Below are 72089 nucleotides of genomic sequence, written 5' to 3'. Positions count from 1 at the left end.
TAACTAAGGGCCTAAATTGAATTAAAGGTTAAATTCGAGTATGCATGTGGGATTGTGTTATGTTTAATTCGAATTCTTGCTTAATATAGAAGAAGATAGCAACTTGGTGTGTTATTCTTGCTTGAATCAACTAGGATTTAGGATTAAACCATGAAAATACTCTTGCATGTCATTTGTAAGATTAAATTAAAGTTGTATGTTGTATTTCTTGAGAAATTCGAATGGTACAGTTGTTTTATAAGAATATTAAGTTGGATTATATGTCTAAATGATTGTTTATGTGTTTATGTGGATTTGGTATGAAAAATTGATTGATTTTGATTGGTATTTATAGTAGGGCCGAATGGATCATGATTTTTAAGAAGTCAAATTCAAATTTAAGTGATGGATTTTATTATAGAAGATAACTAGGTGATTGCATGTGAAAATTTTAGGAAATTTTTGCTTATTTGCTATTTTTGGTTCGAATTATAGAATTTTAAAAAGAAGAATTAGTTGCCTTGATTCTAAACGGTTATAAGTAGTGTTATGATTATGGAATTGAGTTTTGAATGAAATGTGTACTCATGTGAGTTGTGGTTGCTTGATTTGGTTTAAAGTCGAATTAAAAGTGTGTTTTAAGATATAAGTTGTTCGTTGAATACTGGAAAGTATAAAGGGTAATAGTGAAGTATATTATATGATATGTGTATTTGTGTAACTATACTCGTATAGTTAAGGTCAATCGTTTGATAGGATTAGCATAAATAGTAAATGTTTCGGGAACGAGAGTTGAGAATCTGATTAAGGTTTTGGTTTTATTGTAGATTCGGAGCGTGAGGGCATTCAGGCTAGGAGAGGAAAGGATTTACTAGGTGGCAGTAGTTCAACCTTCAGGAAAGCAAATCCAGGCAAGTAACTCTGATTACTTGTGTAAATGGTTATAAAGAGAATGTTGTTCATACCATGTAGAGTATTGAATTGTTTAATTATGAAACCCTAATATTGATTTGAGGTACCCTGCCTTTGTTCTTGATAAACTGTTATTGATAAACTTAATGATTCAACCCTTTGATAATCTGTCCAATCTGTTCAAATTATGTATTGAGCCATGAAATATATTGAACCCTCTGATTATCCTTGTTAACCCTGTTTAATGATACCTTGTTCCTCCTGATCACCCTATTGATCCCTAAACAGATGTTGATCCTTCTAACTTAAGTGCTTTGTTATCCCTGATACAGAATTCTTATGAATTGTTCCTTGCGTATCTTTGAATCACCCCCTGAACTTTGTTTCCTTAAAATCTGAATTAAGAATGAGTTTCGACTTGAAAAAGTCCGAATGATTTCAAATTCTTGGTAATGATAAAATGAATTTTAGAAAACCTATTTGTTTTTCCAACTCAAGGTTTTCCAAATGAATTCCTAATGGATTGGATTGGGACGTAAGAGGCTAGTGGGACTAGTCCAGTCATGGTAAGAGGCTAGCGGGGCTAGTCCAACTTAAGGCTGAAATTATGCCGATTTGTACCTTAAAGACCGGATGGAGGTCGGTACGGGCTGATCACCCGTATTAATATGAAATGGAAAGATAAAGTGATCCAATCAAGGGTTCTAAATGATTATTTAAAAAGGAAACTAAAACTTTCTGTTCAGTAAATTGATTTTTGAAAATGAAAATGGTTTATATTGCTTTGAAAAGAGTTGATTATGTTAATGTTAAGCTTAAAGCTCGAGAACCCTGATTCTTAAATCTGTTAATCATATGATTGATTCCATATATTGAAATAATGTTGCTTTCCTCTATTGAAAGATCTATTCTGATCCTTTATTGATTTGTGATGAATGTCGGCTTTCGACCTACGTTGAGCCTTGTTCCTTAAAAGCTCCATATTGTTCCTTCAAAAACCTTTCCTTAACCCAAAAGCTGGAAATCTGCCACCTAGATCAAATAAAGTAGAATGCCCTGAGTTTGGTAAAGCATATTGAGAATTGATATTGTAGAACTGCTATATAGTTGCTTGCTGAGTTTTATACTCATTTGTTTTGTTTTAATCTAACCATGGCAGTTAAGCAAAAAGATGGGCAGGCTTAGGCGCACTGCTCGTAAGAACGTACCTGGTGGTCTCTACCGTGTTGAGGGCTTCCGGTTGCCAGAGCAGGTAGTGGTAATTATGAGTGAGCTCGCGCCTAGAAAGAAGTGTTTAAAGATACAATGGGTTATCTGTCGATTCCCAACCGGAATCGATATTGTTTATTTAATAATAATTTGGGTTTGTAAGTTATATTGTGTTGATTGGTAGTTGTAATCTTGTCTCATACTTTATCATGTTGATCCTGTTAGTAGATAATCGGGGTTTATGCATATTTAATTATTAGATTAAAGGTGTATGAGTCCTCATTTCCTAACCCCAAGATTGAGGGCGTCACACTAATGACAAGGGTACGGGTGTGTTGGTTGATGATCAGCCTCTAGTTATTTCAGTTAGTGGTTGATCTTCTTGCACTTCTGCACATTCCATCATTCCTAATCGTTCTAAATATTTTAGTCACTTTGAGGTTGGAGAATCATCGCGAATAAGAGCAGTTCTCGATGCGGTGGGTGTAGAAATGATAGTTTTATGTGTGTGTCTATTTCTAGAAATTGAGAGGGATACAAGGTTTCACATTTGAAAAAGGAAGGAATGTGGGGAGATTTTGTGCTTTTTTAGACTGAGATTTTGTGTTTTTGAAAAACCAGGGTGTCTGGTTTTTTTAGGTAGGATTTATGTTGGAGACTCAAATTCACAACTGGGTATTAAAATTAAACCACTTTTTTATTCATAATAATTTGGTTAATTTGTAGTTTTCTAATTTTCTTTTATTTTTTCAAAAGTGAAAGAAAATTTTATTATATTATGATAATGACATTAACGAGAAAAGATGATATTTAAAGTCTTTTCGAATGATTACACATAAAATAATTTTCATGTAAACGCACGAGTCATTAAATTCATTCATCATTTAACGAAATATTCATTATGTTATTTTCAAAAAATTAAACAAAGTTAAGAAAATCTAACTTGATGGAAAATTTTGAGATTTACTTCTTGTTTGATCAAAGTCAAAAAAAATCTAAATGGTATATCCGCACTTAGGTTTAAGGAATATTTTGACATTTTTCCGTGCATGAGATTAAGATTTAATATTATGTAGTAATAAATTTTTACTAAAAAAAATCTTTAAACCGTTAAATATTAGGTCGGAAATAGCATAAGTGAGAGGAGGAAATCATAATTATTTTAGTAAAAATAGCCACCAAAGTAAATTATTATAACAAATTGTAGCTGAAAGATAAGTTTATCTATACAAAGAGAACACGCATAAGTCGTGACATAAATTTGAGCAGGTATGATATAAGACATCATACAAGTTTAAGCATATAAAGCATCAAGTTTCTCAAGTTTAAGCGTCCGGGACACCGTGATGCGTTAACGCGTGAAACTTTTTCTTGTTCGTTTAAGGTGAAGTGTCTTAAGGAAATGTGTATCGTTATATTCACCGACCTTATACTTGGTATTAGCTTACATAACTAAAATATTTTATCTCTAAGATAGAACTCATGTGATATATACATGTTTTATGTAACATATATTATCAATTGTGTCTTTAAAAATAAGTTAAGACTTGAGTTTTTGAGTTTTAGCTTGTACAAATTATTAGACCATTGTAATAACAATATATTGTGGGGTGTAGTAAAGGGTTGTAGTTCAAAATTTCAAGATATTTATGAGCATTTTAAATACATATATACGAGCACTTTCGTTTGGAAGAATGTTATTTATTAAAGGCCCCTTTAATTTTCAAACTAAAAACTAATGGCGTAGGTTGTATATAATTCAGTTACAAAAGTAGCAATACTAATCAAGGGACTGCTAAATTTGAGTTTCATGGGACTCCATATGTACGAAGGAAAGAATTTCTTGAAATTGTGGGAATCTTGCACACTTGCACTTAATCCCATCGATTGATGAACTAATTTAATGGGAAGGCAATGAAATCATTGAAAAATGATGCAAATTTCGATGACTGGGACCATGAGCAATAATCAAGTCATGGTTGTTTAATTTTATGGAGCTACATATTAACAAAAGTTATCCATTTTTTGAAACTGCAGACACGATTTAGAATTTCATCAACTGAATTTAGCAGTCCCTTGATTAGTATTGCTACTTTTGTAACTGCATAAACGGTTTAGAATTTCATCAACTGAATTTACTCAAATTTGGGTGATATGGTTAAATATTTTGGGAAAAAGCAAAAAAAAATTGATTTCTAACTCAAATGTGCAGAACATTGACCAAATATTATTCGAAACTCACATTTCTATCGCGGGACCACCGCACTGTGTTCGAATATAAATAGGTTGAAGACAAAGATAAAAACCAAAAAATTGGTACAAGGAGACAGCATAATAAAGTTTCTTATTGGATCAATAATTGAATTTGATTCGATTAAAAATTAACTCATTGGTCAAATTTCCTTTCCTATCGTTGAGAAAACACATGGACATATGCAGCTAGAGGAAGTCTGAGATAAATCATGGCTTACATTGATATTGTGCCTGATCGATGTATAATTTTTATGGGAAGTGTTCAATACCAAGGTAAATTTTGACAGATGACCGCAATTTCGAAGGATGAAAAAATGTTCTCCGATGTGACTATTTAAATTAGTTTAACCATTCTCGTAAAGAGCATTTTATCGTACACCCTCATATATTAAGTCGTAGACAAGGAGAATGAAGTCGAGGAAGTTCTTATAATAGAAATTCGGGAAGAAGCACTCACTGAGTGTTCAGCACACTGCACCATAGGAGAATATTGACTCTGTTACTTCAATAACGGAAAGAATGAGTGTGACTGAACTCGTTGCTTCTAGTCAGCTATTGCCTTCAATAGAGACTGATTCTCCAGGACCTTCATCCCACTATAAGAAACAGAGCTATCAACAACCACAGTTTTCAGCGACCACAAAGTCAGTAGCTAATAATATCTATCAGCTACAGTTGAGCATTCGGTCGGTTTGGTCCAAAATCGGACTGAACCGAATAGACCGAAAAACCAAATTACCATTTTTTCTTGGACCAGACCAAAATTGTAATATGGACCGACCAAACCGAACTGAAATAATTCGGTTTGGTCTGGTTTTAGACCGAATGGGCCGAATTTTTTTAAAATAAAATAGTATTGAAATTTTAAATAAAAAAATATAAAATCTAGAATATGATTAGAGTAAGATGATATATAAAGTAGTGTATAAATATAATTACAAATTCAAAATTATGATTATAATTTTTAAGATATATGTAAAATGTATGTAATATGAAATTTTAGTATATATAATTTGGTCTATTCGGTCCAGATCGAAATATTTTTTAAAAGAACCGGACCGAACTGAATTTTATTTCGGTCTATTCGGTAAATCAGAACTAAACCGAACGAAATTAGCACGGTTCAGTTTTTCGATTTCGGTTCAGTTTTGCTCAGCCCTACTTTCAGCGACCAAATTTTCAGTGACCGCAAAGCCAGTAGCTAATAATATCTTTCAGTGATCGCTTTCGGCACCTGATACCAATACATTTTTGTTAGCGATTGATCCCTGTAGTTGATCCGTCATTGCCCAATTTACCCCAAAAAAATTAGCCAATAAAAATTGGCGCTAATTTTTAGTGACAAAATTTTATCTGCGACCAAAATTGGTAGTAGAAAGTGCCACATCATCCATAGACATGTGGATAGATGGCAGGCGTTGTTGACTCAAATTTGCGACAAGAGGTCGCTGTTGGCGGTCACTAACAAGCAGTCGACAATAGTGCAATCAATTAAGGGCGTCGTTAATGTGGATAGCAGTGACCAGATTTTGTGCGACAGATTTTGCGATGACATTTAGTCGCTGATATCTATTAACTATCAACATGGGTCGCTAATGGTCATGTTTCTTGTAGTGATACGCCAATTCTGCTCATGAAAAAACAGGTAAAAAAATAAAATGTGTGGCAAAGGTAAAAAAGATCGTTAACCTAAAACTAAAGTGACAATCTACTATAATCCTAAAAATTGCTCCTTTAATACTTGGACATGGCCTAAAATATAATGTATAGTCGAAGATCTTAGTCGTGGTATTCAAAAATTTCTTCTAATAATACGGAGATAATTGAATTCTAAAATGGGTAACCCCCAAGTTGAGATGGGTAGACCCTAAGTTCATTCCCTAGATAGGTCTAGTTGTTATAGGCTTAGTGTAATATCCGGGATATATCGTGTAATTATTTTTGATATTATTATGTGTGCCCAGTATCTATTCTATGAGTTAATTGTTAAGTGTTATCTGTACTTGAATATTCAAAAATAATATTAATTGAGTATTTTAATTTTTATATGTCCAAAATAAAATATAGATAATTGTCATATCTTCCTAATTATTTTTATGTTGATTTATGGATTTATAAGAATCATATGAAATTTCTAAAACCTTTTTCCGGGTAATTAAAATCTATTTTATAAAAACGGGAACCAACCGACGTCAACCGTTGTTACGTTTTTGGAACCCGAAACTCTTCCGAGAACTCCTTCCTAACCTAATTATAATATTCCGAGCATTTTTCATGTTTCGACTTTTTCGATCCGGCGTACGGTTTGCCCTGCGCGGGTCCCGGCGCAACATTTTCGATACAATATTCGTTTCGGTAAATCAATAATACCCGTATTTTCGATAAACGGGAGCTTTTTATTAAACTATCCCAATTATCACCTCGTAGTACGTGTAACCAGGCGCTGAGACCAAGACCGCAGTACAAATTGTACTGATTTGGATAATTATCCCGAAAACCGATACCGTTTGGATCAGTTTTTATAAATAAACGTACCGTTTTATATCCGGAATGATCCAACGGGATACTAATTCTCCGTAATTATAAATAGCCTTTTACCGTATTTTATTTCGTATCAAAATCATTTGCAGACAGATAATTATATAATTTTTACAGAGAAAAATCATATATTCATAAACCTTTCTGAGAATCAAACCACAAATTCAAGGTGTTGGTGAAATCCGTTTGGAGAGTTGGAGTAACCAATTTGAAGGTCTCAAGGAGTACTATCAGATTCCAGGACCTGTTTTACTGCAGAATCAAAGGTTGATTTTTTATAAATTTAATTATTTTCGAATTATTTTCATGAAAAATATGAATTTTTGTTCGGATGATTGTTTGTATGATTTGATGATTGCATGTTGTAGAGCTTGTTTTCCTGATGATTTTGGTATATTATACATCTGATTTGGAGTCCAATAACATGTTCAAATTTGAGTTTGATTTTCGAATTTCAAAATTAGGGTTTATAACCCGTATGAATGTTCTTAATTGAAATTTGGGGGTTTCTTATTCTGGAATAGATTGATGTTGTGATATAGTGGATTGTGTTCTCTGTAAAATTTGCAATCCAGTCGTATAAGTTTCATAAATCAACGAGGTCTGTAGAGAAGGGAGTTGTGTTTTGAATATTTCCGAAGTTCGCCGGAAACTGACAAACTTCACGGCCAAATTCCGGCCAACTCAGGGATTGTTAGATCGATTTGATTGCATGGTTATGTTCCTGGTAATCCGTAGATGTGATCTGGAGCTTGTGGTAAGGTGAGGAGGCCGGAATCGTGTTCTCCGGCCACCCCTGTGTTTTCCGGCGACTGGACTGCAAAATTGCAGTTTAGTCCCTGTAGTTTTGTAGATGATGAAGTTTAGTCCCTGAAGTTTCCAGACTTTGCAAAAATTGGATTCCTGTTTTAAAAATGTTTAAAAATCATATTTCCTATTTATTTTTATTATAAAAATCCGTTTTTAATTTCTGAAAATTCTAAAAATTATTATTTTAATTCCGAAAATTATTTTTAATTCATAAATAAATCTGAATTAATTAGTTAATTAATTTCAGTTAATTTTTAATTGATTAATTAGTCAATTAATTCGAAAATTAATTGATTAATTGATTTAATTAATTATTAATTGATTTAATTAATTATTAATTGATTTTTAATTAATTATTTAATTAGATTTAATTATTTAAAAATGATTTAAAAATTTCAAAAAATAGTTTCGAGCTTTAAAATATTATTCTAAATTATTTTCAAGGCTCGATAATTATTCTAAAATTGTTTCGGAGCCAGAATTGGCCAACCGAACCCTGTTTATTATTCCGAAATTGATCCAACGACCCGTTTTAATTCTGAAAAATGTTTTAAAAATCATTTTAAATACCAGAAAGCCTATTTATGACCCGAAATGTCTTTATAAATGATATGTCATTGATTACGTGATGTATTATGTGTGACTTGTTGATTGACTGTCGGTTTATATATTCGATGATTACTGTTTATGGTATAACTTTCAATCCGTTAATCGGATTTGGGTGAAACGAAGGGTAGATAGAAGTATGTGTTGAACAGAATCGTATGAGTGGAATATTGATAGATACTTATGATGCCTAGCAGAGTAAGCAAGGCGTAAGAAAGAGAAGCAGGTGATCAGAAAATAGAATTGATATGTAGAAAATACAGCAAATGAGCAGAGATTAGAAGCGAGGGAGAAACAGATGAATGGTGGTTGAATAGAGTCATAGACAAGTACAAGTGAGGTTGGAATCAATTATGATAAGGCAAGTACTTCTAAACCTTTCTCGAGATTTATTGCAAATATTTCTAAATTCTATTGTGACCTATTGTTAATATTCAAAATAGCTCTCTTTTATATTGGAAATACTTTGAATCCTCCAGCCTTGAACCTGAGCCACATCATTTGATCTTTGAGCCGTAAGCCTTATTCTTTGTGAACCATTTCTTGTGGATTTACCAAATATTAAACCACACAAATACGATACTACTCCACAAATATATATCCATCATATACCAAACACTGGAACAAAATTGTTTATATATATACAAAAACTTTTATACTTAACCATACCTTGTGATATCAAAGCACTAAAACTTTGGAAAACACTATTCATCTAATACCCAATTATCCTACCGGCTAGAGGCCACTTCTTTTATATATTTTGACATACCCTTTTTGGTAACTATGAACTTTTACCATGCTCTTTTACAAATGTTTTATGGTTATTGATTATGATATGGTTTTATTGAACTCTATTGTTTATCATATTGAAATGCTTTAGAATTGGATAGTTTTCTTTGTATGGACCAGATTCGTGGTCAGACCATATCGATGGTCAAGTTAGGCCAATGTGTGCCTTGGATCCAGTAGTTAGAGCAGTGTTGTGTGCTTTGCTCGGGGTTAGTGCGTGACTGATCAGCAGCCTAACCTTGGTTTAAAAACTTAAAATGAATAATCCAATTCTATTGGTTGTTTAACAAGAAACTTGATTCCTTTGAATCATCTCATTTATTATTGTCTAACCTCAGTTATTGATAATATGACTTGCTGAGCTAGTTAGCTCACTCTTATGAATCTTTTTATATATTCTACAGTTAAGAAGGATACGGTTGATAGCAAGGTTTCCCAGTTCAATGTTCGAGCTAGGATTCCAGATTATGATTGATCGAGCTAGCAGGAGCTTATGGCAGTAGTGAGATAGCAAGGTTGTAAGAATAATTTTATTATCAATTATAAGTTAAATTAGTTGGGATTTGGTACGATGTAATAATTAAGGATGTGGCTTGTTTTCATACTTTAACCTGTTGCGATCCGTGGTTTTGTGAAGCAGGGTCATTATAAATAATATTTCTTATACAGGTTGATATATTGTGTTTGTGTTGTGGACCCCAAACTTCTGACCCGGGTTTGGAGGGCGCCACAGGTTAGTATCAGGGTTACAGGTTATAAGTCACTGACACAAGCCTAGATTGTCGGGATTGGGTAGAGGGTTAGGATTAGGAATAGGAAATAGAAAGATAGGTCATTGTGAGGTTGAGTGCGACTGTATAGTAGGTCTCTGGCACGGTTCGTGTTGCGATTCGGGATTCTTGACTAGCGACGTGATATCCAGGCAACGGCAATGGCAGATCCTGATTTCCCTGCATCAACTGATCTTTTGGAACCTTCCATTTAAGGATCGTCATCTTCTCCCAGATTCGATTTGCGCCTTGTTCTCCATCAGTATTAATGGTATTACTTTCTGTTATGACAGTTGCGCCTCTCCAAGTTATTCAACGCTATTCTATCATCTCTCGATATGAGACTACCTATTCAAGAACCTTCATTTGCTTATTCTTGTTCTTTTGAACATTCAACTATGAATGTATCTTTTATGTCTATTATACACCATATTCTACATCCTTAGTTTAAAAACCTTTCTACCGAAACAACAGCGTTTGCGAGAAGGGACGCGATAGCGGCAGTAAACGGTGAGTATTGAGATATAAATTAAGGTGAGAAGGAGTTTAGAAAGAAGATTCAAGTGTTCTGAAGGATGGCTGTATCCGGTTAAAAGAAGCTATTAGTAATTAGGCCACTCATGACTAGCTTGTGGAATGGAGTAGATAAGTGTTGAGGAAAGAGGGTTAGAGGAGATGAGGGATCTGAAGATTTCTTGAAATTAATGATGTTGTAATGATGTGATATTAGCTGACTTGTTGACTATGGGATAGTCTGTTCCACTCAATGATTGCAAAGTGGTTAACGGGAGTACTACCAGTATGGGAGCCTTAATGTGAAGGTGCTAATAAGATAACATGCAACGACAGTTAAAGTTTACATCGATTAAGGAAGATAATAGACCCAATGAAGGAGAGGAGATAAATGGAAGTGAATGGACCTTTGAGTGATCATTTCTTTAACTTGGTATTTGGTCATAAGAAGGACAACAACCAACTCATATAGTGAGGACAACCAGAGGTGTGATTTTCAAAATTTTCAAAAAATTTTTTTAACAAGTTTTCGAAAAAGATTTTTCCTCACAATATTTCTAAAAGCCTTTTCGAATAAAATAAGTTTTAAACATCGGTTGTCAAGTTACTACTTGAGTTTATTGTTTGTCAAAAGGCTCGGATTAGCTGGAAGGATATTATTTTAGATTTAGTATTGTTAATTCAGAGGATGAAGTAATCTGCGATTATGAGGAAGTTGGTTATTCCTAACAAGAAGGTACAAATATTGTTTGATAAGATTAACAACAAAACCAGCGTATGGAATAACTATTCATCCAATTACTGGGATTATCAGAGTTCGAAGAATTCATTGATTAAACGGAAGCCTGAGCATGACCGAAGAAGATTGGGAAAATTTCCAGACTCTTCTAAAGGAAGAATATTATTAATAAAATGATCGTTATGTTGAATGATTTACGGTTATTCCAAATTAGAAAGAGGAAACTCAAGGTTATCTGATAAGAGCGCCATTATGATCAAATTGTTAAAGTATTATACGTGTAGGTACGACGTTACAGATGCGAGACTTAACAAGTAAGAATCTACCATAATACTTAGTTACGAAGGCATTTTAGCATACTTCTAAAGTTACTATATGATTCAATTGGGATATGATCAATCAAACTCGAAAGATGAATACAAGTGAAATGTGGATGGTGATCAATGGTATCATTCTTGTCCTCAACATTACAGCGTATATTTCTTTTTAATTCCTAAAAATGTATGAACTCCTTTTCTTAATAAATTCTTTCTGATAATATCAAAACGGAGAATTTTGCATTCCTTTCAAATTTAATTGTTCCCCTCGGGTTTTGCTTTCTGATTGGGACAAACAGTGTTATGATGAAACACTTTGTCGGAATGACAAAGAGTCGGGTGGGACGCCACCTAATCATGTGTTGTATGCCACACGGTATGAAAGACTGACCATCTTCAGTACTAATGTGGTTGTCTCATTCATATTCAAATCATTACTTCTTCTTTCTCTTCAACTCTAAGTTTATTAAAATTGTGAATTCTTCTATTTGTTTCGTTGTACCGTTGTTCCTTGCGAGAGTTTTTCAAACAAAAGTTAACGTATTATACACTCAGCGGGCAAAGTCTCATCTACCTCGCATGCATGGGAAGGAAACAAGGGCATATGGTGAAAATTACAAATCACTGTCCCTAGCCCGGGATGCATTAACAGTTAAGCGAATCTACTTTAATAAGGGGTACGTCTCCGAGAACGAGAATTTGTGATATGTTATTTAGAATATGGATGTGATGACGTGGAAGATTATTGCGGATACCTTATGCGTTAAAGTATTAAAAGATATGGGAGCAACTTGATCATATAATTCTCAAGGTTTTATTGATAAGATGAATTATCCTGTCGAATCAATAAGTCTAGGACTAAAGGACTAGCAAATTAAGAACGTGCAGTCATTAAATATGTAAGTACCAATGACGGAATCGATATTTCTGGCATTAAGATGTGAAGAATTGATATCATTTGAGATAAGAAGATTTAATATTATTATAAGGAGTGGATTAACTATTCAAGTGTGATGCCCAGGTAAACCGTCGTGACGGAAGATAGTTCTGGAGACGCCAAAGGAGAACATGAAGAAGTTTAAAGGACAAAGGAAAGTAAAGAATTTGTTAAAAATAATTTAAGATTATAGTGACCAAAATATAAGTGCTATGGCGATTATAAATAAGAGTTAGGAGCAGACCGAACTTGAAGATTTTACAGTATCAAGACATATTTCCAGATGAGTTACCAATATTTCCTTTAGATAAAGAAAATGAGTTTATTATTGATTTAGTACGTGAAATGAAGCCAGTGTTCAAAGCCCCGCGCAGAATGGCACCAGATAAAATGAAGAAGTTACCAGAGCAAACGCATGAGATAATTAAAAGAAAAAGTAACTGGACCTAGCGTACCCCTTTAAAGTGCACCGGCACGATGTGTTAATAAGAAAGATGGAAGGGTGAGATTATGTGTTAGCGAAAGCTCAACAAGTTTACTCTCAAAAGCAGATATCTGTTACCTCAAAACCAATGATTTGTTTAACTAAATGAACGAAGCAAGGTATTTTTATAAGATTGATTTAAGACTGGGTATATTACCAAGTGAATATTGAACTTATGGACATATCAAAGATGATTTTCAGAACTCAGTACTGTTGTTATAAAATTCTAGAAATGTTAGTGGGATGAACTGATATACCAGTGATATTTAAGTTTGATGAGTAGAATTTTGAAGGAAGAATTTGGATAAGATATACTTGCGTTAATTAAGAAGAACCATGCAACCTATACAATGATAGCTGAGGAGTCAAAGAAGAAAGAAGCAGTATAAAAAGAGTTTACCGGGTGAAAACTTTAATGGCAGGAGGTATAATTCTTAGTATAGATAGTCAGTAAGGAGGAGACAAAAGGGGAGTCAGCAGAAAAATTTTAAGATAGTATGAATGAAGAAAGACCAGAAGCACCAACAAAAGTAAGAAGTTTTATCATGGGCCAGTTATTATTGGAAATTTGTGCAAGATTTCTTGAAAGTTGTAATATTAGAGATGAAGTTAACCAGGAAAAGCAAGAAGGTTATATGAAATGGAGAAGGGTGAAGAAAGCTTTGCGGAGTTAAATGAAAGAATGGTTACAACACCTATTTTATCACTTTGAAATCATCAGGGAGATTTAGTAGTTTATAATGATACTTCTCGTAAGGGAATAGGATATGTGTTGACGCAAAACAATAAAGTTATTGCATATGCATCCAGATAACCGAAACCTTATGAGCAGAAGTACCCTACTCATAACTGGGAATTAAAAGCAACAATAATATTCATTTTGAAAGATTGGGAAATATTATAAGTATAGAGAAAGATGTGAGATATATATGGATCACAAGAGTTGAAGTATGAACTCTCTAGGAAAAGCAAATGTAGTGGCAAGAGATGAGCAAGAAGGAGAGAGAATGAACATAGAGACTGTACCAGAAGAATTATCTATGGAATTCTAGAAGTTGGAATTGGAAGTCAGAGTGCATGATCCAAAAAGGAGTGAGAATATATAAGTATAACTTTTCAGTCGGGATTGTTAGAAAAGATAAAGAAGTGTCAGGAAGAGGTAGTAGATCAGGATATAAATCATTTAGTATGGGAAGAATAGTGCACGCAAAAAGGACGATCAAGGTATTCTTAGGATTTCTTCTAGAATTTGGATTCCACCAGTGATGGAACTGAAGAATAAAATTTTACAGGCAGTTCATAATTTGAGGTATTCAATCCATTCAGGGAGTACCAAGATGTATAGAGATTTAAAGGAAATTATAGGTGGTTAGATATGAAGTGAGGAATTGTGGAATGAATTAGCAGATGTTATATATGTCAACAGAGTTAAAGTAGAGTATCAGAGATCAAGTGAATTGCTACAGTCACTGGAAGTTTGGAAGTGGAAGCATATCACCATGGATTTCATAGTTGGGGTTACCAAGCACAAAAAAACTAATCATGATGCCATTTGGCTTATAGTGGATAGATTTGCCAAGTCAGCTCATTTTCTGCCTATAAACGAAAGATTTTCGCTCGATAAGTTGATCCATAGGTGCCTGAAGGAAATTGTAGTTCGTCATGAAATTCTTGTGTCTATCGTATCTGATCGAGATCCAAGATGTAATTCGAGATTTTGGAAGGGTTTTCAAGAATGTTTAGGAACAAGATTGAATATGAGTACGACTTACCACCCGCAGACGGACAGCTAGAGTGAAGGAATGATCCAAACAATCGAGGACATGCTACGTGTTTGTATATTGATATTAAAGGAAGTTGGGACAAGCATTTACCTCTGGTAAAATTTGCTTACATTAACAATTATCATGCCAGTATTGGGATGCCACCCTATGAAGCCCTTTAGGAACGCAAAGGCAGATCTCCAATGTATTGGGACGAAGTAGGAAAATGCAAAATACTCGGACCTGAATTGGTGCAGCAGACAAAGGAAGTTGTTGAAATTATCCAGAAGAGATTAATAGCCGCACAAGATCGTCAGAGGAAATATGCAGACCAGTCAAGAAAAGACATGGAATTTGAAGAAGGAAGCTTGGTATTATTGAAAGTATCACCGTGGAAAGGACTAACGAGGTTTGGAAAAAAAAAGGGAAGCTAAGCCCAAGATATGTCAGACCTTTTGAAATCCTAAAGCGCATTGGTAAAGTAGCTGACGAGTTGGCGTTACCCCCGCACATGGAGCACATTCACAATGTTTTTCACGTATCGATGCTCAAGAAATATAATCCAGACTCCAGGCATGTAATAGAATATGAACCAATAGAGCTTCAGGCAGATTTATCATATGTAGAGAGTCCGATAGAGATTCTAGAGGAAAGAGAGAAAGTATTGAGAAATAAAGTGGTAAAGTTAGTAAGAGTATTGTAGAGAAACCTAAAGGTTGAAGAGTCAACCTGGGAATTAGAAAGTGATATGAGAGAAAAGTGTCCTCATTTATTTTCTTAGAAGATTCTGAGGACAGAATCCTTTTAAGGGGGGAAGGATGTAATATCCAGGATATATCGTGTAATTATTTTTGATATTATTATGTGTGCCCAGTATCTATTCTATGAGTTAATTGTTAAGTGTTATCTGTACTTGAATATTCAAAAATAATATTAATTGAGTATTTTAATTTTTATATGTCCAAAATAAAATATAGATAATTGTCATATCTTCCTAATTATTTTTATGTTGATTTATGGATTTATAAGAATCATATGAAATTTCTAAAATCTTTTTCCGGGTAATTAAAATCTATTTTATAAAAACGGGAACCAACCGACGTCAACCGTTGTTACGTTTTTGGAACCCGAAACTCTTCCGAGAACTCCTTCCTAACCTAATTGTAATATTACGAGCATTTTTCATGTTTCGACTTTTTCGATCCGGCGTACGGTTTGCCCTGCGCGGGTCCCGGCGCAACATTTTCGATACAATATTCGTTTCGGTAAATCAATAAAACCCGTATTTTCGATAAACGTGAGCTTTTTATTAAACTATCCCAATTATCACCTCGTAGTACGTGTAACCAGGTGCTGAGACCAAGACCGCAGTACAAATTGTACTGATTTGGATAATTATCCCGAAAACCGATACCGTTTGGATCAGTTTTTATAAATAAACGTACCGTTTTATATCCGGAATGATCCAACGGGATACTAATTCTCCGTAATTATAAATAGCCTCTTACCGTATTTTATTTCGTATCAAAATCATTTGCAGACAGATAATTATATAATTTTTACAGAGAAAAATCATATATTCATAAACCTTTCTGAGAATCAAACCACAAATTCAAGGTGTTAGTGAAATCCGTTTAAAGAGTTGGAGTAACCAATTTGAAGGTCTCAAGGAGTACTATCAGATTCCAGGACCTGTTTTACTGCAGAATCAAAGGTTGATTTTTTATAAATTTAATTATTTTTGAATTATTTTCATGAAAAATATGAATTTTTGTTCGGATGATTGTTTGTATGATTTGATGATTGCATGTTGTAGAGCTTGTTTTCCTGATGATTTTGGTATATTATACGTCTGATTTGGAGTCCAATAACATGTTCAAATTTGAGTTTGATTTTCGAATTTCAAAATTAGGGTTTATAACCCGTATGAATGTTCTTAATTGAAATTTGGGGGTTTCTTATTCTGGAATAGATTGATGTTGTTATATAGTGGATTGTGTTCTCTGTAAAATTTGCAATCCAGTCGTATAAGTTTCATGAATCAACGAGGTCTGTAGAGAAGGGAGTTGTGTTTTGAATATTTCCGAAGTTCGCCGGAAACTGGTAAACTTCACGGCCAAATTCCGGCCAACTCAGGGATTGTTAGATCGATTTGATTGCATGGTTATGTTCCTGGTAATCCGTAGATGTGATCTGGAGCTTGTGGCAAGGTGAGGAGGCCGGAATCGTGTTCTCCGGCCACCCCTGTGTTTTCCGGCGACTGGACTGCAAAATTGCAGTTTAGTCCCTGTAGTTTTGTAGATGATGAAGTTTAGTTCCTGAAGTTTCCAGACTTTGCAAAAATTGGATTCCTGTTTTAAAAATGTTTAAAAATCATATTTCCTATTTATTTTTATTATAAAAATCCATTTTTAATTTCTGAAAATTCTAAAAATTATTATTTTAATTCCGAAAATTATTTTTAATTCATAAATAAATCTGAATTAATTAGTTAATTAATTTCAGTTAATTTTTAATTGATTAATTAGTCAATTAATTCAAAAATTAATTGATTAATTAATTTAATTAATTATTAATTGATTTTATATTAATTATTTAATTAGATTTAATTATTTAAAAATGATTTAAAAATTTCGAAAAATAGTTTCGAGCTTTAAAATATTATTCTAAATTATTTCCAAGGCTCGATAATTATTCTAAAATTGTTTCGGAGCCAGAATTGGCCAACCGAACCCTGTTTATTATTCCGAAATTGATCCAACGACCCGTTTTAATTCCGAAAAATGTTTTAAAAATCATTTTAAATACCAGAAAGCCTATTTATGATCCGAAATATCTTTATAAATGATATGTCATTGATTACGTGATGTATTATGTGTGACTTGTTGATTGACTTTCGGTTTATATATTCGATGATTACTGTTTATGGCATAACTTTCAATCCGTTAATCGGATTTGGGTGAAACGAAGGGTAGATAGAAGTATGTGTTGAACAGAATCGTATGAGTGGAATATTGATAGATACTTATGATGCCTAGCAGAGTAAGCAAGGCGTAAGAAAGAGAAGCAGGTGATCAGAAAATAGAATTGACATGTAGAAAATACAACAAATGAGCAGAGATTAGAAGCGAGGCATAGGAGAAACAGATGAATGGTGGTTGAATAGAGTCGTAGACAAGTACAAGTGAGGTTGGAATCAATTATGATAAGGCAAGTACTTCTAAACCTTTCTCGAGATTTATTGCAAATATTTCTAAATTCTATTGTGACCTATTGTTAATATTCAAAATAGCTCTCTTTTATATTGGAAATACTTTGAATCCTCCAGCCTTGAACCTGAGCCACATCATTTGATCTTTGAGTCGTAAGCCTTATTCTTTGTGAACCATTTCTTGTGGATTTACCAAATATTAAACCACACAAATACGATACTACTCCACAAATATATATCCATCATATACCAAACACTGGAACAAAATTGTTTATATATATACAAAAACTTTTATACTTAACCATACCTTGTGATATCAAAGCACTAAAACTTTGGAAAACACTATTCATCTAATACCCAATTATCCTACCGGCTGAAGGCCACTTCTTTTATGTATTTTGACATACCCTTTTTGGTAACTATGAACTTTTACCATGCTCTTTTATAAATGTTTTATGGTTATTGATTATGATCTGGTTTTATTGAACTCTATTGTTTATCATATTGAAATGCTTTAGAATTAGATAGTTTTCTTTGTATGGACCAGATTCGTGGTCAGACCATATCGATGGTCAAGTTAGGCCAATGTGTGCCTTGGATCCAGTAGTTAGAGCAGTGTTGTGTGCTTTGCTCGGGGTTAGTGCGTGACTGATCAGCAGCCTAACCTTGGTTTAAAAACTTAAAATGAATAATCCAATTCTATTGGTTGTTTAACAAGAAACTTGATTCCTTTGAATCATCTCATTTATTATTGTCTAACCTCAGTTATTGATAATATGACTTGCTGAGCTAGTTAGCTCACTCTTGTGAATCTTTTTATATATTCTACAGTAAAGAAGGATACGGTTGATAGCAAGGTTTCCCAGTTCAATGTTCGAGCTAGGATTCCAGATTATGATTGATCGAGCTAGCAGGAGCTTATGGCAGTAGTGAGATAGCAAGGTTGTAAGAATGATTTTATTATCAATTATAAGTTAAATTAGTTGGGATTTGGTACGATGTAATAATTAAGGTTGTGGCTTGTTTTCATACTTTAACCTGTTGCGATCCGTTGTTTTGTGAAGCAGGGTCATTATAAATAATATTTCTTATACAGGTTGATATATTGTGTTTGTGTTGTGGACCCCAAACTTCTGACCCGGGTTTGGAGGGCGCCACACTTAGTTTATGTTCACGAGTTTCTAGCGTTCCACTTTTCAATCTCAAGAATCAAGATGAAATTTTGAGTGAGGGTCGTTTTAAATAATGGGGTTCGGTCCCTGGAAAACGTTTTCCAGAGACGTTTAAACAACAAACGGTTTTTAATTCGTTGGATGGTTGATCCAACGGCTAAGATAAGAAAATATATGGATGCGGATGTTAGGAATATGTGTATTAGTTTGATGATAAGTTAAGCAAAACACTTAAGTAGAAATCTAGTGATTGTAGCCTCAACGGATAAGACCATCTTGGCTATCCGTAGAAGGAGTAGCTTTACTTAGCAATAATTTTAGTATTGTAGCACATTTCACTCTCTGGTTTCAAGCTGTAATTCTTAGACGTTGTTAGGAAATGATCAGTCATGTTGACTACTAATGGATGTACAAATAGGAGGGCTAAGTGTAAATATTTCATGCCTTGTAATTTTGTATAAGTGAAGAAGTGTCAACGGATATTGAAGACCTTCAACGGATAAGAAACAAAGCTTCAACGGATGTCTTTAATGCTCCAATGGATAATATCCATCAACGAATAAGTGCTTCAACGGATAAAGACTTTAACGGATAAAGCTTCAACGGATAAAGCCTCAACGGATAAGGCATCAACGGATGAAAGCTTCAACGGATGCTTAGTTCATTAGCAGTTGATAGTGACAATTCACAAGCTGACAGAGGCACATGGGTTGACAGAGACACACTGGAATATGGAAGCCTCTAGGAGGAATCAAGAAAATGCAGCATTTCTATTCTGATGCAAACAAGGAAGTATTCAAAGATTTACAGATTATCCTAGATTACATTGGATAGAGAAATGAAGAATAAACATGTGAAGAATCTTTTCAATTGTATTTTACAGTTTGTCTTCACTTGTAAACTTGGTGATATATAAACCAAGTAGCAGCTAGTAATTAGATATGAATTTTCCTGAGCTGTTTAGAAATATCAAAAGAGAAAATCATCTAGTTTGTACTAGGAAGCAGCTGTGATTTAATTCTTTGAATCACAGATTTTCTGAAATAACACATCTTTGGTGGAACAACAAATCCACCAGAAAAGTTTTTAAGTTATTTGTGTTCATTACATTTGTGTTTGAATATATATCTGTATGCATCAGCTTCAAGCAATTCACACACATTTGATCACTCAAACACTTAGCCTTAGAAACTGCTCAAAACTTGAAAAAGTTTTGAGATTTAAATTCAACCCCCCTTCTGTAAATCTCATTGTTAGTCCACTGGGAATAACAATTGGTATCAGAGCGAGCTCTTAACATACAAAGAGTTTAAAGATCTATTCTGCTAACATCATGAGTGCACAGAAGAATCCTCCTGCTAACATCATGAGTAGGAAGGATATTGGTGTAAAGATTCCAGTCCTGGAAAAAGATAATTATCATCACTGGAAAGTGAAGATGCATTTACATCTTCTTTCTCAAGATGAAAGCTACATCAACTGTATTGAAAATGGTCCTCACATCCCTCACAAAGTAGCCACAGCTGCTACTGCAACAGTTGATGTTGGACAGTCCATTCCCAAGCCAAAAGCAGAATGGACTATTGAAGACATGGAAGAAATCCGCAAGGATAAGAGAGCCATGAACATTTTGTTTAATGGCTTAGATCAAGATATGTTTGACAATGTCATCAATAGCCGAACTATAAAGCAAGATGCAGCTTCTTATTCAACAGTATGAATATTTTCACTTTGAAGAAGGTGAATCATTAAATGATACCTTCAACAGGTTTCAGAAACTGTTGAATGGATTGAAGCTGTATGGTAGAGTGTACCAAGTCAAGGATTCCAACTTAAAATTTCTTAGGTCTCTGCCAAAGGAGTGGAAGCCCATGACTGTCTCTTTGAGAAATTCTCAAGATTATAAGAACTTCACACTTGAAAGATTATATGGAATTCTGAAGACTTATGAACTTGAAATGGAGCAGGATGAGCTGTTGGAAAAGGGAAAGAGAAAAGGAGGAACAGTTGCTCTTGTAGCTGACAGTGAGAAGATGGAAGCCAGGAATGAGGAGAAGATAATGCCAAGTCTGAAAATTGGCACAAGCAAATCAGAATCAAGCAAGGGTAAAGAGCGAGTTGCTGAGGATGAAGACAATTCCAGTCAGGATGAAGCTGATGATATTGAAGAACATTTGGCCTTTCTGTCCAGGAGGTTTGCAAAAATGAAGTTCAGGAAAAACACAAAGTTCACTAAGCCAAACAAAAACATGGTGGACAAATCAAAGTTCAAATGTTACAACTGTGGCATTAGTGGACACTTTGCAAGTGAGTGTAGGAAGCCAAATTCTGAGAAAAAGAAATTTGAGCAAGTTGATTATAAAAAGAAATATTTTGATTTGCTCAAACAAAAGGAAAGAGCTTTTCTCACTCAAGATGATTGGGCAGCAGATGGGGTAAATGAAGATGATGATGTGGAATATGTCAACCTAGCCCTGATGGCTAATTCTGATGAAAATGAAACTAGTTCATCAAACAACCAGGTAATTACTGCTGATCTCTCTCAGCTTTCTAAACATGAATGCAATGAATCCATAAATGATATGACCAATGAATTATATCATTTGCGTGTTTCCCTTAAATCACTAGCAAAAGAAAACACTAGGATCAAGGAGAATAATGTGTTTTTAAGTGATAGGAATGCTGTGTTAGAGGATCAGGTAATTGAGATTGAAAAGATAAAACTTAAATGCTTGACTGTTGAGAGTGAACTAGCAGAAGCTGTTAAGAAAGAAGAAATTCTTTCTACACAGTTAGAAAGTGAGCAAGAGGTAATCAAGGCCTGGAAAACATCTAGGGATGTTAGTGTTCAGATTGCAAAGGTTCAGGGAATTGAATCATTCTGTGAGGATGCCTGGAAGAAAAACAAAAAGGAGTTAGAATTAATTGATGGATTGTTAACGGATGTGGAATCAACGGATGATGAAAGTTATCCGTTGAAGGAAGAAAAGGAGCATCCGTTGAAGGCTCATCAATTAAAACAGGCAAGTTCTTTTAAAAATAAAAGTCTCAATAAAAAGAATGATTCAACTCTCAAGAACTTTGTCAAAGAAGGAGCTAGCACATCCAGAGATGTCAGTAAGGTGAATATAGGACACATGACTTTAGATCAGCTAAAAGATAGGCTTAAGTTGGTTGAGGATAAGAAGGAAACTAAAAGAAAATCTAAAAGAAATGGGAAGGTAGGGATTAATAAACATAACAATTACACACCTGATAGGTATGCTCCTAGAAAAAGCTGTGTGCATTGTAAAAGTGTTAATCACCTATCTAATAATTGCAAATCTGTTAAAAATGCTCCCATGCCTTCAAATCCCTCCATGCCTAACATGTCTATATCACCTCTGCATGCTATGCCTGTTATGTCTCACCAGAATCCCCATGCACATTTTGCAAACATGCCATATATTAGCAATCCTTATTTTACTGCATTTAGTATGCCTCAAATGCCATACAATATGCCTATGTGGAATAACATGTTTGCACAACCTATGCCTTATCAAATTCAATCAAATGTGTTAAATGATTCTGTGACTAACCCTACACTTCAACCAACCACATCTGAGACCAAGGTTGACCCAAAGTTACCTAAGTCAAAAGATGCAGGAGGAATGAAGTCTAGGAAAAAGACTAACAAGGCTGGACCCAAGGAAACTTACCAAAATCAACTTGATTGATTTTGTTGTGTGCAGGGACAAAGAAGGAATCTATGGTACTTGGACAGTGGTTGTTCAAGACACATGACAGGAGATTTCACCCTGCTCGCAGAGTTTAAGGAGAGAGTTGGCCCTAGCATAACCTTTGGAGATGACAGCAAAGGATTCACTATGGGATATGGCTTGATTTCAAAAGAAAATGCCATCATTGATGAAGTTGCATTGGTTGATGGTCTCAAACACAATTTATTGAGCATCAGTCAACTATGTGACAGAGGGAATACTGTTTCCTTCAATTCTGAAGCCTGTATTGTCACAAGTAAAAAGGACAATAAAGTGGTTCTAACTGGAGTTAGAAGAGGGAATGTGTACTTAGCTGATTTCAACTCTACAGATGCAGAATCCATAACTTGTCTTCTCAGCAAAGCAAGTCCAGTTGAAAGTTGGCTATGGCACAAGAAGCTGTCCCATTTGAATTTCAAGACAATGAATGATCTAGTCAAAAAGGACTTAGTTAGAGGAATGCCTCTAGTGGAATTCACAAGGGATGGACTGTGTGATGCTTGTCAGAAAGGAAAGCAAAAGAAAGTATCATTCAGTAAGAAGCTTGAATCTGCAATTGATGAACCACTACAACTTCTACACATGGATCTTTTTGGACCAGTCAATGTATTGTCAATTTCAAGGAAAAGATACTGCCTAGTGATTGTAGATGATTTCTCAAAGTTTTCATGAGTTTATTTTCTTGGATCAAAGGATGAAGCTAGTGAAATCATCATCAATCATATCAAGCAAGTCAACAATCATCCTGATTTAAAAGTAAGGAATATTAGGAGTGACAATGGAACTGAGTTCAAGAATTTAACCATGAAGTTGTTCTGTGAAGAAAGTGGGATCATGCATGAGTTCTCAGCTCCAAGGAATCCACAACAAAATGGTGTGGTCGAAAGGAAGAACAGATCACTAATTGAAGCTGCAAGGACAATGCTTGAAGAGTCAAAACTCCCAACTTATTTTTGGGCTGAGGCTGTTAACTGTGCATGTTATACTCAGAATATTTCTCTAATCAATCAGGAAAAATGCATGACTCCCTATCAATTATTCAAGAGAAGAAAACCAACTTTAAACTTTCTACATGTCTTTGGTTGCAAATGCTACATCTTAAGGAATCAATCTGATCACAAAGGGAAGTTTGATGCAAAGGCTGATGAAGGAATATTTGTTGGTTATTCTGCTGGAAAATCATATAGGGTCTACAATCTAAGAACCAATATTGTCATGGAATCTGTACATGTTGTGTTTGATGATAAAAAGATTGATGGACTAACAGATGAGGGACATCATGAAGAACTCAAATTTAACAACATTGAGATATACTGTGATGATAGTGAAGATGAGAATGATGAAGAAGGCATCTCAAGAAGAATTTAGAATCTGCCTTTGGATAATGCACAGAATGCTGCATCCGTTGAAAGTCATAATTCAGCTTCTGTTGAAAGAAGCGATGCAGCATCCGTTGAAAGACAAAGTGCATCATCCGTTGAAGTTCATAATGAAGCATCCGTTGATCACAGTCTGTCAACGGATAATCAATTCACTTCATCAGTTGATAGAGCTCCCAATTCCTTTCAAAGGATCAACAACTCAGGGGGAGTTTCAACAAATCAACATTCTATCTCACATCATGACAATACTGAGGCAACCTCATCTAGGGCTAATCTACCACCTCAAAGGAAATGGACCAAGAATCACCCTTTTGAACTGATCATTGGTGATGCTACATCAAAAGTACAAACTAGAAGGGCTACTCAAGATGAATGTCTGTACAGTAGCTTTCTATCACAGGAGGAACCTAAGCGAGTGGAAGAAGCTCTATTGGATCCAGATTGGATTTTAGCAATGCAAGAGGAGCTAAACCAATTTGAGAGGAATAAAGTATGGAAGCTGGTACCCAAGCCAAAGAACAAGAGTTCTATTGACACAAAATGGGTATTCAGAAACAAGATGGATGAAAATGGCATTGTCATAAGGAATAAAGCCAGATTGGTTGCTAAAGGCTATTCTCAACAAGAGGGAATAGATTTTGATGAAACATTTGCTCCAGTTGCCAGACTTGAAGCCATCAGAATCTTTCTAGCCTATGCAGCTAATGCCAATTTCAAAGTCTATCAGATGGATGTCAAGAGTGCATTTCTAAATGGGGAATTGGAGGAAGAAGTTTATGTAAGCCAACCTCCAGGTTTTGAAGATCCAAATTTTCCAGACCATGTGTATTATCTGTTGAAAGCACTCTATGGACTAAAGCAAGCACCTAGAGCCTGGTATGAGATTTTGTCAAAGTTCCTTCTAGATAATCACTTCACAAGAGGTACTGTTGACAAAACTCTCTTCTTTAGAAATGTTAATGGCTCTAAGATACTTGTACAAATTTATGTAGATGATATTATATTTGGATCTACAGATGATAAGCTTTGTAAAAAGTTTGCTAAATTAATGCAAAGTAAATATGAAATGAGCATGATGGGAGAGCTAACTTACTTTCTTGGTTTACAAGTTAAACAAGTTAGTGGTGGAATTTTCATTAGTCAAACTAAATATATTTATGATCTTTTAAAGAAGTTTGACTTAATAGATTGTTCACCTGCAAAAACTCTCATGGCCACTGCCACTAAGCTTGAATTAAACAAGGCTGAAAAGTCTGTGGATATTACAAGTTATAGAGGCATGGTTGGCTCACTTTTATATTTAACTGCTAGTAGACCTGATATAATGTTTTCTACATGTCTCTGTGCTAGATTTCAAGCTGACCCTAAAGAATCTCACTTAGTGGCTATTAAAAGAATTTTCAGATATCTCAAGGGGACTCCAAATCTAGGAATTTGGTACCCTAGAGAGTCTGGTTTTGATCTAATTGGCTACTCAGATTCAGATTATGCAGGTTGCAAAATAGACAGGAAAAGCACAACAGGCACCTGTCAATTTCTAGGGAACAAGCTTGTATCATGGTTCAGCAAGAAGCAGAATTCTGTTTCCACATCAACAGCTGAAGCTGAGTACATTGCTGCTGGTAGTTGCTGTGCACAGATACTATGGATGAGGAATCAACTATTTGACTATGGTCTGACTGTTGACAAAATTCCAATATTCTGTGACAACACAAGTGCCATTGCCATTACTGAAAATCCAGTGCAGCACTCAAGAACCAAGCACATTGATATCAAGTACCACTTCATTAGGGAACATGTGATGAAAGGTACAATGGAACTTCATTTTGTTCCAAGTGAAAAGCAGATTGCAGACATATTTACCAAGCCACTTGATGAATCAACATTCACAAGATTAGTAAGTGAGTTAGGTATGCTTAATTATTCATAATCTATGTCATCTATATAATCTGTCTTGAAGCCTGAAATGAAATTTGCTGCAAGAACAAAGTTGGCTTTAATTAAGACTTATCCTAGCAACGGATATTCTCTATCCGTTGAAAGCCAAAATTGTTCTATCAACGGGTGTTCATTATCCGTTGAAAGACAAATACATTTCTGGTAATTTTATCCTTCAATGGATAAAATGGTGTTGTTCATCAACGGATAACTATTTCCCTTATCCGTTGAAGTGTCACGTCAGTTACTATAAGTGAGTCTCAGTCGTTGATTCTTTTACTCAACCGTTGATACAGATATACAGTATTGTATGTAATTGTATTTAAGGTAGTTTTCAGAATTTCTACAGTTTTATTTATTCTTGAACGGCTGTAACTTACTTAAAATTATCATTCAATCATTTTATTTACGTTTTAATTCAAGAAAGTATAAAAGCCCAAATGAACTCTTATTCTCACTTTACGCTTTCTTGCAATTCTTATTCTCTTTCTCTCTAAATTCTCAAGTTTTTCTCTGCAATCTCTACTCACAACAATGGCACCAGTCGTCAAAATTATGTCTCAAACAGGATTTGTTTATGAAAAGAATAATTTCATAGCCTTGGTTGAAAAGAATGAAGCCCATTCTGATTATCACAAGATGATGGACTTCATCAAAAACTGCAAACTAAGCTATGCAATGCTGGAAGCCCCAACCATCTACTGTGAGGTGATTGAGGAGATTTGGACAACTGCAGAGTTCAACTCCACAGATATGACTATTGCCTTCTCTCTCAAAGGTAAGGACTATTGCATTAATTGTGATGATATACAATCTTGCTTTAAGTTGCCTGAGAATAATGCCATGACACCACACACTGATAAAGATGTCTCTGCTATGCTAGATTCCATAGGCTATGCTTTTGATTCTGCTAGTTTAGGTAGTATTAGAAGGAAAGGCCTTAGGAAAGAATGGAGTTTTCTTGGAGATGCCTTTATTAAGGTTTTCTCTGGGAAGATTAGCAATTTTGATGCTATCACTTCATCTCTTGTTAATATGCTCTATATGCTAGTTTCTGATAGGTACTTTAATTTTAGCAACTGTGTTATGCTAGAATTAGGTTCCAGATTAGGTAACAAAGCTAATAGACCACATAACATCTACTATGCTAGATTCTTTATGTTATTGGCTAACCATATTGCTGAAGGTTTGGTTATATCCAATGAGAATAATAAACTCAAATGCTGGGCACAAGAGAAAAGGGTCCTTGCAGACCTTTTGAGAATGAACCTCAACAGCCAGGTGCCATTGGTATACTTGCCAATCATGAATGCACCAAAGGTAAGTGAGGTAAATATTTCTATAACTCCTACTATTTCCAATCCCAATGTTTCTTTGCCTTCTAGTGTGGCTATGGAACCTGTGTCTTTGTCCAAACAGGCTCCTACCAAAGCCACCAAATCTAAAATTTCCAAAGTCAAGTCAAAGAAACCTACCTCTGTTGTTTCTCAAAAGACAACAGTTGTAACAACTACCATAAACCCTGAAGGGAGTGAACAGGGTGTGAGTGGTGAGGGGAGGGGTGAACATCAAAAAGCCCCCCAGGATAAGGTGGGAGAGGTGAGTGGTACCCAAACCAGCCAAGCCACAGTCTCTCAAAAGACTGTGGTGGTTCAAAAGGAGTCCAGCACATCCCTAGTTGCATCCTCCCAAAAGGATGTAACTATTGAAAATAGTCCCCAACCAGGGACACAGAACAAAAGAGGGAGGGACACTGAAGCCACACATTCACCATTTAAAGCCTTTTCAAGGAAGAAGAAGGTCAAAACCCTAGTTTCCACACAAGGGACACACACAGCACAGATACATCCACCAGTATCTGTGCCTTCTCAAATTCAGCTTGATGTGATTCCAGCAAATGTGGAATCACAGCCCCATTCTCTCAATATAGAAACACACCATTCATCAAACTCTCCAACACCCTCTCTGGATGTGGATATGATATTCACATCAATTCCTGATTCTCCCTCATTAAAACTCAGGGAGGAGCCCCACTCAAAACCTGATGATCATCATCTTTTAGATGATTTGTTGGATCATCAGCCAATTCTTTCAGATGTAGTTGAAGATTCTGTGTTACCTCACTTAAAATCAATCCACACAGATTCAACAATTATGTCACTTTCTATATCTACATCTTTTCCTTCTTCAACGGATATCTCTCATACGTTGACAAGTGGTTGTTCTTCAACGGATAAGCTTAACAGCAGTTATCCGTTGATACCATTAGTTTCTACTTCAACGGATACTCCCTATCCGTTGATGGCCTCTACACACTTAACAGAAACAATTCCAACTGTAGAGGACATGACAACTGTACAATCACTTTTAGGTTTGAGGGAAGGGAGTGATCTTTTGAGTGAGAGGCTGGGTTGCTCCCAGGCAAAAGGAGAGGTTGAGAGTCACCAAATGCATGCTATTTCTTCCAGCATGGCAAAAGTGAGTGAGAGGAGTGCCACCTTAGAAGGTGAAGGTGAGGGTGTGAGGGTGTGTGTGAGCCAGGGGGAGCCCCTGATGCAAGAACAGAGAGAAATTGAGAGAAAGGCAGGTACAGAAGCTATAAGGGTGGATCCAGCCATTGCTAGTGAGTTAATGAAAGTGGATGATGCAGATAAGGAAAGACAATTTCAGCAACATTACAAAGCTGTCATTGATAACATTTCCTTGGATGCTGACACTTTTACTCACCCTGTTTCAGCCTATCAATTATTGGCTGCACAGGGCAATGTGGAGGCAGAACAGATACTACACATTGTACATACTTCAGAATCTCTTCTCAGAGACAAAGCTGTTGTCAACAGGCTGCCTTCTCAAGCTGGTGAGCCATCTGAAGAATTTGGAGTAAATTCTAATGATGATGACTCTAATTCTTTGAATGAGAGCATGAACTTAGGGGGAGTAGCAGGCCCAAGTTCTGTTCATGTTCTTCCTGCATGGGCATGGGCAAAACCATCAACACCAGGAGAGTTTGGTGTCATTTTGGTCAGACAAGTCATGACAATTCAGCAGGCCCTTTAGGAGACTCAAGATGCTGGTACCAAGGCAATTCTTCAAGCTCATCTGGAATCTCTGCATCTCTTGCAGTTGCAGCATTACCAGCAAAATCTAAGTGTGGATGAGCTCAAGCTGGACATTGCTGACCTGAAATCCTACAATGCTGAGAAATTGGATTCAGTTATACCCTATGGTACTATGCAAGATTTGTTGGGGAGACTGAGGAAAACATCTGATGCTGACAAGAGGCTGGCCAGACTGGAAGATAGGGTTCAAATCATTGAAGACTCTATGGTCACCATTCTTCAGAATCAACAAACTCAAACAAATCTACTCATGCAGCTGGCACAAGCACAAGGCTTGACCCCTACCCTTGATGATAACAAAAAGGGGGAGAATAAAGGGGAAGGGGAAGGAGAGCCATCTACAACAGTTCAGATTTCTCAAGTGCTAGTTCCTGTCATCACAACTTCTCCAACTATTCAAGTCAAAAGAAAGCTAAATGGAATTGATCTAATCCAGATAGCAGCAGCTGAATTGCAAGTCAAAGAGCAAAGGAAGAAGATTGATGAAAAGATGCAACTAATATTTGGTTCTACAACTTCTCAATCACAATCTGTGAAGCATAGCACAAAAGTGGAATCAATTATTATGGAACTCAAACCAATAGGGAGGCATAAGGATGGAGAAACTTCTTTCAAAGATCTGCAACCTATGGTTCTCAAGCCCAACAACAGATCCAATAAGGACTCTACAAAGAATCCTCTAAAAGAGGTGGATTTTCCTCTTCCAAAAGCTGATGAGGACAAGCTTTTAGGTAGAAGTATTGCATATCTCAAAGAGACCATGGATGAGGCTGTAAGGAGAAACATGGCTATTATCTTCAGAGAGGGAAAGAGCATATGTGTGATGCAAGGACATCCCAAATTCTCAATAGCCAAGAGGGAAGAAACCAAAAGGTTGAAGGAAGAAGCCAAACAGCTAAAGGCTGACAAAAGAGCACAAGCAAAGCTTGAAAAATAGCTAAAGTCAAGTCAGGCTGAAGAACAGAAAGAAATTGAAGACAAAGGTGAAGATGAAGCTATGGGGGACATGGTTGGTACTGAGATGGAGGAAAGAAGTAAGGAAGAATGGCAGAAAGGGAAAAGAAAGAAGGTCAATGAAAAGAGAAAGAAGGTAGATAAGACTGAAGAAACCCAATCAATATCCAAACCACTACCCTCTATTCCTGAACCAATTGTACCTGACCCCTTCATGAACATTCATGGTGAAACAATCATTCCCAAGGAGGAACCAATTGATTGGGACACCATCAAATTGCCCACCTTCCTAACCTCTTCTCCACCATCAAAGAAGCAGAAAAGAAGAATCAAATCAACACCCTCTAAAGCCTCAATCAAATTCACACAGAAGCCTAAGCCTAAACCTCAAACCTCTAAAGATGATTATGTTCACATCTGTGACATAAAAGAATTTTCAGACATTGAACTCTATCTGGATGAGCTGGAGGAAGTAAGGGGAATAGCTGCCTACAGACAGCTACCAGAAAGACTAGTGTTCAAATACAAAGGAGCTGGGGAAAGAACATGGCCTCTTCACAAAATTCTGAATGAAGGCTACTCTACCTTGATTAGAGTGTACTCAGCCATACAAAAGGATTCTGGCTTTACCAGGACTGCCAAGACTGAGATTCTCAACAAGATTTCCAACATAAGGAAAACTTGGAGGGAGCCCAATGCTTTGCCTAGAACTTTACTCATTCAAGAAAGAGGAATTACAATTCACAAATCACCTCATTGGTTGATGGAGTTCAGAGACAACAAAGGAGTCAGAAGATTTTTCAGAATTGAAGATCAGCTAAAGATTGCCAGTAATGAAACTCTCAAGGATATGCAATCTAAGTTAGATATCAATGAAGAAGATGAAGCTGAATTCTACAGACAACTTCAACTTCATATAGAGGAGAATGACAGGAGGCTAGGAAAGAAAACCAGGGATCAAAGGAAAAGAAAGTAATTTGCTCAGGCTAAAGGAGCACCCTTGGAAACAATGTAATTCTTCAATTCCATCTCAGCATATACATTTTTGTAGCACTTTTGAATTTATGCTTTATTACAGTTTATATATTTGTTAAGTGTTTTGTTATCATCAAGCTAAACCCAAATTTATGCCTACAGTTCTAGTAGACATAAATAGGGGGAGATTGTTAGGAATATGTGTATTAGTTTGATGATAAGTTAAGCAAAACACTTAAGTAGAAATCTAGTTATTGTACCCTCAACGGATAAGACTATCTTGGCTATCCGTTGAAGGAGTAGCTTTACTTAGCAATAAGTTTAGTATTGTAGCACATTTCACTCTCTGGTTTCAAGCTGTAATTCTTAGACGTTGTTAGGAAATGATCAGTCATGTTGACTACTAATGGATGTACAAATAGGAGGGCTAAGTGTAAATATTTCATGCCTTGTAATTTTGTATAAGTGAAGAAGTGTCAACGGATATTAAAGACCTTCAACGGATAAGAAACAAAGCTTCAATGGATGTCTCTAATGCTCCAACGGATAATATCCATCAACGGATAAGTGCTTCAACGGATAAAGACTTCAACTGATAATGCATCAACGGATAAAGCTTCAACGGATAAAGCCTCAACGGATAAGGCATCAACGGATGAAAGCTTCAACGGATGCTTAGTTCATTAGCAGTTGATAGTGACAATTCACAAGCTGACAGAGGCACATGGGTTGACAGAGACACACTGGAATGTGGAAGCCTCTAGGAGGAATCAAGAAAATACAGCATTTCTATTCTGATGCAAACAAGGAAGTATTCAAAGATTTACAGATTATCCTAGATTGCATTGGATAGAGAAATGAAGAAGAAACATGTGAAGAATCTTTTCAATTATATTTTACAGTTTGTCTTCACTTGTAAACTTGGTGATATATAAACCAAGTAGCAGCTAGTAATTAGATATGAATTTTCCTGAGCTGTTTAGAAATATCAAAAGAGAAAATCATCTAGTTTGTACTAGGAAGCAGCTGTGATTTAATTCTTTGAATCACAGATTTTCTGAAATAACACATCTCTGGTGGAACAACAAATCCACCAGAAAAGTTTTTAAGTTCTTTGTGTTCATTACATTTGTGTTTGAATATATATCTGTCTGCATCAGCTTCAAGCAATTCACACACATTTGATCACTCAAATACTTAGCCTTAGAAACTGCTCAAAACTTGAAAAAGTTTTGAGATTTACATTCAACCCCCCTTCTGTAAATCTCATTGTTAGTCCACTGGGAATAACAGCGGACCGTCGCCGCGGCCTGGTGTAATTATCAAAATTCCCTTGCACACGGATCGCGGACAATGTTAGTGGTTGGTCGTTGATTATTTGCAGTTAATAGCGAACCACAGAACCTCGTATTCAAAAACAAAATACAGAACACAGAACTGGGGGATTGAAAAAGGGGCACACGCAGCAAACCGCTCAATTAGTAAATTGAATCGATCTCTTCTTCATAATTACGTGTATGTAATCAATCTTTTTTCTTATCAATTTGAATCCTTTTTTTGTTGATGTGATTTTATTTAAGCAAAGTCATGATTATTTTCTTGAATAAACGGTAATTTTGTTCGATTAACTCCCTCTTAATTCAATAATACATGTATGTGCATTTGCTTTAATTCTTAGAATTTTTGTAGTGCTTTAATTGTATTCGAAAATTAGGGTTGATTTAGGGTTTTGAATTTGGGGCCTAATAGGTGTTTACAATTACAGGTATTTACGTTTGAATTTTTATGGTAATTAATTTTTGATGTAGGGTTGATTTTTGAAATTATTTGGTAATTAATTTCAAATTTTTTTGCAAATAAACTAAAATTGGAAATTAATTTTGAATTTATCATTATCTAATTCAATTTTTTTGGTGTTTAGATGGTATTTTAATTCAAAATTATTATTATTATGTAATTCAAATTTTTTGGTGTTTTGATGGTATTTAAATTCAAAGTTATTATTATTATTTAATTCAAAAGTTTTGTTGTTTTGATGGTATTTTAATCCGAAATTATTGTTATTATTTAATGTTGAATACATGGTGATTAAATTTTGCTTACAATATTTTCAAGTATGGCTAATTTTGATGATTTCGGGAATATGTTGCCGGGTCCGAATGTGCATAACGTTATTTGGGATAACTGATATTAATTTAGTGAGGATGTTTGGTACGGTGTTGGGAGAGAGGAGTTGGATAGCTATTATGGAAATAAGTCGTTGAAGGATTGGAAATTAAGAAGACCACAGAGGGATTTGTTACGCGTGCTCGGGTTTGGGATATTTACAGACCCTCATGTTGTATTGTCTACTGATACTAAGTTGGTATCCGCTTTGGTAGAGCATTGGAGACCGTAGACTAACACTTTCTTTACAAGACAGGGGGAGATGACTGTTATAATGGAAGAATGTGGGCTTCATTATCGGGTTTCCTGTTCAGGGGGATGCATTGACATGTGGGGTGATAGAGAACAAGGCTCTGTATTTTGTTAATATATGGGTTGATCCTTTGATCGATGATGATATGGGGGAGGCTTTATATCGGAATAATATCAAGCTATATTGGTTGTTTGATATATATGGTAGATAGAAGCCCGAGAAGAATAATATGTTGGCCACAGTTGTAGATACAAAGGCGTATTTGCTATTCATGATGGGTTATATCCTCTTCTCTACGAACAACAGGTCTTTTGTTCATGTTCGGTACATCCACCCTCTGATTAATATGTGGGAGATTCCTTACTATGGTTGGGGTGCAACTGTGTTAGCTTACTTATACAGGGGATTGGAGAATGCTGTGAAGAAGGGTAGTAAGACCATTGATTGTTGTGTGTGGTTGTTACATGTTTGGTCTTACAAGAGATTTCCTCGCATTGGCGTGCCTGTACGGTCCCCCGATCAGGAGGATTATCTGGTTTCTGAGGGATGGGCCTATTCTACTCATCAAGGTATTACAAAGAAGTGCAGGAATGCAGTATCTCACCACAGTTTACCATTTTATAGGGGTGAGTTTGATGGTGTTGTTGGTGATGAGGTGGTTTGGAGGCCATATGTTAGATTCGAGGAGATTATGGACAATGAGATGATATAGACACAGTTAGCTGGGTGTGGTTGAGTTCCCTTTGTATGCTATGATGTGTTCGAGTGGCAGCATCCGAACAGGGTGAGCAGATAGTTTGGTGCTAGTCCCCAGATTCCACGAGCGCCAGTGAACATGGTTGGCTACAGGGGGCTTAAGGAGGCCACGTTTGTAGGAGAGGATTGGCTTGTTCGGTGGTTCATTGATATTGGCAGATGGGTCAGGTTCTGTTCAGATTTAGATGGACTTATTGATGACTCAATTGACATTGCTTCAGAGGCTGATTACATGGCATGGTATGCAGATGTATCTCATATGCGAATAGGGAAACCGGATCCACACCCTCAACAATAGTACAAGATAAGAGAGTTGTATGATGGCCTCGAGGGATATGAATTTGTAAGTGTTTTACCAATTTTCATATTTCACAGTACACATTGTCCACAACGCATTACCATATGAATTACATTTATATGTATTTCATTCTTCATACATATTAGCCTTGTGGAATTAATGAAAAGTGTATGTTTATGTTCGTAGATGGTTTTCGGGCTTAATATGTTGAAGCAGTTGGATGCTAAGATTCCTCCAGAGTTTGTGGAGGAGTTTGGGAAGATTTCTGGTACCTTCCTTACACCTTTCACACGGTTGATGAAGAAGATTAAAGGACCTGCCTATAGAGCTCCCACATTTATAAACATCAAAGCAGATTTCACTACACCTTCCATTGACGATAATGACATTCCAACCATTCCTCCTCTGGATGTCGTAGACATGACACAACGATTCCAGCATGTGTCTCAGCCCCCCAGACTATTGCCTCATCTAGTAGGCCTGCGAAGCTTGCATCTTGCAGGATGAAAGAAGAAAAATGGAGTATCACGAAGAGTTTGAGCATGACAAAGAAGAATGAGATATATTCAGATTGGGGATGGGGCTTTGGGATGGAGCCGAGGATCCCGAGTGGTCTTAGTGTTCAGGGTTATCATGTTCATACATCAGTGATGCAGAGGCTTGCTCCAGGAACATGGGTTGATGACAGGATCATATACACTTATATGGTATTGTTCGTTACTCGTTGCTCATATATTTAACTTGTTGCATACATTTTACTTGTTGCATACATTTGACTTATTGCATATATTTTACTTGTTGTATATATGTTACTTGTTGCTAAGTGAATATATTTCTCTTCATATTTATTTTTGGGGATTGCTAAGGAGTCGGGATGAGGAGATTCATACTGGAGGTATATGGGAGAGGAAACCCATCTATTACTTCATGGATCCCTACTTCATGGTACTTAGGAAAGGACATATGAAGAAATTCAGAAGAGTATCTAGCATCGGTGGAGATACATTGCAGAGGGCATTGAATAAAGAATTATGTAGTTTTACTGGTTTTTCTACTGCTAATGTTGGGCCTTCTGTACTAGAGGCGGACTACATATTCATCTCATGTTGTGTTACAAATGTGCATTGGGTTTTGACATGTTCAATACCATAGAATTTTAAAGGGCTAATCATAGATTCATTGAATGACGGGCTGTCATATCGGGAGGAAATACGAGTGGTGGTATGGTCATTTAACCTTTTAATGTATTCTATAAAGTCCTAAATAATCGTATATTATATTCATGCTTTGATCATGATTTCATTGCATTCATGATTGTTGTCGAGGCTATTGTATATGATACAGTCAGTCGAGGGGCGTGACCCCACTTCAGCCGAGGTCATACCTCTACCGTCTAGACCAAAGCAATGGAACAACAATGATTGCAATGTTTATATGATGAAATTTATGGACATTTCACACAAGGATATGACTTAGCCTCGGTAGAGGATTGGTCACAAGAGGAAGTGGATAAGCACCTTCGAGTACCAGATAGCGAGGGAGCTTCCGCTTGGGAAGGCCAGGGGGATTACCGGGATTCATATGCGCAAACGTCACGAATCTTGTAGTAGTTAGCTTTATTTCCTAGTAGTTGGATTTTATTTTGTTTTATGTACTCGGATTATGTAGTTGGATTTTATTTTAATTTATATAGTCGGATTACGTAGTTGGATTTTAATTTGGTTTATGTAGTCGGATTACGTAGTTCGATTTTATTTTGGTTTTTAATTTGATTTTTAAAGTTGGATTATGAGTTGAAATATGTGGTTGGTCTTGTAATTTCTTTGGTTATATGGATTAGTTAGTTGAAATGTGGGCATTGATTTGGTATTTGTGATTCTGATGGATTTGCCTTGTTTTTTGGTTGCTCTATTTTTTGCCAGGTTGGTGCTCTGTTTTCTGGCTGCAGAAGCAAAAAAGTCCAGTACCACCCACGGACAATGTCCGTGGTCAGTCCTGGATTTTTTAATTTTGCATCCAGAAACAGAGCAGATGTAGAGCAACACATAAAAACAGGGCAAAACCTTCTGTAACTTTTTCTTAATTTTTGGAAGTTAACCTTAAACTAACCTTAAAAATTCCTAATCACATTCAAAGATCTTAAAATAGATTAATAAATGATTTTTAGAAAAAAAAATATTTTTTTCGATGTTTACAATAAAATGAAAATTCCTTAAAAAGTCAACATAGTATCCAAATGTAAAAAAAAAAATTTTGCACGAAACCATTTTTTAAAAATTTCTAACTTATAATGTCTAATTTTCCTATTTTTCTAAAAAATTATAAAAATATCTAAATTATAAGTAGACTTTCTATCTTAATGTTAGATATAATTGATGATAACTAGACAGAAACTATCAGAAATTCTTATCAGGATTTATATCAGTATTTACAGAAGAGTGACGTCAACAGTACTTATATCAGTACTTGATGATCAGCAGATGATGTCATCAGGATTTGTCACAATAGTAGATATTCAAGGAGGAAAAGGAAAGCGGGAATTCAAGGCGGTGAAGACTTTATCTCAGAAGCAATCATACATGGATAGGTTTCCTTATTGTAATTAAATACGATTCCTTATTTGATTGTGTAGTTGTGCTCTATATAAAGCACAGATTAGGTTCATACTATTAGCATTGCGAACATTGTTATATCATTCGCATAACCTAGCAGCTTTCAAGGATATTTGTTCATCCTTTTGAGAGAGTACGTTTATAATCAGTTTTTATCTGTTAATATAAAAACTGTTGATTCTTTTGATGCTTTATTGAATTATTTGCATAAACTGTATTCACCCCCCCCCCTCTACAATTGATTACGGACCTAACAATTGGTATCAGAGCTTGCTGTTGATATACAAACAGTTGAAGATCTGAAAATTAATCTTTAATGGAAGACAAAGAAGAACCACAGAATCCACAACCACCACCCCCAGCCACATCACAGATTAGCAGCAACATGAGTAGGTATGAAGCCATCAAGATGTCAATCCTGAAGATACATGAATATCCAATCTGGAAAGTCAGGATGGCTATGTGTTTGGATGCCACAAATCCTGAATATCTAAGCGGAATTTATGATGGTCCTCATAAACCAATGAAGGTAGCTGTCTCTGTTGCAGGACAACCAGAAAAGATGGTGGACAAAGAAAGGAAGGACTACACTCCTAAAGATTTTTCATCTATTATGAAGGATGCTAAAGTCAGACCCATCTTGCACAGCAGTCTTGATAGTGTTATGTCCAATAGGGCTATTGGATGTAAGACATCAAAAGAGATATGAGATGCTTTAAAAGTAAAGTGTCAAGGCACAACTGCTATCAAGAAGAATAGGAGGACAGTACTTACTCAAGAATATGAGCACTTTGACTCAAGAGATAATGAGTATTTAACTGAGATCTATATAAGATACTTTAAACGATTCTCTTCATCAACTTCAGTCCTAATAAAATATTTAGAACCAATTTCTTCATTCAACCTATACAACAAGTCCAACCCCGCTTGGGCATCACCAATATCAAACATTTTCTTCCTCTCATCTTTTATCACATTTCTAACATGTTGAACATTTAAACCAACTTTATCATTACCTCCATGAATGTTACCAATGACATTCATCACTTGACAATTACGAACTCCCGAACCATAAAGAGTTTTAATCAAACTACGGGTAGCGGTGTTGACATGTCTTTTGCGTTGTACCAAATTTTTATTATTAGGAGAAACAAGACTGTGGTTGTGTACCAATTCAAGGCTAGTTATCTCCCAAAGAAATTTTTCCTTTTGATAATTCACATACATCCTCACCTTGCACTCACTTTTAGGAAGAACCTCTCGACGCCGTTTATTTTTCTACTCTCGGCGACGACATTTTTTCCCGAAAGCCTACAAACATATAGAAGACCATATTTCTCGTTTTCTTTATTACGATGGGTCACTTGAATTTTAATGGCAAAGCCATTTCTTAAAGCATAAACCCTAAAAAAATGATCGGCCTCATCCAAATTTTGGAAAAATTGATTCATATATGGAACTCCTCCACCATCAACATTTTCATACATATTTGTATCCTCTACATTATCATCTTCATCCTCAACATAATTATTTTCAAGCTCATTTTCATCCTCTACATTATCATCTTCATCCTCAACATCAACCAAATCATCATCTAAATTAATAAATTCTTCATTTTTCCCAATATTATCTACAAACTCCTCATCTTTAACAAATACAAGGGTTCTAGATTCTTCACTAGTACTTAAATCATCAAGATATAAAACATGACCAATACCCTCTTTTTTTCTTTTTTTCGTTTATGATGAAACATACGAACAAATAAATTATCCGCCATGACAATTTAAAATTCAAGAGAAGAAATATACCTTGAATCCGGAAAGATGCTTGAATTTCTTGAAAAAAATTGTCGCAAAATCGCCTAAAATGTTGAAGTTGGAGAGTGTTTTTTGAGTTTTGTGTGTATTTGTATGTGGTGAAAATGGGGGTGAGAAGGGGACTGACGAGGATAAGGAAATAATCTACAATTCCTGACATTGTCTGCGGTCCGTCTACATGAACCGTTGACATTATACGCGGTCCGTGGGACTTGTTATCCACATCTGGACCCTTAATTGCCTCATCCAACAGCTAAAAAACAGTTGGTTGGCTAACAGGTATGTGGCGGTTGCCACAAATCGTCCCTTTTAAATAATATATTTAAATAATATAAATGATGTCATTGTAATGACACAATTTATTAATGTAGTAGCAGTACTAGTCAAGCATTCCAGCTAGCTTTATTTTGGAGTTAAGTTTATCTTAATAAAGGGTAATTTTTCTCTTATTCAGTTATATATGGGTTAATTGCAAACTGCATCCCCTTGGTTATTTCCATTTTCACTTCTTTATCGCTACTTTTGATAATTGCACTTCACACCAAAACACTTTTGGTGCTGCAAATCGCACCCTTCTGTTAAATATGACCGTTATTTTTGAAATTTTCAGGGGTATTTTAGGAAAGTAAGAATATTAAATTATTTTTAGATCTTTATTTAAGATTTTTACCCTCTAAACGATACATTCTGAAAAAATTTAAAGAACGGAAGTTGTGGAGAATGAAAAAATCTTTTCAAAACAATAACATTCAAAAAATTTCAAAAAAATTACGAAGCCAAAATTAAATTAAATATATAAATAATGAATTTATTAAAAAATAATTATAAAAATATATATATATTTTGAACCTTTTTTATTTCGAGAAGATCTTTTCATTCCCAACAACTTTCGTTCTTTAAATTTTTTCAGTATGTATCGTTTAGAGGGTCAAAAACCTTAAATAAAGATCTAAAAATAATTTAATATTCTTACTTTCCTAAAATACCCCTGAAAATTTTAAAAATAACGGTCATATTTAACAGAAGGGTGCGATTTGCAGCGCCAAAACATGTTTGGGGTGTGAAGTGCAATTATCAAAAATAGTGATAAAGAAATGAAAATGGAAATAACCAAGGGAATGCGGTTTGTAATTAACCCTCTATATATATATATTAATGTATGAATGGTGACATTAACTAAACAATTTATAAGATCACAGGTACAAAATAGTTGGAAAATTAAATAATTTTTGTAAAAGACGAATTTTTGGTTCAACGGAAATATGTGTACTTGAGAAAAGAAAATTAAAATAAAATATTACATCACTCGGTGGTACATAACGGCTAACACTGTCAAAAAAGTAAGACCATGAGTTTATAAGTTGGTATGTCAAACTTGACCGAGACGAGAACCAACCAACCAATCAACGAAAAGTTTTGAAAAAAAGACATCGCCGTTACCAACCAAGACTAGCTATTTATATCATTCTCTTAAATCTCTCCGTAACAAAAAATGCTTGGAAAGATATTATCAACTGAAATGGACGCAGTGAGTTTCCGGACAAAAGTTCTATCCAGGCACCTACAAAGTCCATCATTCTTGCAATCTCTTATACAATCATCAACATGCCTCAACTATTCTCCGCCCGATCATTCAGAGTCTTTCTTTTTCGACACTCACGAAATGCGAAAACTAATGGATGGTCACCACTTGGAACACCGTGACATGGTGTACAAACTTATTATTGAAAGTCAGTTGTTTATGCCCAAAAATAGAGGTGGTAAAGTATTTGTATTGCCTGATTATAATCAGTCCATGGAGCAACAGCGGGAAATGACCATGAAACGAATTCAGTACTTGGTTGGACATGGCGTTTTTGACGGATTTCTTATTACTACTGATGAGCTCAGGAGCATTGCTATTGGTGATGCTATTGGTGTGTATGATCACTCCCTTGGGATCAAGCTTGGTGTACATTTCTCCCTTTGGTAACTTCTTCTTCTTTTTTTTGCTGCTGGCTAACTTTATTTTTTTGGTTTGAGAACTTAGTATTACCTTTAGTAGAGTATAAAATCTGTCAGTATGTTCTTGAAAGTAACAATTCAGAATATATGTAGCCATATAGGCTTGCACTTGAAAATTATGTTGCAATTTCTGACCGTGAAAACGCTCACCTCTCTTAGTAGGTGGGATTAGAATTTTTATATCACTTATTGTAATAATCTGGACTATGCATCAAGAACGTATTGTAGATTTGTAGTTATAGATATTTATATAAATTATTTTCAAGATACAAGAAAATAATCATGATTCAAGATATCTACCACATTATACTAATTAAAATTGTTTTATAATTTTCTATATTTTACTAATGAAAATATGTATTAAAATATAAATAATATATTAAAAAAATATTAGAAACTATTTGTGTGTCTCACGATTTGTAAGTTAGTATATAATCAAAAGGAGAATAATAATAAAAATATTATAGAAGGAAAAAAAGGTAGTCAGTTCTAATAAAAATCATAAAAAATATTATTCTCTGAATAAAGTTTGTAATATTTGTAGTAATTAAATTTCTTACAAATAAAAAATATGCTCTCATACAAAATTAAATAAATAATTTAATTTTCTAAAAAATTGTTTTGTGGGCCTTGGATAATAATTGTTCGATAGGTAAAGTAAAGACCTCTACATGGGGTAGAAAGTGAAACATAGTAGGATGAATTATAATAAATAAAGTGGATGTGACCTCGAAAGAGAGAGCTTAGTTTGTGGATGGTCTTACGTTTAGGGCTAATGGAGCCTCGGTTTTGATCAAACAGTTAAATTTTAATTTTATTTTATGAATTAAATTAAATTAAATTGAGCTCAACTTTTTAAAGAGCGGAAATTTATATTTGAGTTTGAACTCTTTAATTAACATATCGACCACGAGTTAAATCGTGTCGAACACGAGCCAAGAATTTATGTCATTATTAAATAGTTTAAAAAAAATTGAAACACCAATCTAGGAGTAAATACGACTCTCTCTATTTTTTTATATGTCATTTAACTTTTGTGCACACATTTCTAAGTCCATTGACCACATAGTTAAAGTAATAGTTTTAATTTTTTTTTCATAATTAAAGTTTTTGTTATATATTTTTATTCACAAAAAGAAAAATTTAAAAATTATTATTTTAACTATGTGATCACCACAAAAGTCAAATGTCATATAAAAGAAAAAAACAGGAGTAATTACAAGTAGTAGCAAAATCACTTATTAATTATTAAAACATCAATTTAAATAAATTTGTTTTTATGTGAAACTTTTTTCATATTACTAAAATATATATATTGACATATATGATTCAATAATTGAGAAATAATATAAAAAATATTCATAATATTCATAATAAACCAATAAATAAAATATATTTTTTTTGAATTTTTTTCAAATCAAACCGAGGCGAGCCGAGTTCGAGCCGAACACGTCAAAAGCTCGATTCGAGCTCATTTTCTTGAAAAATATATTTTTGTGTTCAAATTCAAATTATTAGCAAATCGAGCCAAATCGAGGTCTTAATAAGCCGAAATCGAACTTAAGCGCTCTGATTATATTTTACACCGTAAGTAAGAAGCGTTCAAAGTGTCTAAACCAATTAATTTGGGACCGGGACGAGAGACTCAGGATATTTCCATGAAGGAAAGTGTAAAAAACAAGACATCCGTTGTGGCGCCAACCAATTAAGACTAGCTAACGTGCCGTGGCCATTTATCATTTCCCATCATTCTCATTTGTTCTTTCTACGTAACCCAACAAAAATTGATTCGCAAGGACTTGAAACTAACACAAACATCAATGGACGCAGTGAGTTTCCGGACAAAAGTACTGTCGAGACACCTCCAAAGTCCATCATCCTCGCAATCTCTTCTACAATCATCAGCATGCATCAGCTATTCTCCGCCCGATCAGTCGGAGCCTGTCCTTTTCGACACTCACCAAATGCGAAAACTAATGGATGGTCACCACTGGGATCACCGTGACATGGTGTACAAACTTATTATTGAAAGTCAGTTGTTTGTGCCCAAAAATAGAGGTGGTAAAGTATTTGTGTCGCCCGATTATAATCAGTCGATGCAGCAACAACGAGAAATGACTATGAAACGGATACAGTATTTAGTTGGACATGGCGTTTTCGATGGATTTCTTACTACGGATGAGCTCAGGAGCTTCGCTATTGCTGATGCTGTTGGCTCGTTTGATCACTCCCTTGGGATCAAGCTCGGTGTTCATTTCTTCCTTTGGTAACTTCTTCTGTTTTTGGTCCGATTACTTACTGTTCACTAACTTTTCTTTGATAGTTTGTATATTCATAAAAATAACTATTCAGGATATTTTAGAAATGGGGGTTTGCACTTCAATGTTGCCACTTCTTACGGTAAATTGCATACCTCTCCTAGGAAGTGCTATAAGAATATTAAAAAAATTAAAATTGTTGGAATCACTAATTGTTCAATCGGATATGCATTGTTCACTCTAATAGCAGAAACGGAATATTTGTTATGTAATTGGTTGGTGGCAGTAGAAACCCAATATTTGTTATGTAATTGATTGGTGGCTGTAGATGTTTGGTATGCAGATTTTATTAATATTTATACGTTACTATCTACTAAAATGGTAAAAACATAGTGAGTTGTTTACGTGCACGCACTTATTTTGATGCTTCAATAAAGTATAGTTTCATAATGTTTTTTTTTTAATTTTTTTTCTGAATAAAAGTTTAAACATTAAATTTTTTTTCAGATTTTTTTTAAAAAAATATTATGAAAGTATACTTTAATCAAAAAGTGTACCGAAAAATAACATAAACAGTATCCAGTGGGACTGAGTAATATTTATGTAATTGGTTTGTGGCCCATATTCTAGACCAAGAACTTGCTAGTCTTTGCAAATTATTTGTAAAATGCATTGTTCTCCGAAAAAATGAGAAATACTCTATAGTTTATACATTATATAGTGTTATTGAAAAATTATATTTCAAATGTTAGAAATAAATTATAAAATACATATACGATTCATGAGAATAAAATTTAATACCAATTTGCCCAAATATATATATATATATATCAATTATCAAGTATTTAAATTAGGATTAGCTGTTGAAAAGTATAGCATAATAACAAGAAATTCTGTCATGGCGCCAACCAACTAAGACTCCTAACAGGTCATCGCCCTGTTTTTATAACAACCTTTTAAACTAATTTTCACATGAACCTGACCAATGTACAAATATGGAAACAGTGAGTTTTCGGACAAAAGTCCTGTCCAGGCACCTCCTAAGCCAATCTCAACACCCTCAATCTTTTCTTGAACCCTCAACATGTCTCCACTATTCTTCCCCCGACCTTTCAGAGCCTATTTTATTCGACACTCACGAAATGCGAAAGCTCATGGACGGTCACAACTGGGAAGACAGAGACATGATGTACAATCTCATGATTAAAAGTGACTTGTTCGGGCGTAAGGATAGAGGCCGTGTAGTGTTTGCATCCCCTGATTATAATCAGGGGATGGAACAACAGAGGATTATGACTATGAGACGCATTGAGTATTTGACGCGTAACGGTGCTTTTGATGGATTTCTTACTGCCAAGGGACCGAAAAATGAGCTGAGGAGTTTCTCCCTTGCGGATTGTTATGGCGTGTTTGATCATTCCCTTGGTATTAAGCTTGGTGTTCATTTCTTTCTTTGGTAGGTTTTTGTTTTCCCCAATTGTTCAATAAGGGTCTGTTTGGCTTATATTAGGCTTATACTTGACAGGATAAATATTAACTCCTGTCAATTTAAAATAGGATCAGTAAAATATTAACTATTAAGTAGATAGTTCTTGCTTTTTATAATTTTACTTTGTTATCTCAACAACAGATCTATAAGCTAATTTAGACTAACATTAATTTGAACATTGAAATTAGTTTTCCAAACATATCCTTATAAGTGAAATTTTTGTCTGGCTCACACTTTAGACTTGACACAACACCATCTTCTATGTGCATATATATCGACTGTGACCTGTAATTATATTTCTTTTTAATTAAAGTATACCCGTGAATCCGAGAACCGTACTTTTTGGCCTTGTAGGAATATTTAGACATAAAAAATTGGCTGTAGAATATTGATGATGCTATATTACTCTGAAAGATGATCAAAAATATGATTGTGAAAATCTTTAAAGTTTTTTATATAGATGATATGATTGAGAAAGATGATCAATTATAAACACCTCGGCGATCTAGTACACTTGAAGGTTTTCCTCCTCTGACAGCTCCCTTCTTCAAAAGCAGTCTCTGACCTTGAAGTAGAAATGTGATACACAGTGGAAGCTTTCTATGAAACATTTTATAATTTTAAGCTTCTTTATATTGGTAAATTTAGGACTCTTTGATGCTTGTAAGTTGTCACTTGTCAGAAAGAATCACAAGCTGGTAACTACGGGTCCAAGTTATAATCGCTTTATTCCTTATTGCACCATGATATATAAAGGTGACATTTTAGAAAAAAAAATATAAAGGTGACATGCCTTATGTGTTTTCCTCGGGGCAGCACTTTAAAACCAAGCTGTCTGTGAACTACCTCGATCTCAATCTCATTTATCGGCTAGGCTTGGATTCTTGCTCATTAATGAGCTGATATCTAATGCAAAAAACATTTTGTTTTGTAGTAATAAATATGGGTCAAGATTTACCTTGGCTCAACTCAAGCTTAAGCATAGATCCTGTATCTCTTTTTTTCAAATAATTAGGTTCAAAGTGAATATTCTTTTAAATCTTTGCCAGTTGTTGGTATAAACATCAAGTGGAAAAGATTTTTCTAGAAACAGAGGAAAAGATAAATAAAAAAGGCTTACATCTCAGGTCGTACGCAATCTCATAACTGACTTGATTGTTAGGCGACCAGAAGATAACATCCAGTCAGGCATGTTGACCAACTTTACTCAGTAGTCAAATGCTTGAGCTAGCTTATTAAGAGTTTGTATTGCCTCAAATAAGATTTCTAGGTTGTCTTCATTTATTCTTGCTTGTTAAAATGTATGACATTATCCTTTTCATGTTCTTTATCTAAAATTTAAATTGTCAATTTACATGTATAATATGACTTGCAATATTGTATCTAATAGATTAAGAAGTTGTAATTATTCATCTACATTGCATGCTTAACCATATATCCTTAGTAACGCTAATTGATTTCTCGACTCCACTCTTGTAATAAATTTTAAATAGACCACGTGGAACAGCCTTTATGAGTCTGAACTTTTACTCTAATCTGCAATTGGAATTTATTTCTGGCATTGAGATGCTTTCTAAATTTGATATAGTGGCTAAGAATTGCATTGAGATGCTTTCTTAAATTGATATAGTCTCTAAGAATTCATTCATTTGGTTACCATATTCAACTAAACAGGGGTGGTGCCATCCTGAATCTGGGCACAAAGCGGCATCATGACAAATGGTTGAGAGATACGGAAACGTATAAGGTGTATGGTTGCTTTGCAATGACGGAGTTAGGTCATGGAAGTAATGTATGCCAATGCAATTTAGTCATTCAGTTTGTGGTATTTGGCAGTTTAGTGTCTTGATTCTTCCCTTAAATTTCCCTAACTGTTTTTCTGTTTCAATTTTTAAGGTCCGTGGAATTGAAACATTGACCAGATATGATGCAAGCACGGGAGAGTTTGTCATAAACACACCATGCGAGTCAGCCCAAAAATACTGGATCGGAGGTGCAGCTAATGTAAGATATTGTATATTTATGAAATACAGATAACAACCAATATGATGTCACTTTCTGCTAACAGCCTAAGATTTAGCTCAAGCAAAACTCTGTTGCTTATTTGCTGTTATTTTTATACATAGCATGCAACACATGCGGTAGTTTTCTCACAGCTTGAGATTGATGGGAAAAACCAAGGGGTTCATGCTTTTATAGCCCAAATCAGAGATGCAAATGGCGATATATGCCCGAAAGTTCGAATTGCTGATTGTGGCCATAAGATTGGTCTAAATGGTGTTGACAATGGCCGAATATGGTACATCCCCTGTTTTTTTTATCTTTCGTCTGCAGGTTAATATTAGATGAATTTAACTCTTCCAATATGTAATAACCAGGTTTGATAATCTCCGAATACCTAGAGAGAATCTGTTAAATTCAGTAGCCGATGTTTCTCAAGATGGCCAGTATCTAAGCTCGATCAAGGACCCGGATCAGGTAATTACTTTTCCCGTGGCTATATATGTTTTGTGTGTCATAGTAACTAGTTGTCTGGACCGGAGGAAGTTGAACATCCATATATCCAAAAAATCTTTTGAACCTTAAAAGGATAAGTAAGTAACACAATCAAGAAGGCTGTAGATAACCTTGTTAAAAGGGAAATTGAATTTTGTGCAGGAGTGCAGTACAAAAAAAGTGTAAACTTTCAACATTTATATATATTGACTAATATAAGCTCAAAAATTACAAGTGTTGATATGTTTCAGAGGTTTGCCGCATTCATGGCCCCTTTGGTATTTGGTCGTGTAACTATTTCATCCAGTGCGGTTTATTCAGCAAAGGTAACTAATTATTATAACTTAACTTGTTTTCTTTTCATTTAGTTGTGGACTCCTTTGTTGGTTATATTAGCTGTATTATATGAGTTCACTTGTTATCAGATTGGTTTAGCAATTGCCACAAGGTACTCATTGACAAGGAAGGCATTTTCACTCACTCCGAATGGACCTGAAGTTCTTCTTCTTGATTATCCAAGTCATCAAAGGCGCCTATTACCTCTTATTGCACAGACGTAAGTTCCTCGAATCTGTAAACATGATTTTTAAGTTTTAAGTTCTCTTCAGTTCACTCAACTGGATGATTTGACACAAATTCCTAAGATATATAGAAGTAGCAAGATAAGTATAGTATTTTAATCCCCGTGTAAACTTAAGATGTAGTGAAGACAAGTTACCATTGGTCGAGTCTCACTTTTTACTTTTCTTTATGATGATTGAGTTTGTCGCTGTTATAAGCATTAGCTGTTTCTTGTGATACAGATATGCTATGAGTTTTGCTGGTAACTATCTGAAAAGGCTATATGTGACAAGGACTCCTGCATCATATAAAACAATTCATGTTGTTTCCAGTGCATTTAAGGCTACATTGACCTGGCATAACATGCGGACTCTTCAGGTTGTACTCAGAACTACAAGCAAAAGTAGGTCAGACTTATACTGGTGTCTTTACTGAGTTGCAAATGTTTGAATCAGGAATGTCGTGAAGCTATCGGGGGACAAGGTTTAAAGACCGAGAATCGTATTGGTCAGCTTAAAAGTGAGTATGATGTTCAGTCCACCTTTGAAGGTGACAATAAAGTCCTTATGCAACAGGTATTGTTGATGTTAATGACCAATATGTAGTGAACCCGATACTGCTTTGGATAATAGATCTTAAGCACCTGAATTCTGATTTCAACATCATTGGTGTTTATATTTATTATATTATAATTTGCGAAATATGTTTTGAAATAATGCTGTAGTATATAGAAAACAACTAATCAGTTTTAATTTTAAGTATATAAATCCGGAAACTTCAATCGTTTGGGTTTTTATTCATAGGTTAGCAAAGCTCTTCTCTCAGAATTTGTGTCCGCGAAAAAGAAAAAGAGGCCTCTAAAAGGGTTAGGCCTAGAGCATATGAACAAACCTTGTCCTGTTGTCCCATCTAAGCTCACAAGTTCGGCACTTAGGAGCATTGACTTTCAGGTAATGGTGCCTTAAATTTATCCTTGTTTCGGATAAGTAACATTTGTTGCTCACAATTGATCATTCCCAGGTGGATATTCTATGCCTGAGAGAGAGGGATCTATTGAATCGCTTTTCTGCAGAAGTTTCTCAGTATCAAGCACAGGGAGTGAGCACAGAACAAGCATTCACTTTGGTAAGAATGCATTTATTTTCATTTACTGTTATTTTACTCTCATTAAGTCTGTATTGCTTTTTGAATTTCCATACCTTGTCTTACATTTTGAATTTCCATATCCAATATCATATCCCCCGCTCTTTTCCTCTCTTCTTTAGACTTATCAGATTGCTGAAGACCTGGGAAAAGCCTTTGCAGATCTTGCGATTTTAAGAACTTTCTTAGAGGCCGAGGAAGCAGAATCGGCTAGCCAATTGAAGGTACTCAGAAATTGTCAGTCTATCTTGTGCATGTGTTTGGTATACAAAGTGATCGTCCTTTATATACAGAACATGACAATATGGAAAGGCATAATTTTTGTTAATTGCTTGATGAAAATATGCAGTATTTAAATTTCATAGAATTTCACTCTAGAATTCAGAAGGGCAGGTATATTCATTTCTCCACTTTCATGTCGCTAGTTTATATCTGAACAGCCAACAAGGTAAAGCACAAGGCTTTCAGTCGCCAGTGAAAATTGACACCATAAAGTTTCATGTAAAATAGCTTGAATGACAACCTCTGATTGGTATTGTTCTCTTTGGGAAAAGCAAGGTTGACAAACTGATGACTAAAAAGTGCCACCTTTTTTGACAGGACATTTTGAGTTTGGTGAGATCCATGTATGTAACGACTACCCTGGAAGAAGATTCAGCTTTCCTGCGATACGGGTATTTGTCAACAGATAACGCTGCTGAAGTGAGGAAAGAAGTGACTAAACTATGCAGCGAGCTCAGACCCCATGCACTTGCATTGGTCAAATCGTTTGGAATACCAGATGCTTTTCTGAGCCCTATAGCATTTGATTGGGTTGAAGCAAATTCTTGGTCTTCAGTACAAAACTAATTTGCAAAATCGTGTCCGGTGTTTGCCATTTAGTTTTGGTTTGTGTAACTCTTGTATCTTCCAATAATATGCAACCAAGTTACTAGTATCCAAGTGGGGTTGAGGTGTCTGATGTTGTAATAATAAGGTTTCATCCTCTTAAACTGCACTTTTATTTGCTGCTAGCCGAATAGCATTCAGATACTTCTGTTGTAACCAACACTGTGATATACTAATATAGTGTTATATTTTCCTTAATATCAGAGTAACTTGTTTGATTCCTTTGTGAAGTAAAATTCTTTTTGTCTTCATTTTATTCTTTTATTCAGTGGCATCTCACATTCTCACATGCTGAATCAGTTTCACTGTGTAAAGCAGGATGGAAAATATAATCTTATTGAAAGATTTTAAGAACAACCTAAAGTCATCAGTTTTTGAACATATTACCTCGTTAAGCATTGGGTCCAGTACCCCCATTTTAACCATGAGCGAACAATGTCAAGTCATCTGTTTTTTGAACAATCGCCCAAGTAGAGCAAGTGTCTCGTCGTAAAAGGATTAACAAGGCCCCCACACTCTCACCATTAGCATGAGAAGAGAAGCTAGAGCAATTAAGAACATAACCTTCTGCTTCATTACTTGGCTTGGATCCAACCTCAGTGGTTACCATAGGAGCAGGACCCTACCCCATCCACAACAAATTATGATCACATTTTATTCTAGTAGATTTTAGAGTTCCAGTACAGGATACTCATGTGTACAGAGTAATGTTGCGTCTACACAAATAAATACTGTAATGGTTATAAAAGTACGAGTCAATTAGCATTATTAACTAAAATTGTGTTCATTCCCAGTCCAAAAAAAAAATACAAGAATAGCTAGAGAAAGGATGTGCAATCAACATTTTTTAACTAGAGGTGTGTTAATTCCAGGATAATAATTTCAATCACAAAGGTAAAACTTAGCACTTGCATTGCTGTGGAAAATTAAAATGTAACCAACAGAACTGGCAACACTATAGCTATTTGGTAATGTATAATTAACATTATTACTTGAAGACACTTCAGAGAAAAACCACTTGTTGCTAACTGCAGCTATGAAGAAGATAGAGGACTATAGGAGATAACTTACAAACATAATATTCATCGACTGATATCTTTCTGTAGCAAATACACTCAAGACGTCCCATAAAGCAATCATAAAGTCTATACTGTAATGTTCTATCGAGTGCTTTACTAATACGAAATATAGAGACCTAAGACCCTCGATCAAGACTCACGTTCTAGCCTCCGCAGATTGAAGTCTTGAGATATTCCTAACACAGCCAATGTCAAACTCAGGTATTAAAGTCCCAAAATTTTTTAATGCTGCTTCCATTTGCGTTCCACGGCTTTTGCGTATCCAACTCATTCCTGAAAAAAGGTCTATTTAGGGGAGAAACCTGCATTCAGAAGCAAAGGAATTTATATTTAGATCCATCCTATAAAACACAACATAGATGCAAAGAAGAAAAATTGATTAAGAAAAGAAAGAGGCCAACTGAGTAATACAGGAAACATACTAGAAAGCATCCGTATCTAGAGCTGAAATATTTTTACGCACATAACTGCAGAGCCAATACAGAGTGAACAAATATACATAAATTCTTGGAGTATGCTTGATGCAAAAGAAGAACCTCAATCCATTACTATGAAGGTCAAGAAGTTTCAAATTTCCATGTCAGTCTATAAATAGACTTCACCAGGCAAAAAAACAAAACAAGAGTATTAACAGCATCTATCAAAGAACTGGTGTGGTGCTTCAGGTAAAAAAGGACATAACCGTAAAATCACTCTCGCATTTTATTACAGTGCTACTTAGCATAATAAATCCCATAGATATTTCTTCATAAGAACATGAAAATATAGAAACCTACCCCCCATCTGCTTTCCCAATACAGTACATCCACACAACGATACAGGGCAGGCAAATACATACAGGGAAGTTGCAGGAAGAAAACTCTATTGTCCCAATGTTTCATGGTCTAATGGTCAGAACATCGTACTCTGGATCCAGTATTCAGAGTTCAAACAAACTTTTGGTTTTTACATTTTTCTTCTTAAAAAAATCATATGATGATATAGTGGTAATGGGATAAATTATTACTCAAGCTCTAATCACAATTTCAATTTCTTTTACATGAGGGATTAGTTTCGTATTTATAATAATCTTCATCTGTAATATAATCTATTAAATCAAATTTTAATAATTAACTACTGTGAGCACAATATCTCAAATATGTAATAAATATAGGAAATATCAAAAATAAAATCAAATATATTAAAGCGAAAACAAGACAAGGCAGAAAAACAAATAGAAGAACACGATTGGTCCCGTCTAGAATATTTCTTTCTGAGTTGGGTCATCTCAGAAAAAATTTATCTTCCTATTTTCGTATATTCCTTGCCTGTCACTTCGAATAATGTCGTTGTCACTTTTTTCATTTTTTGTGTCTGATACTAATATCTTAAAACATCAAGTTTATTTTCATAAATATTACTTCCAAAAAGACCTTCATAATGTAAGAGGGCTGTTAGTTCTACTAGCAATAAATTGATAGGAATACCTAATTCCTGCAAATATCTAGTCACTACACGAACATAAAAAGTGTATTACCCCTAAAATAGAAATGCTAGATAGTTGAAATAATTGCTGTTACCTTAGACATATATCAACAAGTTCAACTACACACACAATCCTCATTTTTAAGTAAAGGAACCGTTCTCCTACATCCATTCATACAAGGAAAATAATAATAATAATAATAATAATAATAAGAGTCATCCTTGTTGTCTAATGTCTAGTGCCTAGTGGTCAGTAACCAAAGGTCAAATCTCGGTGGGGCCTTGTCTCCATCTTCCTTTTTAGATAAAGTTTTGTTGCTCTCATGTTGTCATTGTGCTTCCTGTTGAGATATTAAGCTACATACATGTAAGAAGTACTATAAACTAAACATGCCTTGTAAGCCGAGATGTACACTTGTAAATACTATAATCAGCTAATAAAACAAATAACCTCGGCATACTAGAAAACATGTTACTTAAGAGCTATAAATACTGGTATACACATAACTGTGGAGAAAATAATAGGTCTATAGTAGTAAAAGAACCCCACTCCTTTTTAAGAAAATGAAATATACAGAATAAAGAAAACAAATAAATGGACACAGTTATCTACTTAAAAAAAATGTAATATACAGAATGATGAAACAAATAAGTGGAAAACTACTATCTATTTTAAAAAATATGTAATATACAGAATGATTAACAAATAACATGAAAAAAGAAAAAATTGGCGTGCTTTGATGATCATTACCCTGTTATAATTTTAAAGATATTCCATGCTTAGGAGTAGAATGTCGTAGAAGGATTGTCTGTAAATCCTAGAATGTAAACAAGTCCAAAAGTATTCTCCAGGTTAAGATAAATGAGTGATATGTAGATAATAGATAGCACCACTTATTCAAGTAGCATATACAAATGGAATCAAATATTTAGAGATACCCTGACAAAAATAAAAATTATAGATACAAAAAGACCTGCCGTATTTTTAGCAAAAAAATGACTCAATGTATAGTGTGGACATTTGCCAAAGTTGAATTATTCAACTATGACTACAGTTGAAACTCAGTACTAATATAGATTCTGACCAAGATTTTGTTCAGCTCCAGGCAAAAAAGAACAGGAGCAAAAAATACATTTGGATTCCTTCATTGAAATAAATGACAACAGGCCACAGAGACCTCCTAAAAAGGACCTAAAATATAGTTATTAATCAGCTTAATAACTATCAACAACCTACCCTAATTTTTCCCAAAGAAATAAGAATATATGGTCCCATGGTCTAGTGGTCAGGACATTGGACTCTGAATCCAGTAACCCGAGTTCAAATCTCGGTGGGACCTCATTTTACTTCTTTTTTCGGTTAATCCAGTCAAATTCTCAACTAAACTTTTATGTTCCTATCACATCTTTGATTGTTCCCCAAAATCATACAAAAACAACTAGAAACGAAATCAATGCACAGACTATTCTCTAAATATATATACACATAGTTTAACAAGAGGAGAGAATGAACTAGAACTTTCAACCCAGAAGTATACGGAACTGTGAACACAAAGTTAAAAGTTTAAAGATTTAAGAATTGTGTATCAAGAGCAGTACATATCAGAATATATTATATTATCTATCTAACATATACAGGAAATATAACAATTTAAACATGTGCGCTAGCCAAATTAATACAAATTTTTTTACGGGACAAATTAAGACAATTAAGCAAATGGTCTCATAGTCCCCTCCTCAGAGCATTAAATGCTGAATCTAGTCATCTCAGTGGAATCTTTCTTTCCCTATTTCCCTTTCCTGTCACTTGACTCAATGCTCTAATTTCAATTTAGTGTAATGTAAACTATTCAGACATCAAATTGAGTTTCATAGAAGATATCTTCCATGTATGTGTGAAAGAGTAGTAGAATAACTTTCTTATTATAGAAACATTGCTATTTTAACAAGGAATGCCATATTCTCGCTGCATTCTAATAAGTAATAACAAATGGAACACAAAAATAAATAACCCCAACAAACTAACAGTCAAGAAAGTTAAACATACATTGTATTCAACCAGTGATGTTTCACGGGTTGCATCTTGTGAAGCTGAGACTCCATTTTCCAAATTTGAGATTCAATGAAATTTCGACACCTGGACACTTATCTTCACTGCAATGATACCCATACCGAAGCCTTATGTAAGAGAACCATGTCATAAATCCTACTTGTATAAAACAACGAATTAACATACAACAAAATGAAAACATGAAAAGAAACACCAAGGCCCCATGGTCTAGCGGTTAGGACATTGGACTTTGAATCCAATAACCCGAGTTCAAATCTCGGTGGGACCTTGTCTTGTATTCATTGACCTTTTTTTCAATAAGGTTCCGTAATATCTTTCATTGTTTACCGATATAGCATACAAGCAACGAGAAAGGAAACCAATGTACAAACTAAACTATACATAAAGACATAGTTTAACAAGATAAGAGAATAAACTAGAACTTCCAACGCTGAAGTGTAAAGAACTGTAAGCAAGAAGTTATAGGTATTAAGATTAGAAAATTGCATATCATCAGCAGTACATATCAGTATATATCATATAATTTTACCAGACATATACAGGAGATTTAACAATTTAAACACATGTGATGGCCAAATTAAGATAATTAAGCAAACAGTTTCTTAGTCTTCTGGTTAGGGCATTAGATGCCAAATCTATATATCTTAGTGGAATTTATCTATTCTTCCTATTTCCCTTTCCTCTCACTTTACCTAATGCTCTAATTCCATTTTAGTGTTATGTAAACTACTTAAACATCATACTGAGTTTCGTAAAAAAATTGTTCTGGCATACATTTCCAATCCCATGTCACATTTGAGAAGTTCCCATCTATGTATATGTGGAAAAGTAAGAAGATTAATTTTCATATTGTAGAAAGACTGCTACTCTTGTAAGTAAACAAAAAATCATAAGAATACCATATTCTCACTGCTTTCTCATTAAAAAAGAAACATAAGAATAAATGACCCCAAGAAATTAACAAATAATAAAGTTACACATATATTGTATTTGACCAATGATGCTTCATGCATTGCATTTTCTGAAGCTGCGACTCCATTTTCCAAACTTGAGGTCCAGTGAAATTTTGACAACCAGAGACTTATCCTCATTGCCACGACGCTCGTACCTAGGTCTTTGGTAAGAGAACCATGTCATAAATCCAACCTTGAGGTAAAACAAATCAAAATGTATTAAAAGGAAAACATAAAGAACACCAATGGTCCCATGGTCTAGTGGTTAGGACATTGGACTTTGAATCCAATAACCCGAGTTCAAATCTTGGTGGGACCTGGTATTCGATATTCATCAACCTTTTTTGGATAGAGTTCCACTGCTCTCACATTTCCACTGTGATATAATGAGAGGTTCAGTTTTATATGTATAAATTTTTATAGCTCTATAGGAAATACTCCATAACATGTTTCTTCTATTTTTTTTTCCTTGTAATTACATGTGCAAGGGGAAGGGGGTTCTGAAAATAAACAGTCTTGACCTCTTCAATGGGAGGTAAGCTCATACACTGGGCTATTTCCTGATCCACCTCCATTTCTGAGCTTGGACAGAAAAATAGGAAGGATTATGAAATCGAAGTTATAAAAATTAGTTTGTGGGGGTCAGACGGGATCCAGTTTCAAAATATCAAGTAAAACAACAATTTCCCTCCAAACCTTCCCACTCTTCAAAGAGTTGCTTTTAATTCCGTCTCCCTCTGTTTCAACCGACTAAAACTCAAAACAAGATATTTGGAACTAGAAATAAAATCTTTTGACTCTCTCTCACTTCCTTTCCTTTCTGTCCAAATTAGAACTCGTGGATATGAGTATTAGGCAAATGTCTATTCCCAAAGGACCATATTATGAAAGTGGTTAGCGATGAAACAATACGGTACAACCAAAGTAAATGGTTATGTTTTGATACTCTTCTGTCAGAAACGGAAAGCTGACGGTGCATCTGTAATTGAGCATCACACAGGTTCAGTGCTCACTGCAGGAAAGAAACTCAACTCAGATGACGTTTTTGAGCACAAACAGGAAACAAATCGGCATTCAGAAACATTGTTATAGTAAGAATATGTTGACAAGGCAAACAGAGGGTAAACAATCAACTTGATGAAATACATAAATCTGCAAGACCGAAGAAGTTAACAGATACATTTTGAGTATTCTTTCAAAGGAGGTCAAAACCTTATATGTTCCCCTTTCTCAACAACAAAAAATTTCTAATAAGGTAAACGCTTTCAGAGAGATTAATTTTTCGAAAGGACCCCTTCACTTAGACCTAGGACTTGGTGAAAGGGATATGATGTAATCATAGTTGGAATAAAGCAATTAACATAACAAAAGGGCAGAGACCTTTTCCTTGAAAGCCGTAAAATTAGAGTAATTCAGTCAAGCTTGCTTAAAATTTCGTAACCACCTCCCCTTCGACGCACGAAACAGAGAATCAGGAACTACTAGAAATAAGGCAGAGACGAAGAATGCAGATGGAAACTCTATGAATCATGGCCTAACAGTCGGGACATGGGACTATGAAACCACTAAACAAGAATTCGAAACTTGGTGGGATTTCAGTAGTTTCTTTTTCTTGTAAAAAGAAAAAAATTACTCTTGGTTTCAGTAAATTAGAACCTTTTCATTCTCTACAATACTGTTTCCCCTTTTTTATTAATATCATATAGAGGCACAGTGGTTTATAGCAAAATTGATAACTCGGGCTTCTATTCCTATTCCTATAAAGTTGGTTAGTTTCCCACATCCTTTTCTATTCCCAATGAATCTTTCTAATTTTATTAAATTATATTATAAGCATAGTGATTCAGAGAAACAGAACAATATTAGAACTTTATCTATAAGAACATCAACAGAAGTCAAATATAACTGTGAGGGACACGATTCAATTTAAATAGTTAGCTACTTAGCTTTGATTTTGAATTTGTGATGTGCACCATAAAATGAAGATACAGTATCAAGTACTGAGAAAGGAATTAGGAGAGCAATGTACAAAAGATAAATCAATAGAAACATAAAAATAACCAAAACTGCCAAACCAGAAAGGACAAACAATTTCTGGTAAAAATATGAAGAATTGAATGTTTTGAGCACCTCTAGTATATACAATAGATAATAGATCAGGGAATCATGAATCATCTTACAACCTGAAGCTAAAATAAAAATGAGAGTTATGAGATAGCAAATGGAATGACATATAAACAAATGTATAGTATCCAGTATTCAGAGTGGAATCTAATCTTCCTATAATTCTTTTTGTCTGATGTAATAAACTAATGACTTTTTAGTTTCCGATAAAAACTTTATAAAACACGATTCAGTTCCATAAAAACTTCTTCTTTTCAAATACATGTGTCCAGCATCCTAATCCTACATTGAAGACTGCGATTTTCATTATTATAAATGAAGAATATTTACAAGCTTAAATTTCCACCGAGTAGCAGAAAGATTCTTACATCTTTGTAGAATATTGAAGCAGACATAACTAGTCCTCGCTACATCGCAATGACCACATAACATACCAATATATGATTCTAAACACTGGCAGATCTAGTTGTAGTTTCACGGTGGCACATGCCCCCACAAAAAACATCAGCATTTATATCGATATTTCCACTGTAGTATATTTAGATAATCTAAACACTGTGCTCCCAACAATAATTCAGGCTTGCTTTTTTATGTTGGTGTGCAATAATTTTCTTGAGTACTTTTAGAAAATATTTTAGGGCCCCCACAATACTAAATTCCTTAATCCACCACTAATTATGAACATTAACTGTGCAAGGAGTACAGATACGTCATTTTCACATTAAAGATTCCAAGCATCTGCGTCATATCTGGATATCTGTGAAGATGATGCTCCTATGTCTAAACTAGAGTTCCAAGAAGATTCTAAGAACTGGACACACATTTGCATCTCAATACATGACTTAAGTCCTCCGCAATGGCAATGATGTTGTCTATAATATATTGTACCACCTATGGGAAAAATACATAAAGCAACATAAGAAATATTAAACTTTTATTTAAAAAAAAAAAAGAAACTGTAAAATAATCTGTGGAACCGTCATTTTAATGCACCTTAGATTACGTACAAAAAGTCACTACTAATTTGGGACAAAGGGAGTAAATTACATATTTTAAAGAATCAAATACATGTTAATTAAAGAAAACTACACTGCAATAGGTCCACTATTTTTACTAAATAAGTTTAGAAATTCAAGAAAAAAAATAACAATTTTTTTTTAAAAAAAAAAGTGATATATGTAACAATTACTCCTTTCAACGTTTGTAGATTTTTTCAAGGTAAAGGAAAAATGTGTTGTTTACTTGTCCACGGTATGACTGATATTAGTATAAAAGTTATAACTAGCATTTCAATTTAAAGTCAGTTCTTCCTAGTTTTAGGTGGAAATGAACTAGCTGGATCAAAATGCTGAGCATCTCTTCTCAAATCAACAAAATCCTCACACGCGAGAGATCTAAAGGGAAATCTTATTTCAATGCATTGCCAACTTGGGCATATTGGTCATAGATCTATCTTCTTTCCTTTCAGCTCTTTCTTGAAGCATGACAATATCCATTTTCCGGGCGGCTCTTTCATAAATTCAATAATAAGTGGCCAATGCCCCTTTTTATCTAAAAAATACCCAGACGAAAAATGGTTATAATATGGTCACTCATTAGAGGCATGATACTTCTTGTAGTGTATCATCAGACAGTGTAACCTAGTCGTCTGAGACTCTGAATAGTACTCGACTCGACCTGGAACAAGACAATTCTCCACACATTAAATGCACATTGTATCTTCCAAATAATTACATGTTCATTTTCTATATACAACACTTATGGCCTTATTACAAAAAAAACCCAGCTCTACTTCTATACAAAACACCATATGGCCTTATTACAAGAAAGCAGTCTTACTTCCAAACTTTACTAACTAGTCCGCTTAACATACATAACTGCCACAAAAACTCATAAGTATTAAGTCTAATATATTACTGCAATTGGCCTCATAAAAAAAAAAACTACACACAATATTGCAAAGTATGATAGAAATTGGATACCCTAATTTAGGCACCATGCTAATAAAAAAAACAAATAATAAAAGAGTAATGAAGCAGTAGCTGGACAAGTGATGCTGAACAAATTAAAGGAACAAAATCCTAGTCATAATTAAACCAAAAGAGTTAATAGACAAGTAAAAAGATATGTAATAGATATAAGTATAGAATTATAATATGATACCCAGAAGTGGTCGGATTGGAGGTGGAACCTAGTAGTAGATTACTCTAGTACCGGTCGCCGGCGATGATTGTTAACCTGGGATTGCCCATATGTTTCTTTTGTAAAATGGTGTTTCTTCCTTTCTTGAATTGAGGTTTGTTAATTTGGTTAAAAAATAATTCAAAATGTCATTCATGTCAAAACGCTGCACTCTTCTTAAAAGATTAAGAAAAAAAACAATTGAATAACTGTAATAAGCGTTTTGGGTCTTTTGCCCAAATGTTATACACAGCGTGATAAAATGATATTTTAAATCATAAAAGTAATATTTTAAATCATTTTTCACCTCAAAATCATATTTAGGACCAACACCCACAAATTTTGTACAAACTCCAAACATACAAATTTTCTTGACAATAAAAACGGGTGAGTATTTTGCAAATAAAAACTTACGAAACATATTTTTGCAAAAAAAATGAAAAAATTTGTATATGTTTAAAAAAGCCCTTAAAATATTAGTATAAAATTAAAATAAAGATCGGACAAATAGGGATACCGGTGAATATATGGAACCAAATAAAGATGCAAATGACCCAATGAAAGTAATAATATAATTTTACGTTTGTGTTTAAAAATTAGAAGGTTATATAAGATTAGAAGGCTGAAATATAGCTATATTTAACATCAAAAATCACTTCCTGATTTCATGACATGACAAGAACTTTTGCCCTCAAAAAAATATGGCAATAACTTCAAGAACACCACCACCGAACATGCTCTTGCATGTGTTCAATTTTCTGTTCTCTTTCTTTAAAAAAAATCTGTTGCTCTGGTAATTTACAGTTTGCCAAATGTCTATAACTCAAACAGAACAACAAAAATAAGCAAAAACTGAGATCTTGTCAGAGATATTAAATTGAATCCAGCCAAGAATCAAAGTCATCCAATAGTTTGGACTTAATAGGGCCGGAGGATGATGGATGAACATCAGGAGTAGCAGTCTTTACAATATTGGACCTTGATACAATATCTTGGTTGATTCTATTTGATGTTTCCATTAGTAGGTCGTCTAACGAATCGTCAAGAGTTGATGCAGCATTAGATTGATCTAGACTGTTCTTCGCACGAGTAGAAACCAATTGATCAGACGTAGTTTCTTCTGCCAATATAGTTGAAGTGCTGTACCTAGGCTCTTCTTTCAAGAGAGAAGATTGAGGAACATTTGGTTCAGAAAATGAATCCAGGAGCATATCGAGCTCCGCTTCTGCATCTGCCGCCTTGAATCCATAATGACTTTTATTCTGGACTGAAGCAGGTTCATTACTGAGCTGTATTTTGGACTCTGGCATTAAGCTCTCATCAGATCTGCTTTTGAATGCTAATGATTCACTTTTAACAGGATGGTCAAGATCACTGGTCCCTTGGACCTCAATGTCCCAATCAAATTTATTAGCTCCCTTGGATACTTCAGAAGAAGTTTTGGCAGTTTCGCTTCTAACTGGAATTTCACTCGTGCAAGGCTTGAGGTCTCGGATTTTTTGTAATTCCTCATTGCACTGTGGTAAAGCAACACAAAATCTATTATAGTATAAATATTGATACATATGAGTAGAACATTCTAATGATGGCTCGCAAGTGCTTAAACAATAACCACACTAATATAAAACTATGTATACAACCACTACACAGCATCTCATGCTCATCCCTATGTCTACGTCAAAGGCAAAAGTAAGGGCAAACTTATGTCTTGTGCCCCCTAATGAATACATAAATGCAATATATGTGCATGTCTATGCTGCAAAATTAGCTACAAATTGCAGTTTGATAAAACGCCCCAAAAAAAACACACTGCACTTAGATTATATACTTGAAACATTGGGAGAAAAAAAGAACCACCATGACCAACCTATTTGTAAGAAAGTAATTTTTCATTAAAAAACCATTTATGGCTAAAATAATTTCTTACAACACTGAAAGGAATGTTTATGTTTTACGAAGAAAGGATCACATCACCCAATACCTAATACTAAATTAACTTACTCTACCATGGATCTATATCAGACTGTCCTTAGGAGACATAATAGTAGAACTTAAAAAGTAGAATACAGCATTACCAGCTCTGGTGGTAGCAGATCTGCTTCAATGAATAGCCTTTCTGACAAATCTATTTTTGCAAGTTGTTTCTCAAGAGCAGTTAAATCCATTGAAAGAAAGGATGCCTAGAATTTTTAAAAATAAAACAAGTCAGTCAATGTCATGTAGATATGAAGCAAAGGAAAATAATGTAAGCAACTTGATAACCTGAGTGCTTGCACCGGACAAAAATATCAATTAAACAAATGCTTAAAATACAAGAACACATTAAGCTGACTAAATTAACAATACAATCCTGAACCATAGGAAGACTGTAATACAATGCTATCAATTATATTGCATTTCCCTCTAACTGTTTCATATGTGCCTTCATTCAATAATTTTTAGATTCATTAACTACTTCTGTCCTAGTTTTACTATTACAAAACACAAAGTTCAGCATGACACTGGGGACAAGCAGAATCACAAATCACCACAACCATCTAAAAACTAAAATAAACCAAACATAAATGCATCTCCAAAATGCCCTTCGGCCTATACTCCGAACACAAATTCTTTATTTTTATCATATCGAGTCCCAACACGACTCTCCTCTGGAGGAAAACTTAAGAAAAAAAAAGAGATGACAGCATAAATATTCTAAGATTTACCCCTCATGTAAACTTACTAATAAGGGATACAATAATGAACAGGGATACAATTACTTTAATAGAGACAATTTTTTAAATGAGTACACAAAGTATTTATGGGTAAAAAAAGAATTAAAAAATAATGAGCTCTCCAGTAACAGAAAGGGCATACCATAATGATATAGAATATGAATAGTGATGAGTATGCACTAATAGATCTTATACTTTTGATCTCATGCACCATATTAGAAACTATAAGGTACCTCTTGAACACCAGTTGCTATGTCCTCTGATAAAAAGTCATCTTCCGAAGCCCATGACAGAATATTTTCTCCTTTAACAGAGAGTAATGAACCTACTTCCTTTCTGTAATCTGTGCGAGAAAAATTAAGAAAATATTAGGCCAAATCTTTCTTCTGTGTATGACTATGATACCCAAGTTCAGTACCATGGAAACAGTTCACGGTGTTTGATTCATGAGACAGATAGCCCGCAAGTTACAATCATTTTTTTTCATTTTATAGGATTATCGATACCTAAGAAGGAAGAATTTTGTAGTCCCTAAAAATAAACTACAAAATGATACAGAAAAGATTGTGCATCAACCAATTTTATACGACTGGAAAGATACAATGAGTGAACATTCTAACTTGTAAATAGTCCCAGACTAAAAAAACATTGCAAACAGACATAGTCGAAAACAGAAACCAACACAAATTATTGTACTTAATAATTAAAATCATGACAGTTAAAGTTAGAGGTCAGTAACACACCTGACAACACATCATCAAACGAAGGATAACTAGAATCAGCCTGAGCCTTGGCTTCAGAAATCAAGTAACCATAATCAGCCCCTTTACTTTTCGGCAAAATAACATCACTTTTACTACCTTTCCCCGAAACTTCAGAATCCAAATCATCCTCGTCTTCATATCGATCCCAATTCGAGGGAAGTTTCTTAGAACCTTTAAACTGTTTGACATTTGGTTTCTGTGAGCTGCTTCCTCCAACAGCAACACCAGCTGAAGGAGCTTTCGATGTCGGTTTCGGATGATGCTTTTTATTAAGATGTTGAGTATGTGCTCTTTTCGATTTCGCTAAAGATTTAGCATCCATCACTAATTCCAAGTAATAATAAACCCACATACATAACCAAAAATTAGTACTAGCAGCACAATCAACATTCTACATAATATATAAACACAAAACATATATTTAACAGTAATAGCTCACAGTTGTAACAAAAAAAACAAAAATGAAACTAACAGCACAATCAAAATTTAATAAAAATGAACAGAAAATATTTAATAATTTACAAATCCTAGGGTTTTAGAATTTAAGTAGAGTTGAGATTACCTGTTCAGCTATCACGCATACAACAATTGTGTGATTATGCAAAACTGTAAACATACACTACATGAAGACGCGCATCTCGATTGAAGATTTAAGAATGGACAAGGATTTGGGTCGGATCCGTTAAAGCAAAAGAGGGGATACAATTTTTTAAAGCCCAATACACCGTAGATGAGTCAATCTATTTGCAAAAGTTAAAAGCCCAAATTTGTATTCCAACAGTCTCTTCTGAAAATTTTAAAATAAGTAATTTATGAATTAAAATAATAAGTGATTTTCAACTAATAAGTGGATGAATCGTTATAAATTTTATAAGTGTTTGGATAATTTTATTTATAAGTCAGATTTTTTTACTAAAATGAACTAAAATAAATATTTTTAAAATATAATTATCTTAATTTGTGAATTTTAATTTTAAATTAGATTAACATTTAAAAACATATATTTTAAAACTAAAGTTAATAAAAAATGAAAAATTAAAATAAGTTGAAAAAAATATGTTATTACTAAAATTAAACTTATTAAGTTATAAACTATAAATTCGACTTATAAGTTGAATCGACAAACGATCGTCGATAATTACTTACAGACTCATAAGCGAATAAGTAATTTAAATTAGGGCAGCAAAACAAGCCCTTGGACTTTTTTCCCAAAAAATATAAACAGGTTAATGTTCTTTCGACATTAAAATTTGGGTCAGTATTCATGTCAACAATTGAAGTATAAAATTGTATATTTTCGTCTATCAAACATAAAAAATGTGACTTTTTATTCCTAGACCAAGATAGATAATAAAATAGTACATAATGGTAGGGTTATTTCAATAATAATCAATTGATATTATGAAAATTCTAAAAGTACCTTTTGGTTGCCTTAAAATTTGAAATTTCACCTATAAAACCTAAAGCCTACATGGATAAAATAAACTATATACTTATTTTTTTATTGATTATGCATCTCTTTGTAAGTCATATGTCATAGCCTATTTGTATATTCGAGGATTCAACTCAACTCAAATAAGAATGTAATAAGTAAATAGTGGAACTACCATCAGAGAGATCTCGCAAAGTAATATCTGTCAAAGGATTCAGAGACAAGGTTCATCTACAGACTTGAGGAATTTATTCACTGGAAGAAGTTCAAGAAATTGATCATGCCTCAGTGATATAAGTCAAGATCGTGGATTTAATCAAGTGACAGAGATCTCGTCAGGGTATCAATAAATTACAAGGATTTAATCTGAAGAAAATCAAAGTGTCAAAGTCAAGATATGAAGAAACGTCACGGAAGTTAGTCACTCATGAACCAGACAGTACATCGAGTGTCAACGTTGAAGTGGTGGAATTGATTCATAATTTTCAGTGATTTTCAGAAGATTTGCAGAAGAATGGTTGCTGCTCAAGACTAGAATTAATTCTCTATTAATTAATTAAGTCATCTAATTTAATTAAGAAAATAAATTATATCTGCGAAGAATAATTTATTTATTAATTGAATTAATTGATTAATTAATTCTGAATTAATTCTAGGAATTTTCAGAAGTTTAATTGGATTAAATTCAAGCATTAAATCAGCAAGACAATTGAAAATGAACTAGCATGACAATCAGGATTGTCATACCGATTGTCATGCTAGGCCATATTCAATTGTCACACCGAAAGTTACTCTAGGAGGATGATTGTCTTGCTAGTTCATTCTGATTGTCATGCTAATTCATTCTGATTGTCATGCTAGTTCATTCAGATTGTCTTGCTAGTCCATTCAATTGTCTCACCGAAAGTCTTGCCAGCTATAGGATTGTCATGCCAAGTCAATTCTATTCGTTTGTTGATTTAAAAAGAAGCAGAGAAGCAGCAACATATAATTAAGAACACAGAAGTCAAGAAACAAGGCAGAAAAGAAAATCAAGAAGAAATATTTCATCTTTTCATCTGCATACTTCAAGATTAAATTTCTAGATTGTAAAGTTAAATCCAATCCACTAGAAATCTTTATCTTGCTCTTGTGTATCAATCTAGCGGATCAAAATCCCTAGAACTTAATCTCAAATTGCGTTTAGCATTTGAATCTTTTTATTACAAAAATAGAAAAAGTTCATGTCGAATTTATTCTAGATTTGTGATAATTAATTTGAGATTAATTCCTTGTAATCGATACAGTTGTTGTAACACCTTTCAAGTTTAATAATATTTTTATTTAACTTGAATTTTGTTTCACATTTTTTATTCCGCATTTAATTCGATTATTCGGTACTGTTTGTATTCAACCCCCCCTTCTACAAACACATTGGGACCCAACACTCTTCTATATATAATAGGAGAACAATAAAGAATGTGGTTTGTAGGAATCGAACTCAAAGTTATTTCATTCAACTATATAACCTCTTACCACTACACCATATTATCACATGTTTTTTATCATACACATAATATATAAGTGTGCTAAATGAATATTTTATTTAATTTTAAAAAATACTTACTTGAATTCCGCAAAAAAATGATAGTTAGTTGAATATTTGTACAGTTAATTTTAAAGAATTGAATTCTAGATATAAAATTAGGCATAGTACATAAATGAATTATTATCTTATTTATTAATCATTTTTTAGTTTGAAAATATATCTCATATATTTTTAACATATTTTTTATTATAAAAAGTAATTAAAATGTACATATATAATTTTTTAAAAAAATATTGAAAATAGAATCGCTTATATATATATATATATAATCTATATTGGTATTACATATTTAGATAAGTTCGAATTATATCGAGCCAATGCATTTTAGAACTTGACCAATTGTTCAAAAAATACTTGAAATTTGATTACATTACCCGGCCGAAAAACATCGTCACATTCTACGTTTAGTAAATTTAAATTACAAGTTCGGCGTGAATATTTTACCGATAATGTGAAATTTTTTAATATCTTATGTTAATATAAATAATGTGTTTGAGGTTTTTATAGGATCAAGTCAATTGATTATTTATATTAAAATTACTAACTTCACTGGTAACACATTATTATTTTTGGGATTTGTCAATTATAAGAATATTTGAAATTTGAAATGAGATCTCACTAGATTTGTTAAAACTACGATGATATATTAAATCGATTTATTTTTCATTTTCACTTTAAAAAACTAACTTTTTAAATAAAATTCTTTTAGATCAGTAATATTCATTGATCAAGATAATATTGTACAAATATTTTAAATTATTCAAATAAAAGTTATATCTATACTATATTGTAGCATTTGATTCAATGCATTTTATATTATTCAAGGAAAAAAAACATATATTGTTCAATAATTTAAAGGAATTAACCAGTTCAACTGATATTTACAAAACTTTATCGAACTGAAAATTTTTAATTTTAGAATAATAGTATAAAATGTTATCAATTATTATATGAAGAAATATTAGAGTCGTAATGAAAGAAACTTAAAAACGGTTTAAATAATGATATAAATACTATTTTTCTTTCGAATTCTTGAAAAAAATCATGAATATCAATAATAAATTTTAAAAATATATAATTCATTTTTATGTTACAGCCATGATTGATACCCGATTGCGTAAAATATAGATATGGATTGTTTGTCAGTGATAATGTGAATACCATATATAAACTATAGCAATTTATTTATTATATAATTTTAATTTTTGAATAGCTATAAATGCATGTTATTTAGGTAATCAATTATCTCACTACATGTTAATAATGATTATACATATACATAAATCAGATATTTAACATATAAATAATTGAAACCATCATAATTTACTAAGAGATATAACATACAATAATTTACATGCTAACACACACATACATATAACTTAATTTTATTTGTTAACAGTAGTGTAAATAAAAAACTGACTATTTATCTCCATTTCTTCAAAATTTGACTTCAAGAGCCTACATAAGGATATTGTTGGAGTTCAACAAACATTATAATTGCATGATGCATAAAAAATTCTAGAAAATAACCCATGTCTCGCACGGTTATTATGCTAGTTACGTATTTATAGGACAACACTCACTTAGTAAAAGACTAAAATAAGTACAAAGAAAACTTAACCCTGTTTCGCTGCCCAATTTACCTGAACATGAATCGAGCTAGAAACCATAATAGCTATCATGTTTAATTTCCTATTTTTCATATTATATTTATATAGTTATCCATTCAACTCCGGAACACGCCACTGAAACTAATTTTTCTTTATATTTAAAACTTGTCAGCACCCAGACGGAAGTCATTTCTTCACTTATCTTACATCCATATACTTTCTTCCGCCTTTCTTGAAAAACTTAAGCACATGATAAGATATGAGAAAGTGTGGATTTTACTAATTAACAGAATAATATACATGTGGATTCATAAAAATTTGTTTACAATCCAAGAAATATTACATTACTATTTTGTTATTTTATGCACTTAGGAACCCAATTTCTACTCCTTAAACATGTGAGCAATCTATGTATGGAGAGAATGAAAATTATTTGTCTAAATGTCATTGTGCAGAGAGGCTTTACTGGGTACTTGTTGTGTAGGGAGTTAATTTGCGGTTGACATGTGGAATGTATTGTTTGGTCGTTGGTTTAGTATTAACTAGCATAATAACCCATGCGAGACACAGTCATTTTTAGAGTTTTTTTATGTATCATGCAATTATAATGTTTTTAGTGATTTTTTTATTTATAAATATCGTATAATCTAACATATATCAAATACAAGTTAATTGTTTATCAATGTGTATTATTTTCATACAAGATATTACCAAATTACACAACATTTGTAATATAGCTAATTAAGCAATATATATATATATATATATATATATATTCGTATTTATGTTGTATAATTTGTATTTAATAAATGAATATAAAAAGAGTAGTCAGTGTATGTTTAAAATGAAATGATTAAATTTAATCAGTAGAATGCCGTTATTATGTTTACAAAGAAAAAACTAAATATTAACACATATGTTAATACATAGTTGATCAAAAATTTTGACTTTTTTTAAAATAAACTATATATACAGGTCTATATTATTACTCAGTTACTACTAACTTACAATTAACTTACTCAATTTAAAAAGATAAAAAAATGCATAACTGAATTCAGAATGACTTGTAATCATAATATACAATAATGTAAAATTTACACTATATTAATATAAAAGTTTATTTTAATGCAAAATGTTAGTTTTAAAATTCAACGTATGTATTTATGGAAAAATGTTAGTTTTTTATTTACATTACTGTTAACAAAATAAGATTAAGTTATATGTGTGTGTCAGCATATAAATTATCGTATGTTACATTTTGTAATATATAATATATGATGTCAAAAATTACTGGAGCTAACAATGTCATTAACATCTCTGATCATGATATGAAGCAAATCAAATGGACATCTGATCTGAGTAGAAGATTGATGAACAATTATTTTCAGTAATCTGTTAAGCTTGGGGTCAACCCTAAGTAAGTTGTATTGTTATTTAAATTTGTATTTTGTACTTGTAACACTTAAAGTCTGTAAAAATGCAAAGAAGCAGACTGAAGTCTTTTTCCTAAAACAGTATCAAGCCTAAGGATTCTATCTGGAAGAAGATCAAGAAGATCATGCCTCAGAAGAATTTTGAAGAAGCTTGGAGTTGAATAAATCTGTTTAGAGAAAAATATTATAAATCAAGATCTCTACAAATCACAGATTTAAGGTTATAGAGAAGTCATTCGAGAACTCCAGAGAGTACCGACAGATTAGCAACATCTACTCGATGGATGAGCAATATCTACTCGACGGATGAACTATATCTCTACTTGACGGATGAGCAATATCCACCGGTAGTGGAGAAGTCAGGAAAGTTACTCGAGAACTCAAAAAGATATCGACAAGTCATTCCTTCACTAGAGAACTCGGAGTTATCGATAAGTCAAAGTGAAGATATGAAGACTAGAGATCTCGACAAGCTGAAGACCTCTACAAGTCAAATTCAATATGAAGTGCTAGAGATCTCGATAGGCCTATGTACTTGTCGAGATGTCAAGTGTGCTATTAATTCAAACTGGAGATCTCGAGGTACAGTCTCAAAGTACAGAATTGCAGATCAGTTCAATATCCAAGATAAACAATCAACAAACAATCCAACAGCTGGATTGACAAGTCTACAAAAAGCAGCTTGAAGAGTGTGCAAGATCAATGGCAAAGATTAACCGACAGAGGAAGATTAAAGTAAACACGGGATGCTAAAGATATGCTAAGCCAAAAATGGAAGATCTGCTTTTCTATAAATAGAAATGACAAGTGACAGTTTAGAAAAGCTAATAGCATGTTTATTATCCACTGTGTAAACCAGCAGTTAACTGAGTTATAAAGTTAACACTAGTCCTCTAGTTAGGGTAACAATTTAGATCAAATCTCTTGTATCACTTTCGAGAGGAAGCCGAGCTCTTTAACATCAAAGAGCTTAGAAATTTTGTAGCAAAACAGTCTTAATTTTTAATATAAAAATTAAGTGAGTTTTGAAGATTTGTGTTCTTTATTTTCTGCAAGTTTTAATACTGGATGAACACTTTTCTATACAAGATTTAATTTACTTTATTCAACCATTAACTTTCAAGAAAAGCCTAAAATCAGAAAAACACATCCACCCCCCCTCTATGTGTGATTCATTACCTAACAAGTGGTATCAGAGCAAAATCTGAAAGTAAACAGATTCAAGATCTTGGAAGAATGAATACACAGAAAATTAGTAGCATCAAAATTCCTACCTTTGACAAAGCTAACTAAACTCTTTGGAAAAATAAAATGATGATGTTTATCAAGATGTCCAATCCATTCTATATTCAGATACTCAAGAATGGACCCTTCATTCCTATGGTAAGAGTTGATGAATCTACAAATGGAGACATGGTCATACCAGCTCATTATGCTCCCAAAGATCCAGCTGAGTACTCTGACCCTGAAAAGGAGAAAGTCTCCCTGGATAGTAGTTTGCAATTGATATTGATTGAGTCACTTGACAATGTGATGTACAACAATATTGTTAACTGTGACATTACCAATCAAATATGGGAGAAGATTGAAATACTCTGTGAAGGAACTGAGGAGGTTAGATCTAATCAAAGAAGGATACTGATTTTACAGTATGAGGGTTTCATGGCTAAGCTTAAGGAAAGCATTACTGATGTGTTTGAAAGATTCAATAAGCTGATAAATGACTTGCAGCTTCATGACAAATACTATGAAGCTGAAGAGGTGAATCTAAAGTTCTTGCTTACTCTCCCTGACCATTTGGAACAGAAAATATCAGCAATCAGGGAAGGGAGAGACTTGAACAGAATAACTCTGGAAGTTCTATATGGAATTCTCAAAACCTATGAACTAGAGATGATTCAAAGGCAATCATTGAGATTTGCCCAAAGACATGTTGTAGATGGTTCAAGTGCTTTAATACTAAATGAAGGTCGAACATCTAATGATGAACCAAGATCTCATATTCCAATTGCCTCAACAAGTGAGCAAAGAACAATTGTTTCACAGGAGCAAGTCGTACTAAAGTTGGAAAAGGAAGAGTTCTGTACTCTTGAAGAACTGGATGAGCTAGATCAGTCAATGGCCTATCTGGCTAGAAAATTCTCTAACATTAGAGTAAGGAAGCCAAGATACTTCAAAAGTAAATGACAGTCCTTTAACAAAGATAGCAGCTGGAAAGAGAAGGAGAAGTACAATTCTGATAGCAAGAGTGGGTATAAAAATGGATCCGTTGACATATCTAATATAAAGTACTTCAATTATGATTAACTAGGCCACTTTGCTACAGAATGAAAGAAACCCAAGAAGGCAAAGAAAGATAAAGCATATCTTGAACTTGAAGCAAAGTATGAAGCTCTTTTGAAGAAACAGCAAAGCAAAACTTATATTGCAGAAGGTAAAAGTTGGGATGACTCTGAAAATGATGAAGATGAAGAACTAGGAAACTATGCACTCATGGCCTTAGAGCAAGGAGAGTCATCCTCATCTAAATTACAGGTACCAACTCTTACCTCCACTGATTTAAATGTGAATCAATATAAGGAAACTGTTGAAAAGATGAGCACAAAAATGTTTCACATTCATACAAGCATGGTTGCTGCTAATGAAGAAGTTAGCAGATTGACAAAGTTAAATGAGAAGCTTGGAAGTGAAAAACAAGAAGCTGAATTGTTGACAGTGGAGCTTGTAGCCTTGAAACAAGAAAATAGCTATTTAAAAAACAAGCTCAAGTGTGCAAATGAGATTGAGGTTGTGCTAAGGGAAAAACT

At 34.1% G+C, this 72089-nt stretch overlaps 2 protein-coding genes, 1 long non-coding RNA gene and 3 other non-coding genes across 11 annotated transcripts; 4 read left to right on the top strand and 2 right to left on the bottom strand.

Annotated features, from left to right (window-relative positions):
* The first annotated feature begins 40507 nt into the window (after window positions 1-40507).
* On the top strand, window positions 40508-50067 carry LOC141721045 (acyl-coenzyme A oxidase 3, peroxisomal-like). Of its 5 annotated transcripts, none has more exons than XM_074523779.1 (14): window positions 40508-40882; window positions 44606-44748; window positions 46456-46573; window positions 46678-46785; window positions 46908-47080; window positions 47160-47259; window positions 47529-47603; window positions 47703-47833; window positions 48081-48216; window positions 48294-48413; window positions 48642-48788; window positions 48859-48963; window positions 49104-49205; window positions 49582-50067. In XM_074523779.1, exons 1-14 carry the CDS (start codon window positions 40523-40525, stop codon window positions 49828-49830), a joined length of 2067 nt encoding a protein of 688 aa, XP_074379880.1. In that variant the 5' UTR covers window positions 40508-40522; the 3' UTR covers window positions 49831-50067. The 5 variants fall into 5 exon arrangements, with proteins under 5 accessions (XP_074379880.1, XP_074379876.1, XP_074379881.1 ...); XM_074523780.1 differs by lacking the exon at window positions 40508-40882 and adding an exon at window positions 42730-42977 and having other exon boundaries at window positions 44411-44748; XM_074523775.1 differs by lacking the exon at window positions 44606-44748 and having other exon boundaries at window positions 40524-40998.
* An 808-nt stretch (window positions 50068-50875) lies between these two features.
* On the bottom strand, window positions 50876-59937 carry LOC141721044 (uncharacterized). Of its 2 annotated transcripts, XR_012574642.1 has the most exons (4): window positions 59724-59937; window positions 57567-57625; window positions 54460-56448; window positions 50876-51250 (listed from the first exon to the last, which is right to left on the bottom strand). It is a non-coding gene; the product is annotated as an uncharacterized LOC141721044 (long non-coding RNA). The 2 variants fall into 2 exon arrangements; XR_012574641.1 differs by lacking the exon at window positions 57567-57625 and having other exon boundaries at window positions 59724-59936.
* Window positions 53681-53752, top strand: TRNAQ-CUG (transfer RNA glutamine (anticodon CUG)). Its single transcript has one exon. It is a non-coding gene; the product is annotated as a tRNA-Gln (tRNA).
* TRNAQ-UUG (transfer RNA glutamine (anticodon UUG)) lies at window positions 54680-54751 on the top strand. Its single transcript has one exon. It is a non-coding gene; the product is annotated as a tRNA-Gln (tRNA).
* TRNAQ-UUG (transfer RNA glutamine (anticodon UUG)) lies at window positions 55684-55755 on the top strand. Its single transcript has one exon. It is a non-coding gene; the product is annotated as a tRNA-Gln (tRNA).
* A 551-nt stretch (window positions 59938-60488) lies between the features above and the next one.
* On the bottom strand, window positions 60489-63937 carry LOC141721043 (protein ECERIFERUM 16). The gene is made up of 5 exons (XM_074523774.1): window positions 63782-63937; window positions 63199-63543; window positions 62689-62798; window positions 61817-61921; window positions 60489-61258 (listed from the first exon to the last, which is right to left on the bottom strand). Exons 2-5 carry the CDS (start codon window positions 63539-63541, stop codon window positions 60614-60616), a joined length of 1203 nt encoding a protein of 400 aa, XP_074379875.1. The 5' UTR covers window positions 63542-63543; window positions 63782-63937; the 3' UTR covers window positions 60489-60613.
* Window positions 63938-72089: the final 8152 nt, after the last annotated feature.

This window comes from Apium graveolens, chromosome 4, assembly GCF_009905375.1.
Source record: "Apium graveolens cultivar Ventura chromosome 4, ASM990537v1, whole genome shotgun sequence".
NCBI classification, from domain to species: Eukaryota; Viridiplantae; Streptophyta; class Magnoliopsida; order Apiales; family Apiaceae; genus Apium; species Apium graveolens.
The sequence above is the reverse complement of the archived record's forward strand: the minus strand, read 5'-3'. Positions and strand labels throughout refer to the sequence as shown.

Excerpts from the sequence above, each read along its gene's own strand:
- LOC141721045 (XM_074523779.1), top strand. The coding sequence starts at position 40,523 with ATGCTTGGAAAGATATTATCAACTGAAATGGACGCAGTGAGTTTCCGG. Across the intron at positions 47,604-47,702 it reads GTGCGGTTTATTCAGCAAAG|ATTGGTTTAGCAATTGCCAC; the intron begins GTAACTAATTAT and ends ACTTGTTATCAG. Across the intron at positions 48,964-49,103 it reads CAGAACAAGCATTCACTTTG|ACTTATCAGATTGCTGAAGA; the intron begins GTAAGAATGCAT and ends TCTCTTCTTTAG.
- LOC141721043 (XM_074523774.1), bottom strand. The coding sequence starts at position 63,541 with ATGGATGCTAAATCTTTAGCGAAATCGAAAAGAGCACATACTCAACAT. Across the intron at positions 62,799-63,198 it reads GTTTGATGATGTGTTGTCAG|ATTACAGAAAGGAAGTAGGT; the intron begins GTGTGTTACTGA and ends TTTCTCGCACAG. Across the intron at positions 61,259-61,816 it reads ATCTGCTACCACCAGAGCTG|TGCAATGAGGAATTACAAAA; the intron begins GTAATGCTGTAT and ends GCTTTACCACAG.